A 72,089-nucleotide genomic window follows, 5' to 3' on the forward strand; every position below is an offset into this window, starting at 1 on the left:
TCGTGAGCTGGGTTACTGGTGGGCTTGGTGTGGAGATGGTTGCTGGGCTGCGGTGGTCTGGTTGGCCCAACAGGTAAGCCAGGTGAGCCTTTCTCCTCTTCTATTTTCCTTTTCATTTTCTGTTTTCATTTTCTGTTTTGAATTTGTTATTTGAATTCAAATTTGAATTCTGTTTTGTTTTACAGGTTCTAAACTATCTGAGTATTAATATCATTTCATGATAATACTCACTGCCCAATTCTTTTGTTTAAACAACTATTGAATTTTTTTATTAGAGTGGCACTTTGTGAGGTTTAATAAAATGGAAATGGTTTTATCTCAATTCTTTAAATTTGGAAACCAAATATTTTTAAATGGTTTGAATTTTATAATAGGTGCATGGTAAGCATATTACTAAATTTTACTAGGGTTCTTAACAATATGGATGGTTCACATATAGTTCTCCTTATGGCTAGAGTTTAAATTAAATGGTTTTGAGAATGGGATTGGTTCATAATTTCATGTGGAGAATTACTTATAAGGGTTTAAGAAGATGGTTTGATAAACTCTATCTTTAATAATTTTGTTTAGCACTTCTAGCTTGGCTTACTTGAAATAGATCCTAAGCTCATCATGGTTAATTCACTTGCTAAGGTGATGGTACTTTATAAATGCTATTCACTTGGTTCACTTAGGCAAAGTATTTAGATAGCAAAGTGAAATAGGGTATTGGTTTCATTCTATTCACCAAAGGCATTTAATTTATAAGTGTATATGGATTGGTTTATACTTGTGATCCATGATACACAAGTTAGGACATAATATTCTATGTGGGATGGATTCTATTTGAAAGGTTTAGGGTTTTGCATAAGCTTCACTAAATTGAAGTATAACTAGGCATGAGGTATGGTAGGGTTCTAATTATAATCCAAGTTAATCCATGGGTTGGAATTCAAACGTAGTTTAGGGTTTAATTAGTGATCACCAATGTGATACACAACTAAGATTAGGATATAAGCATAAGCTTGGTTATGTTTAATTGGCTAGGGTTATCCTCCTCATTTAGGTAGAATTATTGTATCAAGGCAATGCTAAGTTTGTCTCAAGTGTTTGGATAGGCAAGATTTAAATACCATATCAATCCTACTCTATACCAGGCATGAGTATTGGTTTGGTTAACTACTAATGAGTTACTTATTATTTCATGAGAAGAATGAGATCTATGGATCACATAGATAGGTTTAAATTATCATCCCAATTTATGAAGCAAGATCATGCATTAGACATGATCCACTTATTCCTCACTAATCTCTCTTCTTTAATACTTCTATCAACACACTCAATTAGATTCTTAGGGTTTATGATCATTACCCAATTTGTCATGATCAAAGTAGTGGCCTCATAATAATTCATTAGTAAATCATGGTTCTCTCTCCAAGATCAAGTATAAGTCCATATACTTGAGTATACCTCTTTAGGTTGAGCTCTTCTGAATAGGTAGGGTTCTCTAGAGTTTATGATCATTACCAAGGTGTAATGATCACAACACTTGCCTCTCTATAATTAATAGAAGAATAGGTTCTTACTTACTATCAAGTTTTAGCTAGGTCAAATAGGGTTTAGCACTTGACTTATATTTCATGTATCATTGGTTAGTATCAACAAGTACCTCACTTGGATAAGGTGTAAATGGTATTGTAGGTTCTATCTAATGGATAGAATAAGCACATGAATGATTATCTCCTTTCTCTAGGTTTAATGATATGAGTTGAGAAACAAGGTTGGAATGGTCAAGGTTTAATGAAGAATGAATATGAATGTCCTTGACATGGTTCAAGTATTGTAGTGGAAAAGATATACCATGTGACTCATGGTAGGAACATTTATTTAGTAGAAGACATGGATAAGATAAGTAAAGAATAGTTTCTTAATTAATTGTGTTCTTTGATTTATGGTTGAATAATTATTCATGTGTTGTTGTAAGGAATGGCATGTTAAGATACTTTATAAGATCTTGTAGATGATCCTTACTTAAGGTGTTGTTTGTTGTAAAACTAATTCCATTTGATCTAGCCCATAGATCAAATCATCTCTACCCAAAACAAGGTTTTAGCGAAGACCACAGTGAAGTTTATAGCGCTTGACTTGATGATCTACTTCAGTTCCAGCAAGTCAAGTGAAACTTCAGTTACTGTGGTAAGTTTTATTTGAAAGCGCGAAAATTCCCCGGATTTTCTATGCATGAATGCAATGCACACTTTGGTGTTCTCTCATTTTATTGCCTCTAAACCTGGGATATTACATAAAGGCCTCCGCAGGGTTTAGGGTTTAGCCCCCCCTCCCCCTAAATCTGGTTTCTTTTTAATTTGTATTGTTTTATTTCTTTTGGGTTTTAATTTTGAAGGAGTTTCACATATTCTACGGTACTACATACATGCATATGAATGTACAATTTCAAACAAATTTGAAATTAGAACCAAAAAGAATTCAAGAGGAATATACAATATATATTCAATATCGGATGACCATATACAATATATATTCAATATCGGATGACCATATACAATTTTGAACAAGTTTCCATCCATAATTTAGTGCATATAAAGTTCTACGTCATCGTAATGGTGTTCTCCTCTAGGATCGATGAATTTCCTCGCCAACCATCCAGCTAGTTCCTCTTGAAGTGGTCGGAAGCGAGCTTCTGGACTAAGCGTCTTCCGGAGGTTATTCATCATGATGTTGTTCTCACACTTCTGGTCCCGCTCATTGCAGTATCTCCGGATCCTCTCACAAACATAGTATCCACATAGATTGGTCCCCGGTGGCTGAATATCCCCAGTCGTCCGCACTGCCATTTTAAAATGTAGCTCTTTTTTGAATTCACCGACCTTGGTATCTACGAACCGTCTCCAAACCCTACGAGGCAAAGAAAATTAAATGAACAAGAGAGTTATTAATTAGTTACTTGATATTAGGAAATGATGAATGAAATAGGCCGATCGATATAGAGCGCAAATGAATGAAAATAATTACTTTTGCATCATTTTTCTCATGTCGCCCCAAAGCGCCGGATCCATATTCAGAGAGTCGTGGACGAGAACTGAGGAGGTCTGAACTTGAATTACCATAAGAATCCAGTGAAACCTGCGGACACGATACATGCACAGTCATGCATTACTCATCGATTAGCCACATACCATGCATGGAGTAAACAAAAGAGAATGTGCTCAAGACAGAAACACTCACCCAAAATGGTAAGGAAATAGAATATCACTTTTGAGTTTCTGTTTTCTAATAAACCGCCACAGGTCATCCTCCACGTCGGCGGGGTGGTGTTCTAACACATATGAATTAACGATTTGTGGGTCAATGAACCCAACATCATGGATGTTCCTTATTCGCATTTCCCGCTTCTTCATTCTGCATAATAGCGTACACAACAAGATAGTTAGGACAATATATATATATATATATATATATATATATATATATATAGTGCAGGCAATGAACGAGATGGGGTAGAAATTAATAAATCACTTACAGAACGTAGCAACTGATGATAGATTTGTCGAGGTCGCGCAGATTGAACAGCTGGAACAATTCACTCAGATGAATTTGTACATAGTAATGTTTGAAGTGATGCTCATATCTAACTTCCGCATAAATATAGTCTTTGGGTTTTTTATGTTTTATGTAACCCTTGTACCAATTTAGCAGACCTTTCATTTGTCGAGGTAGATCCTCTTCCTGCGCAAGCTCGACGAGAGGGCCATTCTTCACATATGTAAATACTACGTCCTTCATTGGCGCCTCATCAAGGCCTAACAGTGCACGAAGAGTGATACCTAAGTCGGCCGCTTGTTCTCTGGCACTCGTTACAGTCAATCCATGTGCTTCCGCAGCTGCTATGATATCGGGGGCATCCGGACCGGCGGCTTGCACTATGAGCGGGGCGATCGATTGTTTACTTTGTTCCCCGAGCTGGGCAACTTCTTTCCCCCTTTCTAATTTTGTCTCGCCCTCCTCCAAGGCTTTCTTCTCCGCCAACTCTTGGTTCCTCTTGAACGCGAGTGCTTGCCTACGAAGTTCACGTAAATAGTCGTCAGGCAGATTCTTCGCGGCTTGGGACGGTGTGTTCAAAAATGACTTAGCCTTTGCTTTTGCTTGTCGGAAAATCGGCTTGGGCTCGCCCTCTCTTTTCTTCTTGCACTCCTCCTTCCATTTCTCATGCTGAGCAACCACGGCCGCTGCATTTTCCTCGACACTAAGTTCCCAAGGCCTCGGGATGAGAGGCTTCAGTGATGGCTCTGGTATCTTTGTGGTTCTAGGTACATAAGGGTCCGGGTTAATAACCCAGGACTGCTTCTGCTTCTTCGCCGGAGGTGGATTGGGGGGCGGTGTCTGATCACCCGCCGGACGAGGACTGGGGGGCGGCGTCTGCTTACCCGCCGGAGGTGAATTGGGGGGCGGCGTCGGCTGACGTGAAGGAGGTGTAGGTGAAGCACCACCACCACCACCGCCACCGCCACCGTCACCGCCACCGCCACCGCCACCGCCACCACCACCACCGTAGGGGGGTGGACTTGTTGGCGCCTCGCCTGGAAACTTGATAAATTTCTTCTGCCATAGAATGAACTGGCGCTTGACATCTCCAAGTCTTTTCACCCCTTCAGGTGTAGCAATGTCAATGTCCAGGTCCTCAAACCCGTGGACTATCTCCTCCACCGTGACACGAGCATAGCCATCTTGAATGGGGTTGTTGTGGTGGAGTGCTCCAGGTGGTAAAGCACTGCCGATGGCTACCTTCATGGACATGTTCCCGATAGGATAATACAGATGACATGCTTTCATCTCCTTTATATCGTCCACGGGGTAGCGAGGAGGCTCCGGTGCAGTAATTTCGACCACCAGAGGCTCCGGTGCAGTAATTTCGATCGTCGGTGCACCAGCCGGTGAGGCCTCCGTGGAAGCCACGCTGCTTCTTCTCCGCTGCTGGCTTCCGAGATCCATTGGATGATCTTCATGCTGCGCCCGAGCTGCATCTCTTTCGGCGACTAGTACACTCACGGTTTTCTTCATCACATCCATTTCCGTTACCAACTTCGCCACAACATCTGCATCCCGATCCATCTTTCTCTTACGGCTTCTGTAACCGTACGGGTCATCGTTACGGGGAACCCTACTTTCCACGGAATGGGCCCCATGCCTCGTACACGTCCTCCGTGTTCAGGATTCCCGAGGGCTTTTGTCAGGGCGTCGTTCTCTCTGTTGAACTTGATCCTCCCCTCTTGAGCATCCCTCATTGCCTCAATAAGCTTTTGGGTGGGTGTAATTATTTTGCCCTGATAAACACACTCCCCTGTCTCCGGGTTCAGCGATCCCCCATGCCCGTACCACCAGCTTTTGGCCCTTGGGTCCCATCCCTCCGTACCTGGACGGATTCCTCGCGCCCTCAGCTCGTTCTCCATCTTCTCCCACTTAGGCTGCCAAAAGCGATACCCTCCTGGCCCCATAATATGATTGTACTCCTTCTTGGCCGCATTCTCCTTATTTTTTTTCGATATTTCAAGGAACTGCTCCAATTTCTTTTGCTTCACAAATTCTGGCCAATCATGTTGCAGTTTCTCATATTGTCCTGTGAAATCCGGAGTCTTGCCCTGCTTGACAAAGTCATGGGCTAGATTTTGCTTGTATTTCCGGAATGCGTTGGCCATCTTAGAAAGAGCGAACTGTTTGACTAGCTTGCACCTCTCCTTGTTTTCCTGAATCTTGTTACCCGCCTCATCGTATTTGCGGTATTCCGGAGGTAGAACGAAATGTTCCATAAGCTTGTTGAAGCAATCTTTTTTTGTTCTCTTATCGACAAAAGTGAAACCAAGACGTGCCTTCTTTGGCTCATTCCACTCCTGGACGGTGATCGAGACGTTGTCTCTAACAACGGCTCCGCATTGGCTGATAAACTTGGTGGCGTTCTTGCTGGGCTCCAGCGGCCTGCCGGTTTCTTCATCGACAACCTCGATGGTGCATGTTTCGTTTGGTTTCATCGTCTTGGTTGCGCCACGCTTTGACGACGTACTCGATTTTTTCGACGATCCGGCCGAGGGCTAAAATAAGAAAGAGAGTCGCGCGCGTTAGTACACACACATTTATTCAAATCAGTTAGTTTGTATCACCAGACGCTCAATATGTATATATATATACCTCGGCGCCGGAGGTGGTTGCTACTTCCAATTGAAGATCGTCGTTTATCGACGTTTCTTCGGCATCATCTTGCTGACGGCGCCCTTCATCTTCACCCTCAAGATTCAGATAAGAAGAAATATCATCTTCTTCTTGTCCGGTCGGCACATATAGAATATCGCCTTTTATGATGCCGAACATATGTTCTTCAAGGTCCGCATCATAGTTGTCCAGAATCGGGTCAGCTCTATCGTCCGCCATATGTCGATCCACGAAAACATGAAGTAAAAACAAATTAATTGTGTATATGCCAGCATTATCACATCTCTTCTACATATAAAGAGAGAGGGCGACGAGGGAGGCGAGAGGGGGGACGCGTGTATTAGATGTGTATATGCGGACGATCGACCTCGCCTCGCATGCAGTGACCGCGTGACCGAGAGACCGGTGGCAGTGGCGAAAGGGCGGTGGCGGTGTCGGTGTCGGTGTATATGCAGGAGAGGAGGCGGAGTGGCGCGCTATGGCTCGACGCACTGCTGGGTTGGCGGCGGCTCGATTTGGGGATGAGATTGCCGGGCCAGAAAAAAAAAGATGGAGGGGAAGACGATGACGTAGGTGGGACCATACGGGGCGGAGGCACGGGACGAAGTTTTCCTTAGCGTTTTCTTTACACAATCTTTTAGTTTTTTCACAATCTTTTTTAAGTCAAATTTTAGTTTTTTTAAGTCAAATTTTAGTTTTCTTTACACAATCTTTTTTTAAGTCAAATTTTAGTGTACAATTTTAATTAACAAAATGTGAGATAATTAATAAAAACCAAAAAAACAAAAAAAAGGGGCCGGCGCCGGCCACGGCCCCTTCGTCGATCTCGCCGGCACCGGAGACGAGACGAACGACCGGGCGGCCGGGGCGCGCGACAACGACGCGGCGAGGACGACAGGCGGCAACAACGACGGCACGAGGACGACGGCGATTTAGTCGCGATTTCTTTTAAGTTACAAATTTTTAGTTACAATTTAAATTACAAATTTTAGTTACACTTTTAATTACAAAGTTTAGTTACAATTTAAGTTACAATGTTTAGTTACACTTTAATTACAAATTTCCGTTACAATTTTAGTTAAAAAAAACTAAAAAAATCCTCTCTCCTCTCTCTGCTTCTCTCTCCTCTCCTCTCTCTGTGTGTGTTAGACGACGGCGGGCGTGCGCCGCGCCGCTGCGGCCATCTGTGGCCGGCCAGGGGAAGGCGCGCGCGGCGGCGAACGGTGGCTGCAGGGGATCAGGGCGCGGCGGTGAGCGGCTGTGGCCAGGGAGGGCACGGCGGCGAACGGTGGCCTGCAGGGAGGGCGCGGCGGGGAGGGCGCGGCGGCGAAGTGGCCGGCCAGATCGAGGGAGGCGCGCAGGCGGCCGGTACGTGGAGGGCGGCGAGAGAAGGAAAGGGGGGCCGGCGAGACGAACGGCGGTGGCTCTCCTCCGGCGGCGGCGTGGCTCCTCCGGCGGTGGCGTTGTCGAGGGCGATGCGGCGTCGTCGAGGGCGACGGCGGCAGCAGGCCTTCGGGGCGCGCGAGATCGATGAGACGGCGAATTCGAAGAGTGGAAGAAGATGAAGTGGGGGCGCACGGGGCGTGAGTATTTATACTCGTCGGCCTTTAGTCGCGGTTGGGGACACCAACCGCGACTAAAGGTCTGTCCCCAACCGCGACTAAAGGCTTTTTTCGCCCGTTTTTGTGTTTCCCGCGGAAACGACCTTTAGTCGCGGTTGGGGACACCAACCGCGACTAAAGGTGCTTTTTCAGATTCATTTCAATTTAAAATCTTAAAAATACAAATATTATATCAAAAAATTTAGAAAAATAAAACTAATTCATTTCAAAATCTTAAAAATACAAATAATATATCAAAAAATTCAGAAAAATAAAACTAATTCAATTCAAAATCTTAAAAATACAAATAATATATCAAAAAAAATTAGGAAAATAAAACTAATTCAATTCAAAATATTAAAAATACAAATTATATATCAAAAAAATCAGAAAAATAAAACTAATTCATTTCAATATGTTAAAAATACAAATAATATATCAAAAAATTAAGAAAAATAAAACTAATTCAATTCAAAATGTTTAAAATACATATAATATATCAAAAAATTCATAAAAATAAAACTAAATCAATTCAAAATCTTAAAAATACAAATAATATATCAAAAAATTCAGAAAAATAAAACTAATTCAATTCAAAATTTTAAAAATACAAATTATCAAAAATTCATAAAAATAAAACTAATTCAATTCAAAAGTTCGTTGGCCCCCTCTTCCCGCCTCTTTCCGCCGACCCCCTCTTCCCTCCTCGTCTTCCCGCCATTTCTTCCCTGTCTTCCCGCCTCTTTCTTCCCGCCAATTGTTTCCCGCCAATTTCTTCCGGCCTCTTTCTTCCCGCCAATTTTTTCCCGCCAATTTCTTCCCGCCACTTTCTCCCCGCCTCTTTCTTCCCGTCTCCTGTCTTCCCGCTCCCATTTTTTCCCGCCATTTGTCACTACATATAGGTAGCCCGGCTTGGCCAGCATTATCACATCTCTACAATCTCTCATCACTCTCTCATGGCTTCCACCGCACCCACTCTAACCTACCAGCAGGTGGAGGAGCTTTGCGCCTCGAACTACCCTTGCCCTCCGGGCTACCGCGTCCCTGCCGGCTGGAGCCTAAGCGCCGGCGGCGTGCCGGTCCCTCCCGTCCCTCAGGGTACTACGCGCCGGGCGGCCATCACGAACCACTACTACCTCGACCTCACGCCGGAGCAGCGGATGAATCCCCGCTGGCATCCCGATAACCAGCATACTTGGGACGCCTTCTTCATCAATCGGCGTGAGAGGGCGCTCGCAAGGTATGAGGAGGACGGTCTGCCTCCTGGAAACTTCCACGAGACCGGCCGTCGGCTATGGTGGTACGGCCGGACTCTGTAGAGCGTCATGGACTACATCACGGCCGGCGATATCCCCCGCCTGCGCTACCCTCAGTTCGAGCCACGAGCGCCGCCCGACGACAGCGACGACAGCAGCGACGACGACGCCGGCAACTTTGAAGGCGATGACTACCAGTACAACGTCGGCGGCTATGAAGACTACGAGTATGCATATTATACGCCTAGGCAGGAGTATGACTAAATCACTCCAAATTTCATGTATGCAGGAGTATGACTTAGTCACTCCAAATTTCCTGTATGCAGGAGTATGACTTAGTCACTCCAAATTTCATGTATGCAGGAGTATGACTTAGTCACTCCAAATTTCATGTATCATCAGTGCTATCTCGAGTCAATTGAATCATTCGAAAATGGACACCAAACACATCACGGGTAATATAATTCACATGATTCATTCAACAAAGTTTGGTACAATAAATTATTACACATCATTTCTTCCCTTGTGTCCCTGCTTGCTTACGATTGTGCCGTATCCATGGAGCATCCTCATCATTTAACTTAATGCTTGGGTCGGTGTTCACTTTGAAGGGCGGAATTTCAGCAAACATATTATAATCTTCTGACATGTCTGTCTTGTCCTCCACTCCCACGATGTTTCTTTTCCCTGAAAGAACAATGTGGCGCTTTGGATCATCGCATGATGTACTGATCGTTTTCTTATCTTTCCGTTTCCTCGGTTTGCTACTCATGTCCTTCACATAGAAAACCTGAGCGACATCTTTCGCTAGGACGAATGGTTCGTCAAGGTAACCAAGATTGTTGAAATCCACCATTGTCATTCCGTATTGCTGGTCCACCTTTACCCCACCTCATGTTAGCTTGAACCATTTGCACCGGAACAAAGGGACCCTAAAGGAGGGTCCATAGTCAAGTTCCCATATCTCCTCTATGTAACCATAATATGTGACCTTTTGCCCATTCTCGGTTGCTGCATCAAAGCGGACACCACTGTTTTGGTTGGTGCTCTTTTTATCTTGGGCGATCGTGTAAAATGTATTCCCATTTATCTCGTACCCTTGGAAAGTCGTTATAGTCGAAGATGGTGTCTTGGCCAACATGTACAGCTGATCTACAACATGATCGTCACTCATTAAATGTTTTCTCAACCAACCGCCGAAAGTCTCCATGTGGGCCTTCCTAATCCAGGATTCGAGGCTTCTCGGGGTTGTCCGAGCGTAAAATATTCTTGTGTTTCTCAAAGTACGGAGCCACCAAGCTGGAATTGGTCGAACCGTGTGGTGTGCTTCATCGAGAATGGCCATCCATACATATCGTTGATTTCCTTCCGATCGTGCCTTTTCCACTTAGTCTCCCCTCGTGCCGCGATTGAGGAAGACCAATCGGCTTAAGGTCAGGAACAAAGTCAACACAAAACTCAATTACCTCCTCATTTCCATAGCCCTTGGCGATGCTTCCTTCGGCCTAGCATGGTTACGAACATATTTCTTTAATATTCCCATGAACCTCTCGAAGGGGAACATATTGTGTAGAAATACGGGACCGAGAATGGAAATCTCATCGACTAGGTGAACCAGGAGGTGCGTCATAATATTGAAGAAGGATGGCGGGAACACCAACTCGAAAGCGACAAGACATTGGATCACATCGTTACGTAACCGTGGTAGAACTTCTGGATTGATTACCTTCGAGAGATTGCATTGAGGAATGCACATAGCTTCACAATGGCTACTCGAACATTTTCCGGCAGAGCCCCTCAAAGCAATCGGAAGTAATTGCATCATAATCACGTGGCGGTCGTGAGACTTCAGGTTTTGGAACTTTTTCTCCGCCATGTTTATTATTCCCTTTATATTGGACGAGAATCCTGACGGGACCTTCATACTGCTCGGGCATTCAAAAAAGATGACCTTCTCTTCTTTGGTCGTAGCGTAGCTGGCACGACCTTGAAACCGTTCCGGATGCCGGTCATCGGGTCTTTCAAACTTTGCTGGTCTGCCGTGCTTCCTTTGTATCATTTGACTTCCCATACACGCCCAAGAAGCTTAGGATGTTCACGCAAATATTCTTCGTAACGTGCATCACGTCGATTGCAGAGCGGACTTCTAGGACTTTCCAATATTCTAGCTCCCGAATATAGATTTCTTCTTCCACATGGCTACGTGCCCGTCGGCTCCCTTCGGAACTGATTGTCCGCCGGGACCCTTTACAAAGATGACTTTCAAATCCTTGACCATATCAAATACCTCAGCACCGGTGTGTTCCGCAGGCTTCGGCCGGTGATCTGCCTTGCCGTTGTAATGCTTGCCTTTCTTTCTTCTTGGATGACCTTTCGGAAGAAATCGACGATGCCCAAGGTACACGTTCTTCTTACAATTTGGCAAATGTACACTTTCGGTCTCATGTAAGCGGTGCGTGCATGCATTGTATCCCTTATTTGGATCCCCGAAAGGTTACTAAGAGCAGGCCAATCGTTGATGGTTACGAAAAGCAACGCTCGTAGGTCAAATTCCTCTTCTTTGTGCTCATCCCACACACGGACACCAGGTCTGCCCCACAGCTGTAAAAGTTCGTCAACTAATGGCCTTAGGTACACATCGATGTCGTTGCCGGGTTGCTTCGGACCTTGGATGAGCACTGGCATCATAATGAACTTCCGCTTCATGCACAACCAAGGAGGAAGGTTGTAGATGCATAGAGTCACGGGCCAGGTACTATGGCTGGAGCTCTGCTCGCCAAAAGGATTCATGCCATCCGTACTTAGACCAAATCTTATGTTCCTTGCGTCAGCTGCAAAATCTTTGAACTCTCTGTCGATCTTTCTCCATTGCGTTCCATCTGCGGGGTGTCTCAACTCCCCGTCCGACTTACGGTCCTCTTTGTGCCATCGCAATAACTTGGCATGCTCTTTGTTCCTGAACAGACGTTTCAACCGTGGTATTATAGGAGCATACCACATCACCTTGGCGGGAACCCTCTTCCTGGGTTTCTGGCCCTCAACATCGTCACCAGGGTCATCGCCTACGATCTTATAACGCAATGCGGTGCATACCGGCATTCATTCAAATTCTCGTATTCACCGCGGTAGAGGATGCGATCGTTGATGCATGCATGTATCTTCGTAACCTCTAAACCTAGAGGGAGACAACCTTCTTTGCTTCGTACGTAGTGGCGGGCAACTCGTTATTCTTTGGAAACATATTCTTCAACATTTTCAGCAAGTTTTCAAATGCCGAGTCAGCTACACCTGCCTGTGCCTTCCATTTCAGCAAATCCAGTGTGCAGCCTAGTTTTTTCAGACCATCATCGCATCCGGGGTACAGCGCCTTCCTGTGATCCTCTAACATGCGATCCAAATTCTCCCTCTCTTTTTCAGTTTCGCAGCGTCTCCGTGCATCAGCAATGGTCCGACCAAGATCATCAACGGGGTCATCACGTGCCTCTTCTTCACCTTCCCCTTCACCTTCCCCTTCACCTTCAGCATCCTCCATGAAAGTATCACCGAAATGAGCAAGATAGCTTTCATCGATGAAATCATCCCCTTCTTCATCTTCTTCCATTATAACCCCTCTTTCTCCATGCTTGGTCCAACAATTATAGCTTGGCATGAAACCGTGCCGAAGCAGGTGCATGTGAACATCTCTTGAGGAAGAGTAACCCTTCTGATTCTTACAGTTAACACATGGACAGATAACAAAACCCCCGCTTGTTCGCATTAGCCACTACGAGGAAATCTTTCAAACCCGTCTTGAACTCGCCGGAGAGTCGGTTACCGTACATCCATTGTCGATTCATCTGCATTATTATAATATAAAATATATAATTAACCATCATGCATTTGTTAAACTAACTAGCTACAAACAATATAAATTAAACAATGAACTACACACACATGCATATTTTATCAACGACACATCAAAGGTTCAAGTTGCTAACCGCGATCGAGGAGGAAAAAATAAATGAGAAAGCTCAAGTGTGGCTCCAACACTTCATATCATGTTTATTTCATGCTCTTGGGGCATTTCATCAAACACCTTATGTGCATAAGAGGAACCAAAAGCAAACCTAACACCCACTTGTGAAGTTTGTGAAGAGAATGGCTCCAAATGGCTAAGTGTTGGCTGCTGGATGGGTATATATAGGGGGGGGGCTTTAGTCCCGGTTGGCCTGGCTAACCGCGACTAAAGGCCCTCGGGCACCTTTAGTCGCGGTTGGCCTGGCCAACCGCGACTAAAGCCCCCCACGTGCACCGGCTGGCCACCGAGCGCCCTGGGCCCAGGCCTTTGGTCGCGGTTCGCCTCCCGAACCGCGACTAAAGGTCCCATTAGTCGCGGTTCCTACAGCTTCGCGACTTATGGGGCTCACCGGAAGCCTGTTTTTCTACCAGTGTCATTCTCTTTTCCCACACTTTCTCTCACATATTTTTCCCACATGGAGTGGTCCCCTCTATTAAAATGCATGCATTCGGACGCTGTTTGAGGGACGCGGGTGGAAAGGGTCTCTTTTTTGTACAGATATTTTGTCTCTTTTTGTTTGGCGTGGTCCCTAACGTCCCCCAAATCATTTATGTCGGACGTTTTTTGAGGAACGCGACTGGAGATGCTCTAAAATTCGTGATAATTTTAAATATTAGGAAAAAAATATGAATCCTCCTAGAAACAAAAGATGATTAGATATTGTATTCGTATAAATATGGTTGGGTTCAAAATGATTCCCATGATATCCTTGGCAAAAAAGATAACTTTATGACGAATATACTGTCAATAATACTTGTATATGAGGCTTGTTCGATTTTGTCCTTTTTACCCATGATACAATGATACTAATTTTCTCGCGAAATATTTTTGTACAAGTACAATATTTGGTCATCTTTGGTTCCCAAAATGATTCAATTTTTTTTAAATTACCACGATTTTTCGCAGATGTACGGGATGCTTGTCTCCCATGAGTATTGATGATGTATTTTCCAAGCATCTCCACACTATACATACGACTGTTGACCGTACGTCTACAGTCTTATGAGACATGTCATTACTTGCCCTTCTTGTTGGGTCAGTATCGTCATATCACACTGAGTACAACATGCATGGCAAGTCATTTCAACCCCGTACGAAATATTAAGGTTTTCTCTTAGGTGTGACTATTTCTCACTTGACCGAGAACTAACTTCGTACGTGCTCAGTTAGATGATATCATAATGAGTTGCATTTTATAACTAGCACGAATCACGATGCAAATTAAATGGTATAGGACTTGACTGAGCACGAAGTTAGTTCTCAAAATTTCGGAACCGAAAATTCTGTTACCACCTAAAAAATACTTATACTGGTCGAAAACAAACAACAAACAAACAACAAATAACAACCAAGCCTTTCAGTCTCATACAAGTTGGGGTAGGCTAGAGTTGAAACCCATAAGATCTCGAAGCCAAGTCATGGTTCCGGAACGTGGATAGCTAACTTCCACGCACCCCTGTCCATGGGTAAATCTTTGTCGATATTCCAAACCTTCAGGTCTCTCTTAACGGACTCCTCTCATGTCAAGTTTGGTCTTCCACGACCCCTCTTAACATTCTCAGCACGCTTTAGCCTTCCGCTATGCACTGGCGGTTCTGGAGGCCTCCGTTGGATATGTCCAAACCATCTGAGACGATGTTGGACTAGCTTCTCTTCAATCGGCGCTACCCCAACTCTCTCCCGTATATCGTCATTCCGTACCCGATCCTTTCTTGTGTGGCCACATATCCATCTCAACATGCGCATCTCTGCTACACTTAACTATTGGATATGTCGTCTCTTCGTTGGCCAACACTCCGCGCCATACAACATCGCAGGTCGGATAGTTGTCCTATAAAACCTGCCTTTTAGCTTTTGTGGCACTCTCTTGTCACAGAGTACGCCAGAAGCTTGGCACCAATTCATCCAACCAGCCTTGATTCGGTGGCCCACTGAAAGTATAGAGATGGTAAACCTAGAGGGGGGTGAATAGGTTTCTACAGATTTTAATTATCTCTTTGCAATATTAGGCTTTGCGGAATATAAAGGTGAGCCTAATGCAAACTAGGTGAAGAAACCTAGATGAGGATACAACTAACTCGAGCACGAAGGCTCTCTCAGATAGTTAAATCACAAGTAAGGAGTTCGGTTAGAGATAACCGATAGCACGCGGAGACGAGGATGTATTCCCGTGTTCCCTTCCTTTGCAAGAAGGTACGTCACGTTTGGAGGGGTGGAGGTCCCACGAAGGATTCCCCACGCCACGAAGGCTCACCCTATTCTCCGGAGCCTATCCCAGGAAGGAGTAGCTCACTCACTTGTGGTAGACTTTGAGGTAGCCTCCAAACCTTCACAATCTTTCCCGGAGCAAATCCACAGCCCGGATGCTTCCGGACTCCTCTTGCCCACCTAGGGTTTCCAAGGAACCCTAGAAAGCAAGCTTCTCGATGAATACAAGGGGGGATGAGATTTGGCTTGGTAGAACAGTAGATCGGGTCCTCCTCTAGTGATTCCCCGGAGGGATTTGAGTTTGGGTGGAGGAGGAGGGAGATCGGAGGCTTTTGGTGTTTCTAGTAATGGAGTAAGAGAGAGAGAGCTCAAGAACAGCTTGTAGTGTAGTGCCTAAGTGTTCTGAGGTAGGAGAAGGCCTATTTATAGTGTTCTTCGAAATATGGCCGTTGGTCACTTGCCACCTCAGCTTTTCTCTCGTCAAACCCGGTCAACCGGACCCCTGACCGGACAGTCCGGTCTGGAGGCCGGTCAGACCGGACCAGTGACCGGACCAGCCAGTTGTGACCGGATGCTGGGCCAGATCCTCTTTTTCTTCGTCCAGGAGCTCCTCCGGTTGGCGCCCGGTTGGCGCCCGGTCAACCGGACCATACGCCGGAATTGCCGGTCTGGAGGCCGGCTGACCGGGCGGCAAACCAGATTCTTCAGGCGTTGGTTTGGAGCCCGGTTGGCGCCCGGTTGGTGCCCGGTCGACCGGACCGCACGCCGGACCAGCCGGTCTGGAGCCCGGTCCAACCGGGTGACAGACCGGATTTCTTCTGTAGACCCCTTTTCGATTGTTGTTGAAGTGGGGGGTCTCATTTAGCCTTCTTGTTCCTTTGATACACCATTTATGCCTCTTTGCCTAATACCTGAGATAATCCTTATAAACGTATTAGGTCAAATACTCTAGCACGGTGTCATTGTTACCAAAATAATGGATAAGGGTAAAATACCCTTACAATCTCCCCCTTTTTGGTATACGATGACAAACCGAGCTAGAGTCACATATAGATATTATGATAAGCTCTAAACCTTGATTCCATATAAGATATTACGACAGCTCCCCCATAATGTGTGCACTTGGAGAATTTGCGTTTGAATGCAAAGTGCACCATATGTGTAATATGAGAAGCTCCCCCAATATCTTTAGGAAACAAGCATGGTATGGACAAGTATATCAAGATATATAAGCATAAAACATGATTATCCTACTAGAGTGAATAAGCACACACATAGTCGTCCATACACGTCCATACACAAATTATTCAAAGTAGCAAATGATTCTCGAGAAATCGAAACAAATAAGCACAAGCCATATAAGATCCAAATAAAGCAACTCCCATGGCTTGTGACAATCAAGGAACCCCGTGGTCCTAGACTCTACTCTCTTCTCCCCCTTTGGCATCGGGACACCAAAAAGGCGAAGAAAAGAGGAGAGATGCTATCGCACCCATCAATAGAACTCATGCCCGACGGAGTAGGAGCTCTCGCCATCATCGCGCGCAGCCGCACCACCGGCATCCTCCTCATCATCATCAGCAGGAGGGGAGGGAGCACGAGTAGTCCGAGGAGGAGGGCCACCATGAGCATACATGGAGAAGTCGAAGTTCTGGAGAATCTCATCGGTAATGGGAGGCATCTCCCAAGCTGGTGCAACCACAGACTCCATCTCAGGGCCAGAAGGAGGAACAGGAGCATTCCGTGCAGCCAAAAACTCACTCTGTCTCCTCCGTGTCTCCTGGTTCAAGGCAAGACTCTGATGTGCGACATCATTGGTGTTCTTGCACATCTGCCACATGCTGGAGAAGAAGCGAGCGGCACCACGCTGAGGGCGCCGAGTGTAACTGGAGCCTGCTGCAGGATCATGCTGTTCCTTGGAACGGCGCTCAGTGGTGGGCATCATGGAGGGGACTTCCAGGCGACCATCCTGAGTAGGGAATCTGAATGGTTCCATGATGACCTTTTCATCAAGAATGTTTAGAGGAGCAGGAACAATGTAGTTGATGAGCCTCTGAACGTACTGAGCATAGTTTGGAGTCATGCGGTCCATAACTGCACGCTTCAGATCACAGTAGATAAGATCACACCCATCAATCTTCCTTAGCCTGGAAGGGTGGCAGTAGTACATCAGATTCAGATGATAGTTCCCGACTTCACTAGTGTCTCCGGACTTGCTGATGAGGCTTTCTCAGAACATCTTGGCAAGAGAAAGGTATGAGTAGTACATTCCGGAGATGGTGGGAGGCCCAGCTGTTGGGTTAGTGGGGTAGCAAAAGGAGATGTCACCTCTAGTCATCTTAGACCGAGAGTGGATTCTGTACCCTGGAGCACGGTCACCAACACAACCCAAAGCCGCACAGAACTGTGTGTAGGCGCAGGAGTACTTCTCCTTGCCAGTCATCCAAGTCATGGTGCGGTCTGCATCATCATGAAAGTAGACAGTGCAATGGAACTGACGGACTAGCAGAGGACAATAGGTTGAATCTTCTTGTGTATCATCAGGCTTGAGGCACACAAGGTCATATAGTCCCAGACCCTTCAAGGTGTCAACCACAAAGCGGTACTTTGTGGCTTCATGCAAGGCAAGCTCCTGAGGATTGATGGCCTTGGGCATCACAACAGCCCCATTCTTCATACTGTCTTGATCATCATAGAAACCATGCCATAGGGTTGCTTGTGTCTTGGTCCAGAAGAACTTGTCCCCACCCGTGTAAGTCCGACGCTCATAGCGGTACGGATTCACCATCCTCACTTCTCGCCAATCACCACGGTGTGCATCCGCAAGATTGAAAGTTGGCACTTCTTCATCACCTTCTTGGGCGGCATGCTTATCCTTTTTCTTACCACCAACTGACTTGGTTATTCTCCTCTCCGAGCTGCCAGTGTCAGTAGTCTGATGAGCTGCAGGAGGTGCGCGACCACTAGTCCGGCGGGGTGGATTCTCAGTAGTCCGGCCTCTCTTGGCAACAGTGTCCCGTTCACCACTCCAACTTCCTGTGAATGAGAGAATAGAGCAAGGATAGCAGTGGGGTAAGTGTACATGTCATCAATAAGAGGGGAACCAAAAAGCATAGCATATATCCAAGTGTATTGATGAGATTGTGCGAAAAACTGGGCGATCCGGCGCACAGGCCGGTCCAACCGGACGGCAGACCGGACTAGCCGGTTGCCAATCCGGTCAGACCGGATGGCACGCCGGGCCGGCCGGTTGAGAGGCCGGTTGACCGGGCGGCAGACCGGATCTGTTGACTTGTGAAGATTTGCCCAGATTTTCTACCACAAATTCATGCAAAAACTCAAAAACTTGAATATAGACTATAGCAATAGAGTGGAGTATGTGCTTTGTGTTGTGAGACACTCTAAAGGCATGAGGACTTGCAAACCCTAACCCTAACCCTAAGATTTCCTCAAATCTTGTCAAGAACTTGCAATGTGTGAAGAGGACTAGAAATTAGGGAGGAAGGAAGAGTACATTACCCGAAGACATTGTCCTCCTTGATCAAGAGAGCAAGAAGAACACGAGGTAGGGCTTGAAAAACAAGAACTCCAAAAATTCCCAAACTAGCTTGAGAGGGCTCAAATCCTTTGGTGGAGATGTCCCAAGGAGCCCGATCTATGGGTTGGTGGAGTTTGGGGGGATTCTTGTGGTGGGAAGGGCCTAGATCTTGGTGGAGGTGATGAGGGCGCCGGCCATGGAGGTGTGGGAGTTGGGGGATAATGAGGAAGATGACCCCAAGGGGTATCCCCTCCCAATTTATATCAGGCCGCGCGGCCGGTAGGGCGCCGGCTGATCCGGCCCAGAGCCCGGTTGGCGCCCGGTCGACCGGATCATCCGGTCAGGAGACCGGTCCAACCGGGCCAGGGACCGGCCAGCCCAGTGTTGTCTAGTTTTGCCTCGTTTTGCCCCTATGCTTTGTGTAAATGTGTGTGAAAGCTCAGATGATGACATGTACATATAGATAGATAGATGATGATGAGATGAGCATAGACATGGGGTTGGAAACACAAAGTTCTCTAGGCATACCCATTGGAGAGAAAATCCAAACAAGATGTAAATAGCAACAATGGGCATGATTTGAAATATATATCAAGAATCATAAGTCATTTGAAAATGATTTTTGCAATAAGATCATTTGGCCTTGTATAGTCAAATCAAGGTGTAATGAAGGCTCAATGAGGGGCGGGGGATTACTCCCCCTATGTGAAAGCGCAAATGTCATGTGACCTCGAAGAGACATGCTTGGGTCCATATAATGACATTGGGTCTATTTATGTTGCACACATAGGTATGCATCATACCAAGACATGGTAGGATGACTATCCCCATATGTTCTATGCCTCTAAGCTAGATAGCAAGATAAATGCAAGAATATAGTGCAAGAAGTTAATCAATCCAAGTTTTTAGGATCAAGAATACCAAGTTCTCCTCTCAAGTTAACAAAGCGGGCTTCATCCAAAGGCTTAGTGAAAATATCCGCCAATTGGTAGGTTGTTCCCACATGAGTGAGATCAATATCCTTATTGGCAACATGATCACGTAGGAAGTGATGGCGAATGTCAATATGTTTGGTGCGACAATGTTGAACCGGGTTTTTGGCGATCTTTATTGCACTTTCATTGTCACAAAGAAGAGGCACCGTACCAAGAGACACACCATAGTCTTTCAAGGTTTGCTTCATCCATAACAATTGAGTGCAACAAGATGCCGCGGATATGTATTCGGCTTCAGCGGTGGATAGGGCGGTGGAGTTTTGTTTCTTGGATGACCAACTCACCAATGACCAGCCAATAAATTGGCAAGCCCCGGAGGTAGACTTCCGGTCAACCTTATCACCGGCCCAATCGGAATCCGAATAGCCAATGAGTTCAAAGGTTGACCCCTTTGGATACCATAGCCCGAGAGTAGGAGTGAGAACAAGGTATCTTAGAATCCGTTTGACCGCCATTAAATGGCTCTCCTTGGGAGCGGATTGAAAACGAGCACACATCCCTACACTTAGCATGATATCTGGCCTAGAGCAAGGATCATATCATGGAGCGGTATACCTTTATGTCCACATCCTTCTCACCGTCACATGAGCCAAGTTGTCCCTTTACGGGCATGGGTGTCTTCATTGGGCTTGCATTGGTCATGTTGAATTTCTTGAGCATGTCCCTCACATACTTTTCTTGAGAGATGAAGGTGCCTTTTGCAAGTTGCCTCACTTGGAAGCCTAGGAAGAACTTCAACTCTCCATCATGGACATCTCAAATTTCCTAGTCATCAATAGCTCAAAAGCTTTGTTATGATTGGGGTTAGTTCCACCAAAGATAATATCATCAACATATATTTGACATATAAATAGGCCACACCCTTTAACCCGCTTGGTGAAAAGGGTGGAATCGACCGTACCCATGCAAAACCCATCATGTAGCAAGAAATCCCTAAGGAACTCATACCAAGCACGTGGAGCTTGCTTGAGACCGTAGAGTGCCTTATGGAGTAAATACACATGGTTGGGTCGGCATGGGTCTTCGAAACCCGGGGGTTGAGCCACATATGCGGTTTCTTTTAGGGGACCATTCAAAAATGCACTTTTCACATCCATTTGATATAATTTTAAATTATGGAAAGATGCAAATGCAAGCAAAAGACGAATAGCTTCAACACGGGCTACCGGCGCAAAGGTATCCTCAAAATCCATACCTTCTATTTGGGCAAACCCTTGCGCCACTAACCTTGCTTTGTTTCGTATGACAATGCCATTCTCATCTTGCTTGTTCTTGAATACCCATTTGGTCCCAATGACATTGATGCGATGATCCTTGGGTCTCTCAACTAGAGACCATACTTCATTACGAGTGAAACACTCCAATTCTTCTTGCATAACAATTACCCAATCCGGATCGACCAAGGCTTCATGTACCTTAAGTGGTTCAAAACTAGACACAAAAGCATGATGTTGACAATAATTGATAAGTAATGCATGGTGTCTACGGGTTACCACTCCTCTTGAGATGCTACCAAGGACTTGATCCACTTTCATGTCACTTGCCCTTGTAGCGGCCTTGATCTTCCGAACGGTTCCTTCATGATCAATGAATTCATCTCTTGCTAGTGCTTGATCATGAGGGATCACTTGAGCTTGATCATGAGTTGAGGATGTTTCTTGATCATCATCATGGTCTTGCTCCGTGGAATGAGGATCTTCTTCTTGTTCTTCGGAACGTGACTCATCTTGAGTAGAGGATGGTTCTTGAGTTGCACTTGATGGTTCGGCTTGAGTTGAGCTAGGCTCCACTTGAGGCGTGCTTGATACATCTACTCCATCATCTTGATCATCATTATGAACTTCCATGGGCCGAATGTGTCCAACGCCCATATGCTTGATGGCACTAGATGGATCATCATCATTACCTGCAACACATGGAACAACTTGCTCCACTTGGGAGCCATTATCCTCCAAGAACACCACGTCACAAGATACTTCAATAGTCCCGGTGGACCGGTTGTAGTATCTATAGGCGTGAGAGTTCTCCGCATATCCAACAAATATACCCTCTATGGTTCTAGTTTCAAATTTACCGAGCTTTCCTTTGTTGTTCTTAACAAGATATTTGCATCCAAAAACACGAATGTACATGACATTAGGCTTGTTACCCGTAAGGAGCTCGTATGGAGTTTTGTTGTGGAGGGGATGGAGGAAGAGCCGATTGGAGTAGTGGACGGCCGTAGAGATGGCTTCTCCCCAAAAGTTGTGGGGTGAGTTGAATTCACTCAACATGGTTCTTGCCATCTCAATGATAGTCCGGTTCTTCCTTTCAACAAAACCATTTTGTTGAGGGGTGTATGGCGCCGAAAACTCATGCTTGATGCCCTCATCATCAACAAACTCTTGCATAGTGTAGTTCTTGAACTCGGTGCCATTGTCGGTCCTAATTGCCTTGATCTCGGATTCATACATACATTGAGCTTTCTTGGCGAAGACGATGAACTCTCTATGGGTCTCGTCCTTAGACTTAAGGAGAAAGACCCAAGAGTATCTTGAGTAATCATCAACAATGACAAGTCCTTACTTGCTCCCACCAAGAGTATCATAATGTGATGGCCCAAAGAGATCCAAATGAAGGAGCTCCAAAGGCCTAGATGTGGTAACAACACTCTTGATAGGATGCTTCTTCTTGAGTTGCTTTCCGGCTACACATGCACTACAAACACGATCTTTCTCAAAAGAAATGCCGGTTAGTCCCACAATGTGCTCACCCTTTAGGAGTTGTTTAAGATTTCTCATGTTAACATGACCAAGGCAGCGATGCCACAACCAACCTTCGTCATGCTTGGCCGCCATTAGACATGTGGAGGGAGAGGGGCTCTCTTTCGAGAGGTCAACCACGTAAAGGTTGTTCTCCACATATCCAACAAGGACCAATTTGAGATTGTCACTCCTAAAGACTTTCACACAATAATTAGTGAAATATGAATTGTAACTGGCATCGGCAAGATGATATATAGAAAGTAAGTTATAGCCAAGGGATTCAACAAGCATAACCGTTTCAAGGCACAAATCCTTAGAGATTGCTACCTTGCCATATCCGAGTACCTTTCCCTTTGAGTTGTCACCAAAGGTGATGCTTGACTTCTTGTTGATATCTTCAATGAATTGATCAAGCACACCTCTTCCTCCGGTCATATGATTGGTGCATCCACTATCAAACACCCATTTTGGACCACCGGAGGAATACCCCTACAAAATCAAGTAGAGGATTTAGGAACCCATCGATTAATGGGTTCCTTTGCAATGGCAACAATATCTTTTGGTACCCAAATTGAGTACTCTCTATAAGCATAGCCATTAGGAGGGCCAACATAGTTAGCATAGACATCACCATAATAATCAACAAATAATGCATAGTGATCGTTTGGCCCCGTGCGGTCACCACTAGTGGCTTTGCCCTTTGATGCTTTGCCATTATTAGTGACCTTCTTGTTCTTATCTTGAGCGGGTTTCTCCTTCTTGTAGTTGTTCTTCTTGTGGGACTTGGGAACATATGCAAGTCCATACTTTTGATTGTTTGACCTTTGCTTACTCAAGAGGTCATCCAATCCTATCTTGTTCTTGGCGGTGGTGAACTTTGCAAGTTCCTTTGTTAACCTAACATTTTCCTCAAGAATAGATGCTTGCTCACAAGAAGATTCATTAGGATGATAGTCAAGACCATATTTGGTCACCAAGGATTCAAGATATGCATTGGTCTCAACATGCAAAGAAAGTTCCTCTTGTAAACGAACATGTTCCTCAACAAGTTTAGCATGCTCACTAGTAAAGGAAGTGGAGGAACAAGCAAGCTTTTCAACATCAATGGGATCCTTCATTGATCCAAGAGCCTTTTTGTAGGATTCTTGGAGTAGATCATGGTTCTCTCCAAGTTTCTTGAGCTCATCCTTGACAAGCTTGTTAGCCTTTTCAAGGTGGTCAAGATCCCTAGTGAGAGAAGCATGAGCAACTTCAAGCTCCTCCTTTGAGGCATTGAGCTCTTGGGTCAATGATTGAGCCCTATCAATAGTTTCTAGGTCCTTAACTTTATCAAGTTCATAAGTTTCAATTTGTTGCTTAAGGCCTTGAGATATGCACCTTTCGGTTTTTAGCTCTTGTCTTAGGAGATTGAATGTCCGTTCCTTCTCATTCAAATGATATTCTAATTCCTCAATGGACTCATCCTTTTCTTTGAGTGAGTCCATTAAGAAATCAAACTTGACAAGAGCTTCACCACGAAGGGTGCATCTAACATCATAGAGTTCCTTAAGCACAATTAATTCATCTTGATTTTCATTTTCATCATCAAGAACACTAGATAGGGAAGGTGGAGGTTCCATTACCTTGGTTTCCCTTGCCATAAGACAAGAGCCAACGATTGTAGATGAGGGAGAGTCATCGGAGTCATCATCTTGAGTTATCCTTGCCATGAAGGAAGATCCTACATCATTCTCCGTGGAGTAATCCTTGGAGTAGTCATATGTGAAGAGTGACCCGGGCTTAGAGAAAGCCAAACCGGCCACCCCGGCCTCCTTCTCCTCATCTTCCTCTTCATCATCGGACAAGTACTCGGCCCCAACAAAGGCTCTTCCCTTGTTCTTCTTGTATCGATCATTGATTGGGTTTGGCTTCAATCTTGGCTTGACCCCTTTGATGAATCTTGGCTTGTCCACCCTTTTCTCATAAGGGCACTCATTTGCAAAGTGGCTATCTTCATCACAATTGTAGCAAGTTCTCTTCTTCTTCTTGTCATTGAGGAGCATAGGGAACTTTGCCTTGTACTTCTTGGCAAAGAAAGCAAAGTCGGTAGCAATGTCACTAGTTGAAGTCATCTCTTCATCTTCTTCAATTTCATAGTCTTCTTTGCTTCCATGATCGGCCCTAGCTTTGAGAGCAAGGTTGTGTGGCGCTTCATGGTTGTGTGAGGCTTCATCAACACGGTTCATTGCCATGAGCCTCTTTCCCGCTTTTGCCGTGTTTTCATTGGCGGCCACATAGGAGACTAGATCATCGGAGTTGAGGTCGGCACTCTTGGTCATGATTTGCAAGTTGAGTGCAAGGTTGGTGTCTTCTTGTTTGACGGCAATCATAGCAATGACCTTGGACTTTATGAATGCTTCATTCATCTCGAAGTCGTCATTGTACTTCTCAACACCAAGTCCCTTGACTCTTACTCTAAGAGCACCAAGTCTTGCATAAGCATCGGCCACGGACTCTCCTTCTCGAATCATGAATTGATGGGCCTCTTGCTTTGCGGTCTCATAAAGAGCGGATTGGATCAAATCGGTTCCCTCTTGGAGTACTATGATTCGATCCCACAATTCTTTAGCGGATTCTATGTCATTGACTTGATCAAGGAGCTTGCGGTTGATGCCACTCCTAATCTTGTCACGTGCGGAGGCGTTGAGTTGACGGTTGTAGAATTCGGTGGAGGTCAACCGAATGGGATCTTGTGGCTCCCGGTATCCATGAACAATGATCTCCCACAACTCCACGCTGCAGCTGCGAATATGAGATTCCATAGAAGATTTCCAAAAAGGAAAGTGAGTTCCATCAAAATGGGGAACATTCCCACTATGGTTTATATGAGGCATGGGTGAAGTGTTTTTGGGATAGTCATGGTTGACTTCGCGATAGCTCCCTAGGGAGGCCGAAGCCGTACTAGGAGACCCATTAGTCAAGTTCTTAAGCATGACAGACATCTCTGCCATTTGGCTTTGTAGCTCATCCTCCTTTTTCTTCTTCTCGGCATCATATGCCAAGAATCTAGATTTCATCTCTTTAACCGAAAGGTTAGAGTCTTCATCTAGACCCTCGAATAGTTTATCCATCTCACTCTTAAGGCGGTGAAGCCCTTAATAAGAGTCCAGGCTTTGATACCAATTGAAAGTACAGAGATGGTAAACCTAGAGGGAGGGTGAATAGGTTTCTACAGATTTTAATTCTCTCTTTGCAATATTAGGCTTTGCGGAATATAAAGGTGAGCCTAATGCAAACTAGGTGAAGCAACCTAGATGAGGATACAACTAACTCGAGCACGAAGGCTCTCTCAGGCAGTTAAATCACAAGTAAGGAGTTCGGTTAGAGATAACCGATAGCACGCGGAGACGAGGATGTATTCCCGTGTTCCCTTCCTTTGCAAGAAGGTACGTCACGTTTGGAGGGGTGGAGGTCCCACGAAGGATTCCCCACGCCACGAAGGCTCACCCTATTCTCCGGATCCTATCCCATGAAGGAATAGCTCACTCACTTGTGGTAGACTTTGAGGTAGCCTCCAAACCTTCACAATCTTGCCCGGAGCAAATCCACAGCCCGGATGCTTCCGGACTCCTCTTGCCCACCTAGGGTTTCCAAGGAACCCTAGGAAGCAAGCTTCTCGATGAATACAAGGGGGAATGAGATATGGCTTGGTAGAACAGTAGATCGGGTCCTCCTCTAGTGATTCCCCGGAGGGATTTGAGTTTGGGTGGAGGAGGAGGGAGATCGGAGGCTTTTGGTGTTTCTAGTAATGGAGTAAGAGAGAGAGAGCTCAAGAACAGCTTGTAGTGTAGTGCCTAAGTGTTCTGAGGTAGGAGAAGGCCTATTTATAGTGTTCTTCGAAATATGGCCGTTGGTCACTTGCCACCTCAGCTTTTCTCTCGTCAAACCCGGTCAACCGGATCCCTGACCGGACAGTCCGGTCTGGAGGCCGGTCAGACCGGACCAGTGACCGGACCAGCCGGTTGTGATCGGATGCTGGGCCGGATCCTCTTTTTCTTCGTCCAGGAGCTCCTCCGGTTGGCGCCCGGTCAACCGGACCATACGCCGGACTCGCCGGTCTGGAGGCCGGCTGACTGGGTGGCAAACCGGATTCTTCAGGCGTTGGTTTGGAGCCCGGTTGGCGCCCGGTCGACCGGACCGCACGCCGGACCAGCCGGTCTGGAGCCCAGTCCAACCGGGTGACAGACCGGATTTCTTCTGTAGACCCCTTTTCGATTGTTGTTGAAGTGGGGGGTCTCCTTTAGCCTTCTTGTTCCTTTGATACACCATTTATGCCTCTTTGCCTAATACCTGAGATAATCCTTATAAACGTATTAGGTCAAATACTCTAGCACGGTGTCATTGTTACCAAAATAATGGATAAGGGTAAAATACCCTTACACCCACATCTTCATCGATATCGCCATCCTTCTGCAACATGGACCCCAAATATCGAAAAGTGGCTCTCTCCGGTACCACCTGCCCACCAAGGCTAACCTCTCCCTCCTCGTGCCTAGTAGAACTGAAACTGCACCTCATGTATTCAGTTTTAGTTCTACTAAGCCTAAAACCTTTCGATTCAAGAGTTCGCCTCCACAACTCTAACTTTCTATTAACCCCCGTTCGGCTATCATCGACTAGCACCACATCATCCGCAAAGAGCATACACCATGGGATATCTCCTTGTATATCCCTTGTGACCTCATCCAGCACCAAATCAAAAAGATAAGGGCTCAAAGCTGACCCTTTGTGTAGCCCTATTCTAATTGGAAAGTCATCAGTGTCGCCATCACTTGTTCGAACACTTGTCACAACATTATCATACATATCCATGATGAGGGTAATGTACTTTATTGGGACTTTGTGTTTCTCCAAGGCCCACCACATGACATTCTGAGGTATCTTATCATAGGCCTTCTCCAAATCAATGAACACCATATGAAGGTCCTTCTTTTGCTCCTTGTATCTCTCCATCAGCTGTCGAACCAAGAAGATGGCTTCCATGGTAGACCTCCCAGGTGTTGGAGATATGCCCAAGAGGCAATAATAAAATGGTTATTATAATATATCTCTGTGTTTATGATAATGTTTACATACCATGCTATAATTGTATTAACCGAAACATTGATACATGTGTGTTATGTGAACAACAAAGATTCCCTAGTAAGCCTCTTGTATAACTAGCTTGTTGATTAATAGATGATCATGGTTTCGTGATCATGAACATTGGATGTTATTAATAACAAGGTTATGTCATTATATGAATGATGTAATGGACACACCCAATTAAGCGTAGCATAAGATCACGTCATTAAGTTATTTGCTATAAGCTTTCGATACATAGTTACCTAGTCCTTATGACCATGAGATCATGTAAATCACTTATACCGGAAAGGTACTTTGATTACATCAAACGCCACTGCGTAAATGGGTGGTTATAAAGGTGGGATTAAGTATTCGGAAAGTATGAGTTGAGGCATATGGATCAACAGTGGGATTTGTCCATCCCGATGACGGATAGATATACTCTGGGCCCTCTCGGTGGAATGTCGTCTAATGTCTTGCAAGCATATGAATAAGTTCATAAGAGACCACATACCATGGTACGAGTAAAGAGTACTTGTCAGGAGACGAGGTTGAACAAGGTATAGAGTGATACCGATGATCAAACCTCGGACAAGTAAAATATCGCGTGACAAAGGGAATTGGTATCGTATGTGAATGGTTCATTCGATCACTAAGTCATCGTTGAATATGTGGGAGCCATTATGGATCTCCAGATCCCGCTATTGGTTATTGGTCGGAGAGAAGTCTCAACCATGTCTGCATAGTTCGCGAACCGTAGGGTGACACACTTAAGGTTTGATGTCGTTTAAGTAGATATGGAATATGGAATGGAGTTCGAAGTTTTGTTCGGAGTCTCGGATGAGATCCAGGACATCATGAGGAGTTCCGGAATGGTCCGGAGAATAAGATTCATATATAGGAAGTCACTTTCCAAGTTTGGAAATGATCCGGTGCATTTATGGAAGGTGGTTTCTAGAAATTATCCGGAATAAATCACTATGGAAGGAGGAGTCCCGAAGGGACTCCACAAACCCTAACCAGCCAACCAAGTGGGAGGGTGGAGTCCATGGTGGACTCCACCTCCTTGGCCGGCCAAGAAAAGAGGGAATGGGGAGAGTCCCTGTCCCTCTAGGTTTCGTCCATAAGGCAGTTTTTCTGTTGGGGTCTTATTCGAAGACTTTGGGCAAACCCTTGGGGTTCCACCTATATAATGAGGAGGAGAAGGAGGGGGCTGCCCATGGCTTGGCCGCACCACCCCTGCCCCCTTGAGGCCGGCGACGATAGCCCCCTCTCCCCAAACCCTAGCCTCCCCTCCTCCACATACAACTCCCGCAGCGCATAGGCGAAGCCCTGCCGGAGTTCTCCACCACCACCGCCACCACGCCGTCGTGCTGCCGGGATTCCGAGGAGGATCTACTACTTCCGCTGCCCGCTGGAACAGGGAGAAGGACGTCGTCTTCATCAACACTGAACGTGTGACCGAGTACGGAGGTGCTGCCCGATCGTGGCACCGTGATCAAGATCTTCTACGCGCTTTTGCAAGCGGCAAGTGATCGTCTACCGCAGCAATAAGAGCCTACTCTTATAGGCTTTGGAAATCTTCAAGGGTGAGTCTCGATCATCCCCTCGTTTCTCCCATCCTCTAGATTGCATCTTGGCTTGGATTGCGTTCTCGTGGTAGGAAAATTTTTGTTTTCTATGCAACGAATCCCTACAGTGGTATCAGAGCCAGGTCTATGCATAGATGGTTGCACGAGTAGAACACAATGTTTTTGTGGGCGTTGATTCTCTTGTTGTCTTTAGTTTGAGTACTTTGCATCTTTGTGGCATAGTGGGATGAAGCGGCTCGGACTAACTTTACATGACCGCGTTCATGAGACTTGTTCCTCGTTCGACATGCAACTTGTATTGCATAAGAGGCTTTGCGGGTGTCTGTCTCTCCTACTATAGTGAAGATTCAATTTACTCTTCTATTGACAACATTAGTATCACCGTTGTGGTTCATGTTCGTAGGTAGATTAGATCTCTCTCGAAAACCCTAAACCACGTAAAATATGCAAACCAAATTAGAGACGTCTAACTTGTTTTTGCAGGGTTTGGTGATGTGATATGGCCATAATATGATGATGAATATGTATGAGATGATCATTATTGTATTGTGGCAACCGGCAGGAGCCTTATGGTTGTCTTTAAATTTCATGTTGAGTAGTATTTCAAAGTAGTTGTAATAGTTGCTACATGAGGTGAACAACCGTGAAGACGGCGTCATGGACCTTGACGCTACGCCGACGATGATGGAGATCATGCCCGTTGATGATGGAGATCATGTTCGTGCTTTAGAGATGAAGATCGAAGGCTCAAAGACTAAAGGGCCATATCATATCACATATGAATTGCATGTGATGTTAATCCTTTATGCATCTTATTTTGCTTAGATCGCGACGGTAGCATTATAAGATGATCCCTCACATTAATATCAAGATAATAAAGTGTTCTCCCCTCGTATGCACCGTTGCACAGTTCATCGTTTCGAAGCATCTCGTGATGATCGGATGTGATAGACTCAACGTTCACATACAACGGGTGTAAGCCATGTTGCACACGCGGAATACTTGGGTTTGCTTGACGAGCCTAGCATGTACAGACATGGCCTCGGGACAACTGAAACCGAAAGGTTGAACACGAGTCATATGGATGATATGATCAACATGTTGATGTTCACCATTGAAGCTACATCATCTCACGTGATGATCGGTTTTGGTGTAGTGGATGTGGATCGTGTACCACTTAACAACTATGAGGGATGTTGTATTAAGTGGGAGTTCAATAGTAATTAGATTAAAACATGAACTAATTATCATAAACATAGTCTGAGTAGTATTTTGAATTAATTTTGTAGTATTGGCATCCGTTTTCTACCATGCGCTAGTCTTGTAATTGAGATAGAAATACTGTTAAAATCTGATAAGAAACTTTACGGATTGGTACCGTATTGTTAATGAATCAAGAAATGATTAAGTCCTATTGCAAACTTTTAGTAAACCTCATATTGTTGATTCAAAGAACTATGGTTTCAATTAGTATCTAAAGTTATCTTGTCTCCGTGAAACTTGAAGTTCAAATCTGTTTGAAAAGTAAGGAGCTGAAAATTTAGTTTTCAGAAATAATCAAGGTATGAGATATATGTGATATCTAAGACCTTATTGCAAGATGATAGAATATAAATTTGGTGAGACTACATAAAATCATAAGTTTTATGGGAATGTATGAAGGTTGAAGACGCCAGGCGTCACAATCCTCCAACTATTGGGGCACTAATAATATTCGCATATCCTTGAAGTTATCATCCTTAGTATGCACCGTTGCTAAGACTCGTCGTTTCGAAGCATCACGTGATGATCGGGTGTGATAGATTCTACGTGTGCATACAACGGGTGCAAGCCAGATTTGCACATGCGAATACCAAGGTTAAAACTTTATGAGCCTAGCATGTACAGACATGGTCTCGGAAAGTCGTCATGATATGATGGATAAAATTATGAGTGAAATTGTTCATCATATTACAAAGTTACTAATAGTGAAATCTGAAACACTTGTCATATGATGATCAACTTAAAAGTAAGAACCTCAAGGTTATTGGTATTTGACCAACAAATCTAGAAGTTAATAATGTTAAAGTGTTTTTCTGAATAATGAGGAAAGCTAAAAGAGAACTGCAAAAGATATTTTGGCAAAAAGAAAAGAAAAGACTAGAAAGTCTAGCTCAGGTGTATATAAATGATATACATGTTATGGTTGTATTCCTAGTTAAGTCACACTATGAAATTCTTGGGTATTAGTACTATATAGGTTGGTATGAAGTGTCATACAAAACAACGCAATACAAGAATACAATGGCCTAAGTGACTGACAAGGAATATGATAGGAATGCACGTCTGGATCAAAATAAAGTGTTATTATGTTCGTCGTTAGCATTCTATCTAGCCCTTAGAATTTATAATAAAGAACTTAATAATTGTTATTTTGCTCTGGTCAAATGAAAACAATAAGTTGTTCAAATTATGACATTACTCCATGTACGATGGATAAGTTATTATAAATCTTAATGGTGAAACACACATACATAACACTGACGCTAAAATGCCATAAGGCAAATGATTTGAATTCCACTTATTTGTGGAACCGCCATTTAGGTCATGTTAGAAAAGAACGCATGAAGGAACTCCATGCAAATGGATTTTTGGAGTCATTTGATTTTTGAATCGTTTGGCGCTTGCAAATATTTTTTAAAGAGAATGACTAAAATACCGTTCATAGGCCAAGAGTTGAACGGGCAACAAACTTAGTGAAAAAATACATGAAGATGTATGTGGTTCACTGGACATAGTTGTGTGTGGGATATTCTTCTACTTCATGAAAACTTTCAATAATGAATTGAGTATATGTGGATATATTCAATAAGGAAGAAGTTTGAAACATTTGAATGGATTCAAATAATTTTCAGCATGAAGTGGAAATCATCGTAATAGAAAAGTCAAATATCTATGATTGGATCATGGTGGAAATATTTGAATTACGAGTTTTAGCGAACATCTAAGAGAGTTATGAAATTGTTCTACAACTCACATTTCTTGGAGTATCATAGTGATGATGAAGTATCCAAGAGATGTATCCAAACTTTGTTGGATTAATGATGAGATAAAATAAAATAAAGCCATTATATTTTTGTGGATTATGCTTTAGAGACTACCGCTTTTACACTGATTAGAGCATCATCATGATCCGTAGAAATGACACCATACGAGTTATGGAATGGGTATGAACCCTAATAGTCCTTTCTTAAATTTTGGTATGCATAGCATAAGTAAATAAGTTTACAACCAAAATCGGATGAATGTCTTTGTTGGTTATCCCAGAGAATTGATTGGGAATTCTTCCCACTATGGAGACAAAGACAAAAGTGTTTGTCAATGTTTCTTATTTCCAAGAAATTGTTTCTAGCGAAGTTTTTGAGTGGGAGGACAATAGAACTTGATAAAGTTTATGAACCTGAGCATAATGATCAGAGTAGCACAGCATCGGAATTGGTTCCGGAAGCGGCCACGATTTATCATGGCTCCCATGACTACAAAGTGTTTTAGCCATGGAGATCGAAGTACATATTGAACCTTGTAGGTATGGTTTACTTTGTGATCAAATAAATGATTTGTGGACAAAGGATTGATTTTGAACAATGATAAACCAACTACAAACAAAGAAGTTATGATGGGCCCTGACTCCGTTAAAATGGCTATACGCCATGAAATCCAAGATAGATAAATACTTTTTGAAAGTAAATAGATCTATAAAATTGATGGACTTGGATGAAATATCCTTGAAGAAGCTCGACTTGTCGAAAAGTTGTTTACGACAAAGTTCAAAGAGTTGACTACGATAAGATTAGATCTTCCGTAGCAATGCTTATAGTCTATGTGGATTATTCTAGTAATCACTACATATTTCTTTTATGAGATATGCTAGTAGGATAGCAAAATACATTACTTATCAGACGTGTGTACTAAAGGTGTATACAAGATACAACCAATTGTTTTGCTAGTCCGTGGAATACTAAATAGGTATACAAACTTCAATTGGATGAAGTGAGTATCATGGAGTTGGAATCTTCACCAGATGAAATAGTCAAAGAGTTTTTGATTTCATCAGAAACGATGAAGAGGCTTGCATTTGCAAGAAATTAAGTGGGAGCGCTGAGACATATTTATAATACTTTATGTAGATGACATATAGTTGGTTATAAATGATGTAATTATATACTTGATTAAAAAGGTTTCATTGAGAATTAATTTCAATGAAAGGATATGGACTGAAACAAATTTAGTGTCAAGATCTATGAAGATAGATTGAAACACATAAATAAGTTTAAGTCAAAGTACATAGGATGGATATTGAAGTAGTTCAATATAGAAATATTAAGAAAATGTTCTTGTCATGTGAAGGTTTAACAAGACTTGAGTGTATCTGACACTCAATGAGTAAAAACACATGAGTGATTATAGATCACGAATAATATGTACACAATCCTATGTCCTATGCTCTAAAAGTGTTTTGAGCATGTACCAGAATGATTCATGTGATGATCATTGAAAAACAGTAAGAATATTCTTGAGTACTTAAGAAGAACCAAGTATATATATATATAGTTTCGTATGGAGAAATGACAAACAAATCGATGTAAGATGTTGCACCAATATTTGTTTTGTCACATATGAAAATAAAATTTCAATCTCAAATTAGACTAAGTGTTGTTTAAAAGGTAGCACAATGAGCTAGAAGTTGTCTATGCTAGATTTAGAAGAGTTCTAAATATTGTGACGGATTCTACAAAAGAAGGCAGAGTATGTCATTGTTTTGACAATGGCAAAGGATGTTAAGTCAAGAGGTTCTTTGAGAACTTGGTGTAGTTCCGACAGAGTCAGAACTTTGAAGCTATATTGTGTGTGACAATATTAGTGACATATTTCAGACCGCGGAATTAAGGTTCCACCAGAAGACCAAACATATTTAATGCCGACTGATACGTCCAAAACGTATCTACTTTCCCGAACACTTTTGCTATTGTTTTGCCTCTAATTTGTGTATTTTGGATGCAACTAACACGGTCTAACGCTGTTTTCAGCAGAACTGTTCTGGTGTCTCGTTTTTGTGCAGAAATCCAACTTTCAGAAAAATCCTCGGAATTTATGCAGAAGGTCCTATTTTCCCAGAATATTGGCGGAGCCCAAAGGGCAAGCCAGGTGGGGGCCCGAGGGACCCACACCATAGGCCGGCGCGGCCCAGGAGGGGCCCGCGCGGCCCTATGGTGTGGCGGCCTCGGTCAGCCCCCGACGCCCTCCTTCGGACTATTTATTGCCTTCGACCTAAAAACGCACAGGGAGAAGTCGAAGTCGCCAGAAAGCCTCCAGAACGCCGCCACATCGCGAAACTCCGTCTCGGGAGCCAGAAGTCTCCGTTCTGGCACTCCGCCGGGACGGGGAATTGGAGGAGATCATCGCCATCATCACCATCGACGCCTCTCCATCAACCAACCATGTTTCCCCCATCCATGAGTGAGTAATTCCCCCGCTGTAGGCCAAAGGGGATGGTAGGGATTGGATGAGATTGGTCATGTAATAGCATAAGATTGTTAGGGCATAGTGCCTAGTGTCCGTAATTGGTACTTTGATGATATTGTTGCAACTTGCTATGCTTAATGCTTGTCACTAGGGCCCGAGTGCCATGATCTCAGATCTGAACATGTTATTGTTTCATTATGATATTCATTGTTTTATGATCTTACCTGCAAGTTGTATACACATGTCGCTGTCCGGAACCAATGGCCCCGAAGTGACAAGAATCGGGACAACCGGAGGGGATGGTAGTGATGTGAGGATCACATGTGTTCATGGAGTGTTAATGCTTTGCTCCGGTACTCTATTAAAAGGAGTACCTTAATATCCAGTAGATTCCCTTGAGGCCCGGCTGCCACCGGCTGGTAGGACAAAAGATGTTGTGCAAGTTTCTCATTGCGAGCACGTACGACTATAATTGGAACACATGCCTATTGATTGCTTTGTACTTGGACACCGTTTTATTATTATCTGCAAATGCCCTGCTATGATTGTTACATGAGTTTCTCTCATCCATGCAACGCCCGTTATCCGTCCCCGTGCCTACAGTATTTTAATCCTGCTGTTTACTATAATCACTACTGTTGTCTCTGTTACTTTGCTGCTGTTATTTCACTACTGCTACTGCTATAAAACTGTTACTACTGATAAACTATTGCGAGCAAGTCTGTTTCCAGGTGCATCTGAATTGACAACTCCGCTGTTAAGGCTTTCAAGTAATCTTTGTCTCCCCTTGTGTCGAATCAATAAATTGGGTTATACTACCCGCGAAGACTGCTGCGATCCCCTATACTTGTGGGTCATCACCGACTCATTTGGAAATGAGTGATGTGTTGAGACGCAAATGAATTACAAAATACATACGGTTCTGAGCATGTCAGGTCCGTTGACTAAAACCTCACCCGTGAGCAAAACATGATAAAGCACCGAAAAACCAAGGTGTTATATCTTTACAAATGTAAACTAGATTATTGACTCTAGTGCAAGTGGGAGACTGTTGGAGATATGCCCAAGAGGCAATAATAAAATGGTTATTATAATATATCTTTGTGTTTATGATAATGTTTACATACCATGCTATAATTGTATTAACCGAAACATTGATACATGTGTGTTATGTGAACAACAAAGATTCCCTAGTAAGCCTCTTGTATAACTAGCTTGTTGATTAATAGATGATCATGGTTTCGTGATCATGAACATTGGATGTTATTAATAACAAGGTTATGTCATTATATGAATGATGTAATGGACACACCCAATTAAGCGTAGCATAAGATCACGTCATTAAGTTATTTGCTATAAGCTTTCGATACATAGTTACCTAGTCCTTATGACCATGAGATCATGTAAATCACTTATACCGGAAAGGTACTTTGATTACATCAAACGCCACTGCGTAAATGGGTGGTTATAAAGGTGGGATTAAGTATCCGGAAAGTATGAGTTGAGGCATATGGATCAATAGTGGGATTTGTCCATCCCGATGACGGATAGATATACTCTGGGCCCTCTCGGTGGAATGTCGTCTAATGTCTTGCAAGCATATGAATAAGTTCATAAGAGACCACATACCATGGTAGGAGTAAAGAGTACTTGTCAGGAGACGAGGTTGAACAAGGTATAGAGTGATACCGATGATCAAACCTCGGACAAGTAAAATATCGCGTGACAAAGGGAATTGGTATCGTATGTGAATGGTTCATTCGATCACTAAGTCATCATTGAATATGTGGGAGCCATTATGGATCTCCAGATCCCGCTATTGGTTATTGGTCGGGGAGAAGTCTCAACCATGTCTGCATAGTTCGCGAACCGTAGGGTGACACACTTAAGGTTTGATGTCGTTTAAGTAGATATGGAATATGGAATGGAGTTCGAAGTTTTGTTCGGAGTCTCAGATGGGATCCAGGACATCACGAGGAGTTTCGGAATGGTCCGGAGAATAAGATTCATATATAGGAAGTCACTTTCCAAGTTTGGAAATGATCCGGTGCATTTATGGAAGGTGGTTTCTAGAAATTATCCGGAATAAATCACTATGGAAGGAGGAGTCCCGAAGGGACTCCACAAACCCTAACCAGCCAACCAAGTGGGAGGGTGGAGTCCATGGTGGACTCCACCTCCTTGGCCGGCCAAGAAAAGAGGGAAAGGGGAGAGTCCCTGTCCCTCTAGGTTTCGTCCATAAGGCAATTTTTCTGTTGGGGTCTTATTCGAAGACTTTGGGCAAACCCTTGGGGTTCCACCTATATAATGAGGAGGAGAGGGAGGGGGCTGCCCATGGCTTGGCCGCACCACCCCTGCCCCCTTGAGGCCGGCGACCATAGCCCCCTCTCCCCAAACCCTAGCCTCCCCTCCTCCACATACAACTCCCGCAGCGCATAGGCGAAGCCCTGCCGGAGTTCTCCACCACCACCGCCACCACGCCGTCGTGCTGCCGGGATTCCGAGGAGGATCTACTACTTCCGCTGCCCGCTGGAACGGGGAGAAGGACGTCGTCTTCATCAACACTGAACGTGTGACCGAGTACGGAGGTGCTGCCCGATCGTGGCACCGTGATCAAGATCTTCTACGCGCTTTTGCAAGCGGCAAGTGATCGTCTACCGCAGCAATAAGAGCCTACTCTTATAGGCTTTGGAAATCTTCAAGGGTGAGTCTCGATCATCCCCTCGTTGCTCCCGTCCTCTAGATTGCATCTTGGCTTGGATTGCGTTCTCGTGGTAGGAAATTTTTTGTTTTCTATGCAACGAATCCCTACACCAGGCATGAAACCAAATTGGTTTTTCGTCACGCTTGTCAACCTTCTTAAGTGGTGCTCAATGACTCTCTACCATAGCTTCATAGTATGGTTCATTAGCTTGATTCCACGGTAATTAGTACAACTTTGAACATCCCCCTTGTTCTTGAAGATTGGTACTAAAATACTCCGCCTCCATTCTTCGGGCATCTTGTTTGACCGAAAAATAAGGTTGAAAAGCTTAGTTAGCCATACTATCGCTACGTCTCCAAGTTCTCTCCATGCCTCGATGGGGATACCATCAGGACCCATCGCCTTGCCTCCTTTCATCCTCTTTAACGCCTCCTTAACCTCAGACTCCTGGATACGTCGCACAAAGCACATGCTGGTATCATCAAAGGAGTCGTCTAGCTCAATGGTATAGCTCTCAACCTCTCCATTGTAAAGGTTGTCAAAGTACTCCCGCCATCTACGCTTGATCGCCTCATCCTTCACAAGAAGCTGATCCTCTCCGTCCTTGATGCATTTGACTTCGTTGACATCCCTTGTCTTCCTCTCCCTAAACTTGTCCATCTTATAGATGTCCCTTTCGCCTTCCTTCGTGTTTAAACGTTGGTAGAGGTCCTCATACGCCCGACCCCTTGCTTCACTCACCGCCCGCTTTACAGCCTTCTTCGCCACCTTGTACTTCTCCATGTTAGCTGCACTCATGTCCAGATATAGGCATCTAAAACAGTCCTTCTTCTCCCTAATAACCTTCTGGACCTCAACGTTCCACCACCAGGTATCCTTAGCTTCCCTTCTACTTCCCTTAGTCACCCCAAACTCCTCTACAGCGACCTTCCGCAAGCAGGTCGCCATACTCGTCCACATCATGTTTGCATCGCCTCCTTCCTCCCAAGGGCCCTCCTTAATAACCCTCTCCCTGAAAGCCTGGGATGCCTCACCCTTGAGCTTCCACCACTTTGTTCTAGCGACTTTGGCGCGCTTACCCCGCTGGACACGGATCCTAAAGCAAAATTCAGCAACCATCAGCTTATGTTGAGGGACCACACTCTCTCCAGGTATCACCTTACAATCGATGCAGGCGCGTCTGTCTTCTCTTCTAGAGAGGACAAAATCAATCTGGATAGAGTGTAGGCCACTACTGAACGTCACTAGATGGGATTCTCTCTTCCTAAAGAGGGTGTTAGCTACAATCATGTCATAGGCTAGAGCGAAGCTCAGGATGTCTTCTCCTTCTTGGTTCCTGATGCCATAGCCAAAGCCCCCATGCACCCTTTCAAAACCTGTGTTAGATGTACCCACATGGCCATTGAGGTCTCCTCCTATGAAGAGCTTCTCACCAATAGGTACCCTCCTAACCAAGTCCTCTAGGCCTTCCCAGAACTCCCTCTTGGTGCTCTCATTGTGGCCTACTTGTGGGGCATAGGCGCTGATAACATTGAGGACTAAGTCCCCAACGACCAGCTTGACAAGGATCATCCGGTCCCCTTGCCTCTTGACGTCCACAACTCCATCCCTGAGGCTCTTATTGACCAAGATGCCTACTCCATTTTTGTTTGAAGTTGTCCCCGTGTACCACAACTTGAAACCGGTATCCTCCACCTCCTTCGCCTTCTGTCCCTTCCATTTGGTCTCTTGGACACACAGGACATCAACACGCCTCCTCACCGCCGTATCAACTAACTCCCGTAACTTACCCATCAGGGACCCTACATTCCAGGTACCTAAGCGTATCCTCCTAGGCTCGGCTAACTTCCTTACCCTCCGCACTCGTCGAGTCAAATGCGGAGACCCTTGCTCATTTTTCACTACACCGTGGCGTCGGTGCAACGTGCCACTAAGGATGCGGCGACCCGACCCTTGCTCACTTATCACCGTATCCAGATCAAGATACGGCGCACCACCAAGGGGGTGACGGCCCGACCCTTGCCCATTTGACACCACACCCGGGTTCCGATGTGGCGCGTCGCTAAGAGGGTTACGCCGCAACGAGGTTCCTTTGGGTTTCATCTCCATAAGAGTGGCTGGGTTTTTCTACGTTGGCTCGCCCCGCCTATCACAACCCTCCTCCTTTATCCGGGCTTGGGACCGGCTATGTTGAGACAACATAGGCGGAGTTTATACTGGTCGAAAACATTCAGATAAATTTGAACTTTAACTACAGTAAAATGTTATCTTTTCATTGCATATATATGAAGTAACTTTCATGTATACCACAAATTATGTTGTAGTTTTAATTATCTCAAGATTGGGAATTGCTCAGCCGACGATGGAGAGACACACTGTAGGCCCTCTATGTATTACGATTTCCATCATTGCTTGGTGATACGCGTGAAGCACACGTCCGTTGGGAACCCCAAGTGGAAGGTGTGATACGTACTGCAGCAAGTTTCCCTCAGTAAGAAACCAAGGTTTATCGAACCAGTAGGAGTCAAGGATCACGTGAAGGTCGTTGGTGACGGAGTGTAGTGCGGCGCAACACCAGGGATTCCGACGCAACACCAGGGATTCCGGCAACAATCAAAGTACTTTGCCCCAACGTAACAGTGAGGTTGTCAATCTCGCCGGCTTGCTGTAAACAAAGGATTAAATGTATAGTGTGGAAGATGATGTTTGCGAAGAACAGTAAGAACAAGTATTGCAGTAGATTGTATTTCAGATGTAAAAGAATGGACCGGGGTCCACAGTTCACTAGTGGTGTCTCTCCAATAAGAAATAGCATGTTGGGTGAACAAATTACAGTTGGGCAATTGACAAATAGAGAGGGCATTACAATGCACATACATATCACGATGACTAATATGAGATTTAATCAGGGAATTACGACAAAGTACATAGACCGCTATCCAGCATGCATCTATGCCTAAAAAGTCCACCTTCGGGTTAGCATCCGCACCCCTTCCAGTATTAAGTTGCAAACAACAGACAATTGCATTAAGTATGGTGCGTAATGTAATCAACACAAATATCCTTAGACAAAGCATTGATGTTTTATTCCTAGTGGCAACAGCGCATCCACAACGTTAGAACTTTCTGTCACTGTCCCAGATTCAATGGAGGCATGAACCCACTATCGAGCATAAATACTCTCTCTTGGAGTCACAAGTATCAACTTGGCCAGAGCCTCTACTAGCAACGGAGATCATGCAAGAACATAAACAACACATATATGATAGATTGATAATCAACTTGACATAGTATTCCATATTCATCGGATCCCAACAAACACAACATGTAGCATTACAAATAGATGATCTTGATCATGATAGGTAGCTCACAAGATCTAACATGATACACAATTAGGAGAAGACAACCATCTAGCTACTGCTATGGACCCATAGTCCAAGGATGAACTACTCACACATCAATCCGGAGGCGATCATGGTGATGAAGAGTCCTCCGGGAGATGATTCCCCTCTCCGGCAGGGTGCCGGAGGCGATCTCCTGAATCCCCCGAGATGGGATTGGCGGCGGCTGCGTCTCTGGAAGGTTTTCCGTATCGTCGCTCTCGGTACAGGTGTTTTCGCGACGGAGCCTTTAAGTAGGCGGAAGGGTAGGGTTGGAGGCATCACGAGGGGCCCACACACTAGGGCGGTGCGGGCCCCTCCTTGGCCGCGCTGCCTTAGTGTGTCGCCACCTTGTAGCCCCACTTCGTATCTCCTTTGGCCTTCTGGAAGCTCCGTGGAAAAATAAGACTCTGGGCGTTGATTTCGTCCAATTCCGAGAATATTTCCTTTGTAGGATTTCTGAAACCAAAAACAGCAGAAAACAGCAACTGGCTCTTCGGCATCTCGTCAATAGGTTAGTGCCGGAAAATGCATATAAATGATGTAAAGTGTGTATAAAACATGTGAGTATTGTTAAGCTTCATGCACTAGCCACTTGAACCAAAAGTCCGAACTGATGGAAAGGACTAGGCAATCCACATATACACTTCACAACACCCCCACTCGCGTGTGACGGGAGAAGAGAAAGTCAACACGTGAAATAAGAAGAGCACACCGAAACAGGGCATCAACGGTGGCTAAAGAGGGGGCAACAGCAATTTTTAGGCTTAATTGCGAAAACCAAGATTTGAACTCGAGACCTGGGGCTCTGATACCATGTTAAGCTTCATGCACTAGCCACTTGAACCAAAAGTCCGAACTGATGGAAAGGACTAGGCAATCCACATATACACTTCACAACAAGTATCATCATAAAAGTAGCATGGAACATAAGAAATTATAGATACGTTTGAGACGTATGAAGCATCCCCAAGCTTAGTTCCTACTCGCCCTCGAGTAGGTAAACGATAACAAAGATAATTTCTGAAGTGACATGCTATCATAATCTTGATCAATACTATTGTAAAGCACATGAGATGAATGCAGCGATTCGAAGCAATGGTAAAGACAATGAGTAAACAACTGAACCATATAGCAAAGACTTTTCATGAATAGTACTTTCAAGACAAGCATCAATAAGACTTGCATAAGAGTTAACTCATAAAGCAATAAATTCTTAGTAGAAAGCTTTGAAGCAACACAAAGGAAGATATAAGTTTCAGCGGTTGCTTTCAACTTCAACAAGTATATCTCATGGATAATTGTCAACACAAAGTAATATGATGAATGCAAATAAGCAAGTATGTAAGAATCAATGCACACAGTTGACACAAGTGTTTGCTTCTAAGATAGAAAGAAGTAGGTAAACTGACTCAACATAAAGTAAAAGAATGACCCTTCACAGAGGGAAGCATGGATTACTATTTTTGTGCTAGAGCTTTTATTTTGAAAACATAGAAACAATTTTGTCAACGGTAGTAATAAAGCATATGTGTTATGCATAAGACATCCTATAAGTTGCAAGCCTCATGCATAGATTACCATTAGTGCTCGCACCTTGTCCTAATTAGCTTGGATTTACATGGATTACCATTGCATAATATATGTTTCAACCAAGTGTCACAAAGGGGTACCTCTATGCCGCCTGTACAAAGGTCTAAGGAGAAGGTTCGCATTGGATTTCTCGCTTTTGATTGTTCTCAACTTAGACATCCATACCGGGACAACATAGAAAACATATAATGGACTCCTCTTTACTGCATAAGCATTCTACAACAGATAATATTCTCATAAGAGATTGAGGATTAGTGTCCAAACTGAAACTTCCACCATGGTTCATGGCTTTAGTTAGCGGCCCAAAGTTCTTCTCTAACAATATGCATACTCAAACCATTTGATCATGATAAATCACCCTTACTTCAGACAAAACGAACATGCATAGCAACTCACATGATATTCAACAAAGGTGTAATAGTTGATGGCGTCCCCAGGAACATGGTTACCGCTCAACAAGAAACTTATAAGAAATAAGATACATAAGTACATATTCAATACCACAATAGTTTTTAAGGCTATTTTCCCATGAGCTATATATTGCAAAGACAAAGAATGGAATTTTAAAGGTAGCACTCAAGTAATTTACTTTGGAATGGCAGAGAAATACCATGTAGTAGGTAGGTATGGTGGACACAAATGGCATAGTTTTTGGCTCAAGGATTTGGATGCACGAGAAGTATTCCCTCTGAATACAAGGCTTAGGCTAGCAAGGTTGTTTGAAGCAAACACAAGTATGAACTGGTACAGCAAAACTTACATAAAAACATATTGCAAGCATTATAAGACTCTACATTGTCTTCCTTGTTGTTCAAACACCTCACCAGAAAATATCTAAACTCTAGAGAGACCAATCATGCAAACCAAATTTTAGCAAGCTCTATGTAGTTCTTCATTAATAGGTGCAAAGTACATGATGCAAGAGCTTAAACGTGATCTATATGAGCACAACAATTGCCAAGTATCAAATTATTCAAATCATTATACCAATTACCACATGAAGCATTTTCCGTTTCCAACCATAATAATGATGAACGAAGCAGTTTCATCCTTCGCTATGAACATTAAAAGTAATGCTAAGAACACATGTGTTCATATGCAACAGCGGAGCGTGTCTCTCTCCCACACAAAGAATGCTAGGATCCGATTTTATTCAAACAAAAACTAAAATAAAAGCAAACAGACGCCCCAAGTAAAGCACATAAGATGTGACGGAATAAAAATATAGTTTCACTAGAGGTGACCTGATAAGTTGTCGATGAAGAAGGGATGCCTTGGGCATCCCCAAGCTTAGATGCTTGAGTCTTCTTAAAATATGCAGGGATGAACCACGGGGGCATCCCCAAGCTTAGACTTTTCACTCTTCTTGATCATATTGTATCATCCTCCTCTCTTGACCCTTGAAAACTTCCTCCACACCAAACTCAAAACAAACTCATTAGAGGGTTAGTGCATAATCAAAAATTCACATATTCAGAGGTGAAATAATCATTCTTAACACTTCTGGACATTGCACAAAGCTACTGAAAGTTAATGGAACAAAGAAATCCATCAAACATAGCAAAACAGGCAATACGAAATAAAAGGCAGAATCTGTCAAAACAGAACAGTCCGTAAAGACGAATTTTTCTGGGGCACTTAACTTGCTCAGATGAAAATGCTCAAATTTAATGAAAGTTGCGTACATATCTGAGGATCACGCACATAAATTGGCAGATTTTTCTGAGTTACCTACAGATGGGACGGCTCAATTTCGTGACAGTAAGAATTCTGTTTCTGCGCAGTAATCCAAATCTAGTATCATCTTTACTATCAAAGACTTTACTTGGCACAACAATGCAATAAAATAAAGATAAGGAGAGGTTGCTACAGTAGTAACAACTTCCAAGACTCAAATATAAAACAAAAGTGCAGAAGTAAAATAATGGGTTTTCTCCCATAAGCGCTTTTCTTTAACGCCTTTCAGCTAGGCGCAGAAAGTGTGAATCAAGTATTATCAAGAGATGAAGCATTAGCATCATAATTTTCACAATTTGTCACAATAGGTGTATTAGATGCTCCCTCATCCATAGTGATACTAAGGGCTTTGTCAATTTTAGGCCTATAATAGTTTTTTGGCTTAGGCACCTTAGAGACATACATGAACTTTTGCTCCTTACCCACATAAGCTTTCTCCTTAAATTTAAGAGAAGAAAAAGTTGAACCCAAGGTTCCCATAGCTTCTTCAAGTTCACTAATCCTATGGGTTTGATTATCATGAGTAGCACAAGTTTCTAAGATGGCAATTCTCTCATTAATTCCACCTAGAGATTTATCAAGTTTATCAGTGCTATTTCCCAATTTGGTCTTAATACTTGGAAGATTTTGCTCTATGGTCTCCAACTTTTTCATGACATCTTCAAGAGAGATTTCAGTTTTAACTTCATTAACAGGTGGTATTCCAACTAGACTCGCAATAATGCAACTAGCTTCTAAAGCCGGAGTACTTAGGAAATTGCCTCCCGCAAGAGTATCAAGAACATACCTATTCCAGCTAGAGATACCAACATAAAAGTTCCTAAGTAGGATAATAGTGGAGTGTTTCTTAGTGCACCTATTATGAGCATCACTAATTCTATACCAAGCATCTTTTAAACATTCTCCCCCTTGTTTCTTAAACGAACGAACTTCAACTTCAGGATTACTCATTTTAGCAATAGTAAATAAAGCGAACCAAATAAAGTAAATGCAAGTAACTAATTTTTTTGTGTTTTTAATATTGAGAACGCAAACAAGATAGTAAATAAAGTAAAACAAGTAACTAATTTTTTTGTATTTTTGATATAGAGAACAAACAAAGCAATAAATAAAATAAAGTAAAGCAAGACAAAAACAAAGTAAAGAGATTGAAAGTGGAGACTCCCCTTGCAGCGTGTCGTTATGTCCCCGGCAACGGAGCCAGAAATTTAGCTTGATACGCGTGAAGCACACGTCCGTTGGGAACCCCAAGTGGAAGGTGTTATGCGTACCGCAGCAAGTTTCCCTCATTAAGAAACCAAGGTTTATCGAACCAGTAGGAGTCAAGGATCACGTGAATGTCGTTGGTGACGGAGTGTAGTGCGGCGCAACACCAGGGATTCCGGCGCCAACGTGGAACCTGCACAACACAATCAAAGTACTTTGCCCCAACATAACAGTGAGGTTGTCAACCTCACCGGCTTGCTGTAAACACATGATTAAATGTATAGTGTGGAAGATGATGTTTGCGAAGAACAGTAAGAACAAGTATTGCAGTAGATTGTATTTCAGACGTAAAAGAATGGACCGGGGTCCACAGTTCACTAGTGGTGTCTCTCCAATAAGAAATAGCATGTTGGGTGAACAAATTACAGTTGGGCAATTGACAAATAGAGAGGGCATAACAATGCACATACATATCACGATGACTACTATGAGATTTAATCAGGGCATTACGACAAAGTACATAGACCGCTATCCAGCATGCATCTATGTCTAAAAAGTCCACCTTCGGGTTAGCATCCGCACCCCTTCCAGTATTAAGTTGCAAACAACAGACAATTGCATTAAGTATGGTGCGTAATGTAATCAACACAAATATCCTTAGACAAAGCATTGATATTTTATCCCTAGTGGCAACAGCACATCCACAACCTTAGAACTTTCTCACATGTCCCGCATTCAATGGAGGCATGAACCTACTATCGAGCATAAATACTCCCTCTTGGAGTCACAAGTATCAACTTGGCCAGAGCCTCTACTAGCAACGGAGAGCATGCAAGAACATAAACAACACATATATGATAGATTGATAATCAACTTGACATATTATTCCATATTCATCGGATCCCAACAAACACAACATGTAGCATTACAAATAGATGATCTTGATTATGATAGGAAGCTCACAAGATCTAACATGATAGCATAATTAGGAGAAGACAGCCATCTAGCTACTGCTATGGACCCATAGTCCAAGGATGAACTACTCACACATCAATCCGGAGGCGATCATGGTGATGAAGAGTCCTCCGGGAGATGATTCCCCTCTCCGGCAGGGTGCCGGAGGCGATCTCCTGAATCCCCCGAGATGAATTGGCGGCGGCTGCGTCTCTGGAAGGTTTTCTGTATCGTGGCTCTCGGTACAGGTGTTTTTGCGACAGAGGCTTTAAGTAGGCGGAAGGGTAGGGTTGGAGGCGTCACGAGGAGCCCACACACTAGGGCGGCGCGGGCCCCTCCTTGGCCGTGCCGCCTTAGTGTGTCGTCACCTCGTGGCTCCACTTCGTATCTCCTTCGGTCTTCTGGAAGCTCCGTGGAAAAATAAGACTCTGGGCGTTGATTTCGTCCAATTCCGAGAATATTTCCTTTGTAGGATTTCTGAAACCAAAAACAGCAGAAAACAGCAACTGGCTCTTCGGCATCTCGTCAATAGGTTAGTGCCGGAAAATGCATATAAATGATGTAAAGTGTGTATAAAACATGTGAGTATCATCGTAAAAGTAGCATGGAACATAAGAAATTATAGATACGTTTGAGACGTATCACTTGGCCAAGCACCGTCACCAACGTGGTAGTCACAACAACATCAGGAATACGGAACGAGTAAGAAGCACATGCCGGGTGACGAGGATAACACACACCAGTTTCGTACCGGGTTGCATAAAGTATCAGACAAAGCAATATGGAAATGTGAATGTACATAATACGCGAGGTTCACACGATAAAGATCTTCGTGGATATGTGTGGGAGTTGATAGAGTTATCAAGTGCTTCATATCGGTTTTTGTCACGGAAGGTGTTTCGGACATGTCCACATAATACACGAATTCCACTATGACACGACACGCTGGCCCTGATGTTTTTAAGATCTTCGTGGATATGTATGGGAGTTGATAGAGTGATCAAGTGCTTCATATCGATTTTTGTGGTGGAAGGTGTTTCAGACATGTCCACATATACACGAATCCCACTATAACACGACACACGGGCGCTCATGTTTTTAAACCCCAAGACACGCCGGTAATCATCGCACTCGCGCTGGCATGATGTTTTTTTCGCACCGCGCATCGAGATCCGTTGTGCCCCCTTGTGCGCGGCAAAATGACTGAAACACCTCGGCCTGTCAATAGACAACGTATTATTTAGATTCCCTACACATTTAAAGTGCGGCAGGAAAATATGCTTTCTTCTTCTACGACACCTAAATTAATCACAATCAAAAATTTATAATCAGGCGACCTATTCTATCATTTAGATAGAAATTTTGATTTCACTGAAAATAATTTCCATTTCATTAAGATATAAAAATCCATATTTGACACATTGATATTACAATGCAATGGGTTGCTGCTTTATTACAAAATCACGAAAGCAAAAAAAAAAAAATCGTCTTCAACCTCATTGTTTGAGGTTGAAGCTTTATTTCTTCAGCCTCGTATGAGAAATGTAAACAAAGAGTTCAATCGATGTAAACTTCCTTATCTGTGTGCTAATTTCAGAGTTTCGTAGCAATTTCTTACTAATCCTAGAAGGTGTAGTGAATCATCGGATCATCGTTCGATGTGGTGCCCGCCGAGGTCCACGCTTTATACCATGCAGGGCGTGATTGACTGAGTGCCGACAACAGCTCTTGTTGGCCCCCGCTTACGAATAGGTATGGAAAAATCTCTATTATTTTTGTGTTTGACGCATCCAGAATTTTACCAGGAAGGAGCACCAGAGCAGAAATGTGCAGGAAATCTCTATTATTTCTTCATGTTATAAAAGCAACAAGCAAAAAACGAAGAATGAAACAAGAACACACGCAGGGGACACAAGATTTAACGTGGAAAACCCCTTCCAACACAGAAGGGGAAAAAACCACGGGCGCCAGCCAGCAAAACTTCACTATATCGGGAGGTGTTTACAAACGCCGTGGGTTATCTTATAATCTGATAAACCCTAGCCGGCGGCTTACAAGATGTATATATAGGCGGTGCCAACGATCCGTACCGTACCGCGGGGGCTGCCGCCCCCCGCACCCCCCGCACGCTTCGGCCCAAGCCTCCGGCGACGGGCCTCGCTCCGCTCGTCAGAAGTTAGCCTCCCTTTAGTATATGAATTTGGATCACAATACAACAACTCCGCCTTGAGACAAATTCCATCTTGTAGCATGAACTTCAACAATCTCCTGAACAACAAAGGAAAAACACTTGCTGGCGCCAACCGCCACTTGGGCTAAACAGTTATACCAACCAAGCTTGAGCAAAGCTCAAACTTGGAAACAGGAACTGGCTTTGTCATCATATCAGCAGGATTATCATGAGTACTTATCTTGCATACCTTCAGTTTACCTTGAGCAACAATGTCGCGAATATAATGGTACTTGATATCAATGTGCTTTGTCCTCTCATGGAACATTTGATCTTTAGTAAGGTATATTGCACTTTGACTGTCAGAAAACAAGTTAATGCAAGAATCATCTCCACAAAGCTCAGCATACAAACCTTTCAACCAAACAGACTCTTTACCAGCTTCATTAATTGCTATATATTCTGCTTCGGTCGTAGATTGGGCAACAACAGATTGTAACGTTGCCTTCCAACTCACAGCACATCCACCAATAGTGAACACATAACCTGTGAGGGATCTTCTCTTATCCAAATCGGCAGCAAAATCTGAATCCACATAGCCTACGAGTCCCTCACCGGTCTTGCCAAACTTCAAGCAAGCTTTGGATGTGCCACAAAGGTACCTGAAAATCCACTGAACAGCTCTCCAATGTTCTTTACCAGGATCAGCTTGGTATCGACTGACCAAACTCATAGCATATGATAAATCAGGACGAGAACAAACCATGGCATACATCAAAGAACCAACAGCACTAGAATATGGAACTCGAGACATGTACTCAATATCTTCATCAGTACTAGGACATTGCAATGCTGACAATTTGAAGTGAGAAGCAATTGGTGTACTAACAGACTTTGCATCATGCATATTAAAACGATGAAGAACTTTCTGAATGTAATTTTGCTGACTAAGAAATAACACACTAGATTTTATGTCTCTTGTAATTTCCATACCTAGTATTTTCTTAGCAGCACCAAGATCCTTCATCTCAAACTCACTACTTAATTGTGCTTTCAAAATAGTGATCTCTTTCTTGCTCTTGGCAGCAATCAACATATCATCAACATATAACAGCAAGTATATTGGTGATCCATTAACAAACTTGATATAGACACAACTATCATACTTAGATCTCTTAAACTCATGTGCAAGCATAAATGAATCAAACCTTTTGTACCACTGTCTTGGAGACTGTTTCAGACCATAAAGGGACCTCTTCAACTTGCAAACAAGATCCTCCTTACCAGGCACAACAAAACCTTCAGGTTGGTCCATGTATATCTCCTCCTCAAGCTCACCATGCAGAAAAGCAGTCTTTACATCTAGCTGCTCAAGCTCAAGATCACGCATAGCCACAATACCAAAGAATGCACGAATGGAACTATGCTTCACAACCGGAGAGAATACATCATTATAATCAATACCTGGAATTTGGCTGAAACCTTTTGCTACTAACCTTGCCTTAAACCTCGGAGGCTCATTAGGAGACAAACCTTCTTTTCTTTTAAATATCCACTTACAGCGGACAGCCTTCTTCTGTTTAGGCAAGGGCACAACATCCCATGTGCCATTCTTGTCAAGCGACTGCATCTCCTCTTGCATAGCAGAAATCCACTTCACGTGGTCAACGGATGCAACGGCCTCGATATGTAGCAGGTTCAAGATCATGCTCCACACTGTTCAAAGACAACTCAAAGCATGATGAACAAGATTACATTCTTCAATTAAACGAGGACGTGGACCTTTGTTACGCCTCGGTCTATCAGCAGCAATGGAACTATTTGTTTGCTGCAAAATGTGGTGAGTGCTGAACAACAATGTTATCAATTTCAGCAACATCATTTTCTTTCTCCTCCACGTGCTCCACCCGCACGCTAATCCTCTCGTTGTTCATCATCGTAATTATCGGAAAAATCAACAAAGCATCGGTAACATCTCGTAGATGAACTCTTATAAAACATAACAGCCTCATTAAAGACTACATTCCTGCTATGCAAAACTTTCTTAGTTTCAGGATTCCATAACTTATATGCCTTAACTCTGAACCATAACCAAGAAACACACACTTAACAGCCACGGGCTCTAGCTTTCCATTATCAACATGAGCATAAGCGGTGCAACCGAAAACTCTCAACCGTGAATAATCGGCAGGTGAACCAGACCATACCTCAATAGGAGTTTTCTTATCAAGCGGAATACAAGGTGACCTGTTTATCAAGTAACGAGCGGTGGAGGCTGCTTCAGCCCGAAACGTCTATGCATACCGGCATTAGACAACATGCGACGAGCCTTGGAGATGATGGTTCTTTCATCCTCTCCGCCACACCATTCTCGCCGAGGAGTATATGGGATGGTGTGGTGCACGACAATGCCTTCATCGCTGCAATAATCATTGAAAACAGTAGAACAAAACTCCATGCCATTGTCGCACTGAAGCAATTTAACTTTCTTTTACGTTTGCTTTTCTACCATAACTTTCCACTTTCTAAAAGCATCAAACACATCAGATTTATGTTTCAGAAAGAACGGCCACACTTTTCTGGAGTAATCATCTATGATAGTAAGCATGTAATTTGCACCACCAAGAGAAGTCTTGCGGGAAGGTCCCCACACATCAGCATGTACATAATCTAAAATCCCTTTAGTGGTATGAACGGAAGCATTGAATTTAACTCTTTTATGCTTACCAAAAATGCAAGGTGCTCACGTAACTCAAACTTACTCAAATTGCAGCCATCTAGCAGGTCTCTCTGTGCAATTACTGCCATGCCATGTTCACTCATATGTCCAAGACGCATATGCCACAGATTAGTTTTACCAGGTTCATCAGGGAATAACGGCAGCAGCAATACCAGATAAAGTGCTACCTCTAAGAACATATAACTTTGCAGAATTCATATCACCAATCATGTGAACGAGAGAACCTTTTGATACCTTCGTAACTCCGCGAGAACCGGAGTGTTTGTACCCATCAACATCAAGGGTACCGAGAGAGATCAGATTTACGGCCATGCTGTATGTGTCTCACATCCGTCGAGTGCGTGTCATGCCATCATGCATCTTGATCCGAACGGAGCCAATGCCCACGATCTCACGTGGGTTGTTATCTCCCATACGCACAACATCTCCACTCGCACAAACTCATAAGAACTGAACCAGTCTTTATTACGGCAAATATGAAACGAACATGCAGAATCAAGGATCCACTCATCATTACCGAAACACAACCAAAGAACACAACTAGGCAATCGCCATCGTAATTATCATCGGAAACAACAGCAGCCTTACCATCACCCTCGATTTGTTTTTCGGTTGGTAAGTACCGTTTCTTTTCTCTTTGTTCTGCAACTTCCAGCAATCATCAATATTGTGGCTAGTTTTCTTACAATACTTGCAGAACTTACCATCTCGTCCCTTGTACTTTGAGCGACCTCTGTCGGTCTTGCTCTTATCTCTGTTGTAGTTGTTGTTTCGTTCTCGGTCCCGCCTCGGACCTGCGGTGCTTCGCCTTAGATGACGAACCCTCTCGCTCGCACCATAGATTTCATCTTTTCCCTCTGCTGGAGGGCCTCATAAACTTCGGCAAGGGTTAGTTCATCACGACTGTATAACAAGGTGTCTCGAAAATTCGCAAAAGAATTAGGCAACGAGACTAACAGTATAAGAGCTAGATCCTCGTCATCATACTTTACCTCCATGGATGACAAATCGTAAACGATCTCTTTAAAGATCGATAGGTGATTCATCATTGACGCACCTTCTTGCGGCTTGTGCGAGAACAACTTCAGCTTCACGTGCATCTTACTGGTTAGATCTTTGGACATGCAGATCGATTCAGCTTTCAACCACAGCGCGGATTTCTCGACCAAGACTTCTGCAAGATATTGTTGGATAGATGAAGCTGAATTAAAGAAAAGGCCTTACGATCTTTCCTCTTTTCATCGTCGGTCCAGGTCTTGGCATCTTTCTTGCCAAAACCATCAAGAGCTTCATCCAGATCAGAAGATTGGGTAAGTATCGCCCTCATCTTCACTTGCCACAGAGAAAATCTCGTGGTGTAATCCAGCTGCGGTAGATCGAACTTCAAGGAAGACATGTCGCAAAACCCTAGATTGAAACACGGGCTCTGATACCACTTGCTATAAAAGCGACAAGCAAAAAACGAAGAACGAAACAAGAACACACGCAGGGGACACAAGATTTAACGTGGAAAACCCCTTCCAACACAGAAGGGGAAAAAACCACGGGCGCCAGCCAGCAAAACTTCACTATATCGGGAGGTGTTTACAAACGCCGTGGGTTATCTTATAATCTGATAAACCCTAGCCGGCGGCTTACAAGATGTATATATAGGCGGTGCCAACGCTTCGGCCCAAGCCTCCGGCGACGGGCCTCGCTCCGCTCGTCAGAAGTTAGCCTCCCTTTAGTATATGAATTTGGATCACAATACAACACTTCAGCTCTTGTTTTCCACTCGATACCCAGAGAAAGAGGCACGGCGTGGAAAACCACTCACAGTCATAGCGTTTGGAAGGCACAAAGGATCAAGTAGGCCATATATTTCGAAAATATGGCCACTCGGAGCCTCGGCCCCATCTCGCACTCACTCTCACTCGCACAGTCGCACTGGCAGTCGCAAACACCCACAAATCTTGAGCAAAAGCTTACTTGATCCATGTTCATGGTCCCCCGGCCCCCTCTCCCGTCGAGCTAGCTAGGCTTCGTGGCTCCCCAGCTTTTGGCGCCTCCTCCAAATCATTCGCCCATAATTCACCCCCACAACATCCCTCTTCCGGCTTGTAGGCCGGCCGGCGCGAGCATGGCATCTCCTTCCGCTTCCCGAATTCGCCATCGCCGCCCCCATTCTTCCTAGCCCTGTCGATCTAGGAGTGGCAAAAGGGCCGGCCGAGTAGCCTGTGCGGCAGGGTCAAGATTCCCCCATTTCCGCGACCCGGCCGGCGCCGGGCAGTCCCCTGCTAGTACGTGCTCCACTTGCATCCCGGTGCCTTCTATGAAGGAGCAATACTAAATTATTTTTTGTTGAAGGAAATGAAAATTCGGGCTTTCCGAGGAATCCCCTGTGGATGAGGAACCATTACGTCACGGGCTCGCGACAGCAACTGATTGCATCTCAATGCTGCTACTAGTGTTAGCAGCAATCGGCAAAGGGGTTAGCTTTGTTTCTCCCTTTTGGAGCCTAACGCTTTTAAGATGGATCAAAGCCTATGTGTGCATAAGATAAGACGCATGATCGATCAGCCCGCCCAATCCGTGGATCTACATGCGGCAATAACGCACCCCATCAGCATGGCTAAATAATTGCCGCATGCTTAGGAGCCAACACCATAGGCGAGCTCGGAAAGCGCTCTTCACTCATCACCCGGTCAGTCTGCGATGAGCATGCTTGTGTGGATGGAAATGGGAGAGATCGGTGGAGCTGTCGTCGTGCGTAGCCCAGCCCAAACCGCCACTATTTCCCCACGCCTCTCGCTCTCTGAAACTCTGTTGCTGCCTGCGTGCGCGCGCAGGTCCTGAGCTGAGCTACGGCAGATGGATGGACTCGTCTTTTCGAGAGGAGGGAGTGAGGGAGAAAGGAAACAAGGGGAAAACGATGGGGAGAAACCCTCGCGAGCTGTTGGTGACACGGACCGGACTGAGCGAGCGTGCTGAGGATGCGCATGCACTGCACGCACGCGAGAGCAGAGGCGAGAAGCTTTGGCGATGTAGATCGATCGACGCGCAGTGCAACAGTAGCCGTGAGCGGTGAAGAGACATGGGCCAGCCGCACGGGCCTGGTTGCTCGTACGACGCTCCGCCCAGGCCCTGTGGGGTTTGCCTCTGCCTCTTGGTTGGGCCCCTATGGGTTCAGTGAAAGCAAAACCCGGTCAGGGCGGCGGCCGCAACCCCAAGATCTGCTGCCTCCGCTCTGCCCTAGCTTTGCGCTTAGCTCGGATGCGGACTTGCAGGTGTACGCACATACATCATGGCCTTGGATTCCGAGAGCCGGCCGGGGGCACCAGCGAAACTACACCACGGCACCACGGCGACATGTAGATAGGTCCGAGTCGAGAGATCATTACTGTAAGGGCGGGGCCGCTGCCTGGAGATCACTGGGATCGTGCGCGGAGCAGTGCTAGGTACCTAGGGACACCGGTGACCCACACGGCACAGCCGCGGGCGCGCGGGGGAGATCTTTTTGCTTTTGCCCTTTGCGAGACCTGGGTGGTCACTCATAATGGGCTGTGACTGAAACGAGACTGACTGAAGATTAGAGGTGTGGGTGAGGAGATGAGATGAGATGACACTGCAGTGCCCCCGCTCTCCTTCCACGCTCTACCGCTACTGATACCCACGATTGGAATTGCTTTGTTGTGTTGCCAGTCACCTGCTAGGCTCCCATTTGTCTGACCATGACACTGCATCGTTCGAATTATCTGTATATTCTTGTGTGCGATGTAAATATCTTCGCCAGACTAGGGAAGCCCGGGCTGACATAATGGTCTACCTCCTCATGCCGTTCTGACGAGGGATCGGTGCTCCTACGTGGAGGAGCTGCATGAGATGGCAAAAGGGAGGAGACAGAGCTGCCAGTTTCATTTGCAACAGGAGATGGCAGGAGGGTCCACACCTCACACCTGTACTGTACTGCGTCGAGATCTAAAATCGTCCGTGACTTGAGGCAGGCCATGTAGGACTGTCATGGTCGGATCGTGAGCACGTAGATAGAGGTTTCCCGAACACAAACACTTGCAAACTGACCAGGATTTCTGCTGTAAAAAAAAAGAGAGACAAGAAAGTGGCGACTGGCGACGGCCACGACGGAAGCACATTTCGACTGGGCCGAAGCAGAGTGCTCTTTCTGCCCGTTAAATAATTATGAAACACTGGCCCAACTTTGGTCCACAACTCTAATTCATGCCATGGGCTGCCACTACACCAAGACCAGCCCAAGTTTGTAGCAGCCTCCATCGCGGCAATGCACGCAGGGAGCACTACAACACGGTATAGATTTAGGGGCATTTTTCCTGGTGGCACTTGTCAAAGTGCGGCTAAAGGGTATGAATTAGGGGTACTTTACTAAAGTGCCCCTAATTATATACCTTTTGTGGCACTTTTCGGATGCCTCATTAGACGTATACCTATTGTGGCACTTCTTTAAATGCCCCAATTGATATATACTTTTTAGGCATTTATAAATGCCTCAATTTAGTATTAGTTAAATAAAAATATAAAAACAATCATTACGCATTAGAACAAAATCAAACTTCTTCAAGAGGTTACAAACAAATGAGATTTTGTTATAAGCCGGTGTATCATTCCGTGAAACATTTTTGCTATACGTAGGTCCTCAAATATTAAATGTTAACACATAAATTCCCGTCAAATTTCTTTAAGAGGTTGATAAGCGCTAACAAATGAGGTAAAAACGGGATAAAAAATTAAATTAAGATATGAGCTTTGAGCAGGTTTTAAATTTTCGACTTATTAGAAAACCATTTTAACTGATATTTAGGACCAATAACACCTAGGATCCTAATAACTTGTCATTTAGAATTGAAAAATTCAACGTATAGCATATACAGTCAACTTTGCTAAAAAAATATGCTGCGGAGTAGTACATACCAGTTAAACTAAGCATTTTTTCGCACTCAAACTGCTTGAGCCGATGCTCAAACCGGTGAACTAGTGAACCAGAAGCATGAATGGTTCACTCACTAGTCCGGTTTTTTAAAATATGCAGCTCGCCTAGCTAGACTTTGTCGCGAACTAAATGTATGTGGATCCCGATATGCCCCGTCAGTCGTGTTGCACTGGATTGCAGAGGTAAAGAACATAAATATTGTCGCAATATACCACAATAACCGTACCTATAGGTTAATGCATATCCTAATGTAGTTGGCGTATTTAATAGCTTTCGCCAACAACGTGAGCTACAATATAGTACTCTGCTTCAGCGCTTGACCTAGATAGGGTTAGTTGGTGTTGTTGTCCCTAAGTAGGAGGAGCAGAGCGAGCACATCTTCCCTTCTCGAAACTGTAGAGGCATCCTAGTCCATCTCCTCCTGCGTTGGTGACTGGTTCGTAGTGCATTCCATCTATTCAGGGCCGGCTTTGACCCATGGCCACCACGGGCGACGGCCATGGGCGCATGGCTGGAGGGGGCCCATGATCACATCTTGCTTTGTACCCTGGCTAACCAGCGATTGCCGATCGAGGATCGATATCGGTAGCTCGTGTATTGTTTGTTCGACTGCCACATCCCGGTGGAGATCGCCGATTGGTATTTAATCGATTGAATTGGTAATTCATTTTTTTTTTTTGCTTCGTCCTACTTGCCACATACTTTCACTTCAGCTTGCTCCTAAATACGGTTCTAGTGTTACATTAGGTTTCTAGTTTCACGTTTTTAATTCCTTCACGATTAAAGGTGTTCCAATGTTTGCCGAAGATATAACTCTGGTGCTGAGAAAAAGAATAAAAGAAAACAAGAGAACTAGTTTATTGAATTGCAAATGGGATATTTTAATTGAATTAGATCTCCTAAATAATTTTGCATCTAGAAATGCCCTAATTTTATTTCGTGAAGCACCAAAGCATTATTCTCGATGTAGTTATTGGAATTTGGGTCTCAAATGAGGTAGTCGAGCTAGCATGGCATCCTTTTCATTTCGCTACTTTTTTAGTTTTTCGGTCCTTATATGACATTGTTTAAATGTTGAACAATCATTGTTTAAAACTTTTCAAGAGAAAATAGGCCTATATATACGTTTATATACGCATAAATATATATAGCCTTAAGGGCCCATGCTCCGACTTCTCCCTAGGGCCCTCCAAAACATAGAGCCGGCCCTGCATCTATTCCCCGCGCATCTGGCACATGGCCACCCACCACGTCTCGATGAATGAGGACGAGATATCTCCGACGAACCTCGACGATGACTCATGTATTCGATGGAAACCCATTCATTTGTGGATAAACAGTTTTTGCTAACAGTACTTACGCACATCAAATAGGGTCTTAGTTTCCCCTAAAAGACCTTAACTATAACTAGGTGCACACATTTTAATTAAAAAAATATACTCAGTTGCCGTGTATTTTTTTTAGGGGGTCCAATTGCAAAAGGATTTTAGTCCAACCGAAGAGGCCCAATAGGCCCAGCTGCTCAACGGCAAAATTGGCCCGACCCCACCTTTCTTTCTGTCTTATTCCTCTCTCCTTCCCTTCACGCGTGCGACCTCCTTTTCCTTCTCCATTTGCGCCTGCGATGCCGCCGCCGCCGCTGCGCGCCTGCCATCGCCGATCCGGCCAATTGGGGCCGCATCCGCAACCGCCACCCAATGAGCAAGCCGCGCTGGGACGGAGCACGCCATGCCCACTTCCCCGACCACGGGCTCGCGATGGACGTCTGTCAGGATCAGTACAACAGCGACAACACCTTCAGCTACTGTAGTCGTCAGTTAACGGCCAGATCTTCATCCAACGGCTCTCAGCGGTTCAGGAACTGTTTACCATCTTGCCCTTTTCGGGTTGTAACTCTTTCAGTTCCTTCAGGACAACAATGTAATTGCTTGAGCCTGCCTTTCGATATAAAGGGCAGGTGGGGTGGTCGGGTGGATCAAGCAATCCAAAACCCTAATTTAGTTATCTGTTTTCCTTAGTTGTTGTAGATCCGAGCCCCGAGAGCTCCTTCCCTACCTCCTGCTTCGATTTATCGTCATGGGTCAACCGTGATCCTGACAACTGGTATCAAGAGCAGGTGGTCCTCCGACCACACCGCACCGGCGGCGCTCCCTCCCACCCTCCCATCGTTCCCAAGCACGGCATCATGCCGGCGAGTACCAGATCTAGATCTCTGTCGCGAGAAAGGCAAGGCCAGGGAGGTCCGATCATCCACACGGCTTCCTCGACGGACGCCGACCATGCTGCCGAACGAGCTCGTCAGCGAGCCCAACGCGACGAGCGCTCCGTTGGACGCCGTCTCACCAAGCATCAGGCAGAGTCAACCGCCGCCATCAACTCTCTCCACGAACAGATGTCTCAGATGACCGCGATGATGGCGCAGATGCAGACGAGCATGGCCCGCCTCACGCCGGCCGAAGGTACGAACCATACTTCCTCTGTCCCCGATCAAGCTCGCAACTTTGTTACTCCTCCCCCACGCCCAAGCTCCGTCCTTTCACCCATACCAGAAGGAACTACCCCTGCACCCACACCACACCAACCAAATCCGCCACCTTTTCCACCCAAACTCGGCGGATTATCACCAGATCAGCTACCCTTACCACCAAACCCACTACCAAACACACCACCTGTTCGACAGAACGCCACCACCACAGTCACCACCACCACAGATCCAATTGTTGCCACCACATCAGCCTCTTCATCCTACCAGCAAATCCACCAAATTACAAACCCATCCACCCAACCGCAGTATTACCAACAACCGCCAGCCTACAACAATGGCTATACACCATTCCCACCTTCCCAAAACCCCTACTACCCACAAAACCCACAGTACCCTCCATATTATCACCCACCATTCCAACCACAACCATACACATACCCACCTCCACCACCACCGCCTCCACCGCACCACAATACCACTGACACATACCAGCACCAGCAAACCCACTATGGTGAGCCACAACTCCGCACTCCACATGTAGAGCTGCCAACATTTCATGGGGACAGCCCACGAGCGTGGATAATGGAATCTGAGGACATCTTCAAGGTGGTTGGCATCACAGGGGATCAACGTGTACGTTGGGGCTTGGCACATATCCGTGGACAAGCCAAAACATGGCTCAGCAGTGCTGGTTTGGACCTTCAGCAGATTTCATGGACAGAACTATGCCAAGTGTTGATCGACCGATTCCCTGATACACTATCTGTCGATCCCATGGAACAGCTTCAGCTCCTTAAACAAGTGACATCAGTTGACCAGTACATCAACGCTTATGAATCATGGATGACCACTATGAAGAGAGGACGCACCTATCTGCCGCAGGATTTCTTTGTGGATCGTTTCATCAGTGGTTTAAAAGACAACATCAAGCACATTGTTCAGTGTCAGAAACCCACTACTCTCTTGTCAGCTTATTGGTACGCACGACAATATGAGAAATCCTATTTATCCAATAACAGGCGACCTCCAGCTCTTCCTCCATACCAACAAGGGCAAATTCGCAATGCTCAGCCTCGGGAACCTCGTGAACCAAGAGACAGGAATCGAGAGGGACAACAGAGAGTCAGAGAACCTCGGAAATGTTGGTACTGTCCTGAAAACTGGACATATGGTCATAAGTGTGCTCCTATGCAGAGAGTCCTCAATGCAATACAGATGCAAGCAAGCTCTGAGGAAGATGAGGTCGACCAGCCAATACCTCAACCAGCTGTTGCTGCTGTCCCTATACAGCCAGAGGAAGAACTGATGCATATTTCTATCTCTGCATACACAGGCTCTCCAAGTGATTCCACCATTTCCTTGTTGCTGTCTTTTCCTGGCACACAAGCAGTTGCTCTGGCTGATACTGGAAGTACAAACACATTCATGGACTACAAATTTGCCATCAAGCACAACATTCATATGATTGACACAGAGGCAAGAACAGTAGTAGTAGCAGGTGGAGGAAAGCTTGTCAGCACTGCAACAGCTCCCAACTTCTCATTCACAATTCAAGGAAAACCTTTTACAGCAACATTCAAGATCCTCCAGCTACAAGGCTCTGACATAGTCCTGGGGGTCAACTGGTTCAAGCTCCACAACCCTGTCACATTTGATTTTGTGGGCAGAACAGTAACACTGGGCAACAAGGATACCTGTTACACCTTTCCTGACCATTTAGTACCACAAAAGAATCTCCTCATATCAGCTGATGAGTGCTCTAAATTGTTGGACAATGGAGCAGAAGGATACATGCTTTATTCGACTGATTCTCCAAACACCATCACTGACCAAACTCCCCTTGAATTGCAACAATTACTCCATCAGTTCCCAGACATTTTCTCTGAAGCCACTGCCCTTCCTCCACACAGAGCAGCTGACCATACCATTCCCCTCATCCCAGGTGCCAAACCACCAAACATTCGGCCTTACAGAATGTCCCACAGCCAGAAAAACACTATTGAAGCAATTATCAAGCAACTGCTGAAAAAAGGAGAAATACAACCAAGTTCAAGTCCTTTCTCATCTCCTGTCATCCTAGTCAGGAAAAAAGACAAGTCATGGCGTCTATGTGTGGACTACAGAGGCCTCAATGACATTACAGTCAAGAACAAATTTCCTATTCCTGTAATTGAGGACCTCCTTGATGAACTGCATGGTGCAACCATATTCACCAAATTGGATCTAGCAGTAGGATATCACCAGATCAGAATGAGGACTGAAGATATTCCTAAGACTGCATTCTCCACTCATTTGGGACACTATGAATACACAGTTATGCCTTTTGGTCTCAGCAATGCACCTGCTACATTCCAAGAGCTCATGAACTCCATTTTTTCTCCATATTTGAGGAAATTCGTCTTGGTTTTCTTTGATGATATTTTGGTGTACAGTTCATCTATGTCACAACATAAACATCATCTGCAGCTAGTGCTCAATGCACTAAGGAATCACGAGCTCAAAGCAAAACTGAGCAAGTGTTCTTTTGGACAGTCACAGGTGGAATACCTTGGACACATAATCTCATCCTCTGGAGTAGCTACTGATCCTAGCAAAATACAAGACATTGTCCATTGGGACAAACCTACAACTGTCAAGAAACTCAGGGGATTCTTGGGCCTTACTGGATACTACAGGAGATTCATCCAAGGCTATGCAACAATTTGCCAACCATTATTTGCTGCTCTCAAAAAGGATAACTTTCACTGGGGTCCTGAACAACAAAAGGCTTTTGATACCCTCAAGCAGGTAATGACAAATCCACCTCTGCTCCGTTTGCCAGATTTCACCAAGCCTTTCACCTTGGAAACAGATGCGTGTGCATCAGGGTTAGGAGCAGTTCTCATGCAAGAAGGCAGGCCACTGGCATTCTTCAGCAAATGCCTTGGTCCTCGCAACAGTGCACAATCTGTGTATGAAAAGGAAGCAATGGCAGTCCTAGAGGCTCTTAAAAAATGGCGCCACTATTTCCTTGGAAACAAAGTGGTGATCAAAACTGACCAGAGAAGCTTGCAATATTTAAACAGCCAAAGATTATTAGAAGGCATTCAACACAAATTGATGCTGAAGCTGCTAGAATTTGATTACTCCATTGAGTACAAAAAGGGATCAGATAACACTGCAGCTGATGCCCTCTCTAGGCAGTTTCAAGATCTGCAGACAGAAGACATAGCTGCATCAGTGTCCCAGCCTCTTCTCCAGTGTCAAGCCATGTCAGTAGCAATTCCCTCTTGGATGTCTGAAATTCATGACTCCTATGCTTCTGACAACAAATGTATCAAGCTGCTTCAGGAACTCACCCTGGACAAAGACAGTAACCCTCCCTTTACTCTACAATCTGGCATTATCAGATTCAAAGGAAGGATCTACATTGGCAATTCCACAGACTTGCGCACAAAAATCTTCCACACCTTCCATTCATCATTATTTGGTGGCCACTCAGGCAGTAGAGTTACTGTGCACAAAATCCAAGGCTTGTTTTACTGGCCCCAACAGAAGCAGTTTATAGCACAACTTATTGCTGAATGTCCCATCTGTCAGATATCAAAAACAGAGAAAGTACAATATCCTGGACTCCTCAACCCCTTGCCTATACCCACACAAAAATGGAAGGACATAAGCATGGACTTCGTGGAAGGATTACCCAAGTCTCAAGGCAAGGATGTTATACTGGTGGTAGTCGACAGATTGACCAAGTATGCACACTTCTTGCCCCTGTCACATCCCTACAATGTGCAGAAAGTTGCTGATCTCTTCATGGATAACATCATAAAATTGCATGGACCACCAGCAAGCATAGTCAGTGACAGAGACACAATTTTCACCAGCTCTCTCTGGAAACAACTCTTTGGTGCCTTCAATATATCCCTAAACTACAGCACAGCTCATCATCCGGAGTCTGATGGACAAACTGAACGTGTCAACCAGTGCTTGGAACAATACCTACGCTGTATGACTTTCCAGGAACCAAAGAAATGGGCTAAATGGCTGCCAGCAGCTGAATGGTGGTACAATTGCTCCTACCATACTTCCATCAAGATGTCTCCCTTCGAGGCTCTGTATGAGTACAAGCCACCTCTGATCCAACAAATCTCAGTGCCATGCAATGCATCTGCAGAAGTTGAAGTCACCATCCAAGAAAAGGATCACATGATCAAGACCCTTCAGCACAACCTATCCCAAGCGCAACACAGGATGAAGAAATATGCAGATGCCAACCGTACGGAACGATCATTTGAACCAGGGGAATTCGTCTACCTCAAGATGCAGCCTTATCGAGAGACATCGCTGGGACTGCGCAACACTCTGAAGCTGTCATCCAAATGGTATGGCCCCTTTCTAATTCTTCAGAAAATTGGCTCTGTGGCATACCGTCTTCAACTCCCTCCAGATGCACAGTTGCACAATGTGTTCCACGTGAATCAACTGAAGAAGCACTTGGGCAAGCACGCAGTACCAAATCCCAAACTGCCGTTGGTCACTCCTGACGGGAAGATTAAAGTCGCTCCCCAAGCAATTCTCCAGCGCCGACAAATTCCTCGAAGTGCCGGTAACTATGATGTTGCAGTACCACAATGGTTGATTCATTGGGAGAATATGTCAGCAGAGGAAGCCACGTGGGAAGACGCGTCTTTCATCACAGCCACATTTCCCAATTTCAAGCCCTGATGGCTTGTCTCAAGGAGGGAGCACTGTCAGGATCAGTACAACAGCGACAACACCTTCAGCTACTGTAGTCGTCAGTTAACGGCCAGATCTTCATCCAACGGCTCTCAGCGGTTCAGGAACTGTTTACCATCTTGCCCTTTTCGGGTTGTAACTCTTTCAGTTCCTTCAGGACAACAATGTAATTGCTTGAGCCTGCCTTTCGATATAAAGGGCAGGTGGGGTGGTCGGGTGGATCAAGCAATCCAAAACCCTAATTTAGTTATCTGTTTTCCTTAGTTGTTGTAGATCCGAGCCCCGAGAGCTCCTTCCCTACCTCCTGCTTCGATTTATCGTCATGGGTCAACCGTGATCCTGACAACGTCGCGGCGACCGCGCCCTCGTCGTCGAACCCTAGCTTCTCCGCGAGCGGGACGGCTGCGGCTTGGCGAGGGAGAAGGCGACCCTCCGCGCCGCCGCGTCCTCACCTACTCGACCCTCCGCGCGCCGTGATCTCCAGCCCCGCGGTTCTCCCGGATGCGGCCTCGGCCGCCGCCGCCAATGGCTATGGGCCTCTGGGCGAGGTCCATGGCGACCTTCACCCGCACGTGAGTCCCTTTCCCAGCCAGCTGATTTTGTGCCAGTGTGTAGCGAATTGTTGGGGTGATCTGAATGCAGTTTTGGTTTCGGCGGGCGATACAGGCTGTCAGAGAATGGGAACGCCAAGTCCATCGCGTTCGAGGAGATCACCTGGTTCCGGAGGAGAAGTCCGGAGGAATCACCATCTCAACGGTCTGTTCCCAGCCATTTTCGGCCATATTGTTCTGTGTTCATCTCCATTTCCAGATAAATTGGTGATCTATTAATCCTGTGCAATTGTTTTTTGTAGGCGCATGTGGAGTATGAGACTGCTGAAAGACATTATGCTCATGTGGACTGCCCAGCCACTGATTATGTCAAGGTAACTGTTGTGGGCTTAATTGTTGAATCTAGCGAAACCATCTTATACAGAAATAAGGAAGGCCCTGTATTTTCAATTCAGAAATTTTGGTGACTGTTTGACTGCATTTCCAAATTGATGAAATGAAATACCAAGCTTGCTTTGACTTGTAGTAGGTTTCATCTGCGTCCAGCTCAATCCATGATCTCAGAATGGATACTAGGGCATCTGAATTTTCCAATCTAGAGCTTATAGAATCCTTCATTGTCTACTACACACACTGCTCTGACGCTTGTATGCTTTTGATTTGCTGTGGATCATTTAGAACATGATTGCCGGAGCTACTCAAATGGACGGTGGTATTCTCGTTGTGTCAGCTCCTAATGGCCCCATGCCCCAAACAAAGGAGCATATTCTTCTAGCTAGACAGGTTTGAAATTCTGAGAGATCTTTCCCTGCAACGTCTTCTTAGCTGCTATTTTTGCACTTCTGAGACCGATGGATATGTCATTCCTGTTTTCTAGGTTGGTGTGCCATCACTTGTTTGTTTCCTGAAATTCCTGTAGTTTGAAGCTTGTTTACACCCACTGTTTAATGTTTGAACTGTTTGCTTGTTATAAACTTATATTTTTTTTCCATCTACAAATGTCACTGAACTGTATGGTAATTTAGGACAGTCATCTAGCAAACATGAAAATTCCGAACCTGTCGAACTTCACTACGTTCTAATTTATCTACATGTTTAACAGGCATTTAATCAGGGACCACCTAAAATGTTTGTTTTATTAACCTATATATATGTGTCGTACTACTTCTGTTAGAATAAAGAGATGGGCAACATGATACATAAGTTCTCTGCACTATATTTACGTTGGATCCCAGCTTGGAAAGTTCATTGTCTGGATCATCCATCCAATCATTGTAGGCACTCCGTTGGGTGTTTCTACAAAAGCTGTCGTCAGATCAGCATAGTGGTTTAAATTCTTAGGCCGAAAGCTTGATTGAGCATTTGAACTAATGAGAGTAGATCGATAGGAATTCAGCATATTTCCTCCACCACCGGCTTTGTCCGAAAAGTTGGCTTTGATATCAAGCAACGTTTTGTTGGATTCGTGATGGGCCATCGGTTAGCATGATTTAACGCTGCAATATACATATCTCTTCATAGGTGATATACGGGTAGAGCTAGCAAATACCAAACTGCATTCAGAGTGAATAGCTCCTTAATAATTTTTGCATCGATGTGTTGTTTTCAGTCTTCTACTTTCCCCTCTCATATCTGATGCCTCCTTGTTGTTCCTTAATCTGGGACTGACTCTACAGAGGCACTAGCATGCAGGCACTCGTTTTCATGAGAATTCCATTTGCGCTCTTGCTCTGTCAGTCAACACATGTTATTTGAGTTCGTTTTTCTCCCCTGCCAACACCACATGCTGTTTTTAGTACAATATTCGTCTCCGTTTGCTTAATTGAATTATGACTTCTCTCAAGGTACAATGCTGAAGACTGGGATCAACTGAAGGTGATGCTGAGATAAATTGTGATGGTGTCTGAATAGGAAACATATTGATGATGTTCAGAGTGTTCTTAGTGAGGCATAGTGAGATATGTGTTGAGAATGCACTAGATACTATGTTGCCACTATGTGCTTATTCTTGTATGACATTATATATGTTCATATTGTGTGCTTTTTGTATGCTGCCATTATTTTTATATGTTTATAGTTTGATTCCTTTTGGGACTGCTCAAAGTACCACTAATAGGATGTAATTAGGGGCCTTTCTCATAGTGCCACGAAATGGGGTTTGAGGCATTTTCTTAAGTGCCACAAATTAAGTTTTGGGGCATTTTTAGAAGTGCCACAAATTCAGTTTAGGGGCACATTCCAAAGTGCCGCTAATTAGATTTTGAGGCACTTGCCAAAGTGCCCCTAATTGAATTTTGGGGCACTTTGCCAAGTGCCCTAATAGGATTTTGGGGCATTTTTCAAAGTGCCCCTAATTGGATTTTGGGGCACTTTGAGAAGTGCCTCTAGGTAGTGCCCCAAATACCTTTAGAGACGCAAGTAAAGGTGGCACTTAAAAAAGTGCCCCAATAGCTTATTAGAGGGGCACTTTGATCCAAATTAGAGGCACTTTGAAGTGCCCCAAGTTTTTGACCGTGATGTAGTGGAGGTGCTATACACCGATCAGTGCCGCGCAGGCAGGAAACTGCTAGCTAGCGCGCGCTAGCTAGTACCGGTTGGCTGAAGCGATGGCTTCATGGGCTCGGTCCATTTTCGCTTTCGTGATATGTTTTCGTTATTTTTGTTCCCTTCAGAAAACACTTGTTCCTATATTGTTCTTTCTTCATTCTCGCTCGTAGTTGCTCCGCGAGGTGGTTCTTCTCGCTGCCGCCACCCATTCCGCCCCTCTTTTTCCTGCGTGTTTCCGCCGCCGCGCGCTCGCATTTTCTTCGTGTCTCCTCCACGTGCCCGCTTCCGGCGGTTTCTCCTCCACTCGCCCCGCTTCTAGTGTTTCTACTGTGGCCACTCGTCCCGCATCGCACGGAAGGTCCCCGTCCCCGTCGAGCACCTCCGCCGCGCCGCTTCCCGTCTCGCCGGATCTCTCGTCGCTGCCGCTCGCCCGCTTTCTAGTGTTTCTGGTGCGGCCACTCGTCCCGCATCGCACGGAAGGTCCCTGTCTCCGTCAAGCACCTCCGCCCAGCCGCTTCCGTCTCGCCGGATCTCTCGTTGATCCCCGAAGAAGTTGTTTCTCCTTTTTCTTCGCCGGTATCTATGGGAGGTTAGATTTCTATCATACTTGTTGCAGATTAGGGTTCTAGCCATTATTTAACTATTGTTAATTAGGGTTCTAGCCATTGTTATTGTTAATTAAGGTTCTAGCCATTGTTTTATTAAGGGTTTTCTGCTTGCAGATTCCAAAGTTTTGTTTGCATGTGTTTGCTAGTGATGTAGATAATTATCAGGGTTATTTTATCAAGTTCCAATCTTGGCTAGAGCACACTCCTTTTTATTATTGTTCTCTATTTTTCTTTAAGTACTACAAGCAAGTATTTGGTTTTCATATATTTTCTATTTTTTCTTTTAGGTAGTGGAAGCAATATTGTTTCAAGCCCACGACAAGAATATGCTGCAAGTGATCATGTTCATTTTATGGACGAGCATGAAGAAACTGTTGCCAAGAGTTCACATTGCAATGACATTGTTACTGAACATGAGAAGGCTCCTGCTGACGCAAATGTTACTGGTATGTGTTCTTTTTTGTTACTTATAATACATAATCGGTATTATGATTCTGTTTTAATTTTACTTTTCTTTTTGTTACCTTAATAAATTTATGAAGGTGATAAAAGGAACTGTGAAGCTGGTACTAGCTCACCTCAAGCAGACTCCCATTGTGATATTGTTATGAATCAAAATGAACCTGTGTTGGATAAAAATAAGGATGTTGATGCTAGCTCTTATATTGAACCTTCTGATGCTGATGCTGATGCTCAAGCAGATCACCCTTCTATTCTTGTTATGAAGACCCATAATGAACATGTATTGGATAAAGATAAGTCAAAATATGACATATCAGCAAGTAGTAAGTGTTTTTTTTAATTGCATTTGTTTCCGAGTTGTTCTTTTTTCTGTTTGTAACAAGATGACACTCTTATATGTGTTTTTTTCAATTTTGTAGTTGACATCAGGGATGCAGAACCTGTTCATAGTCTGGACCCAAAACAGTCACCATGTCCTAATATTCCTAGTGTAGCTGAGTCACCATGTCCTAATATTCCTAGTGTAGCTGATTTTTCCCATCCTCACTATGACGAGTCGCTAACTTCTAGTATGTTCTTATTGTTTGCTTCTTAAATTTATTTCATTTTTGGAAGTCTACTATATGATTAGATTTTCATCTCTTTTTGATTCCCATTGTTTATTTTTATGTCTTTTAACTTTGAAGGAAATTCATTAATCAAAGAAAATACTTTGCTAGATGATGGTACTGCTAGTACACCTCAAGAAGATTTCCCATCTGATGTTGTTACTAAGATTCATCATGAACCTATTTTGGATAAAGATAAGTTAAAATCTGACACATCTACAACTAGTAAGTTTTTTTCCTAGTTCTTCTCTCTTTTGTAAGAAGTTGTCACTCTTATATTTTTCTTGTCATTTTTTCTTTGGTTTTGTAGTTGAGATTAAGGGTGCTATTCATGTACATAGTGTGGACCCAGAACAGTCTCCAGCTGCTAATCTTGTCATGCCTAATCAAGATTCAGTTGTTTTAATATCCAGTGCAGCTAACTTTTCTCACCCTCAGTATGATGAGTCGGCAACTTCTAGAATGTTTTTGCATGGTGTTGCTTTGTAAATATACTTTCATTTCATAAACTCTATTGTATGATCAGTTTTTCAAATGATTTTGTTTTTTTATTGTTCTTGAAGGAGATTCACTCATGAAGGCAAAAACTCTTCTTGATGATGCTACTGATAGTCCTAAACATCTTCACTTTGAAGATTCTGGTGTGAGCATAGCTGATGCAGTTTATATATCAAGCTAAGAAATGGAAGTAGATCATTCTGTGGAAAATGTTCTCATTGGCGATATTGCCTCAGCACCTCTCTCCTCATCACTCAATGTTGAAGCTCATTCAGATACTATTAAATCAACAGCTAAAGGTATTTTTCCTTTTTTTGAAGTTGCTCTTTTCTGGTTTTGTCAAATTTTGATGAGACATGTGTAAATATAGGAATTGATATGGCTATGTCTTATGCATCTGAAGATCTTCAATCTCCATTTTCTAATGCTCATACACCATTATGCAGTATTTATTTTTCACCTTATCCTTTGTGGTTCACCTTATCCTTTTATGTTTTTTATGATATCTAATTTTTTTGTATTCAGCTAGTAGTGCTGAAGTGCAGTCAGATGATGTTTCGAATACTGGCCCTAGTACTATTGACAAGAGAAAGAAGAAGAAAAGATATGCAAAGAAACCTTGTAATTCTGAAGAGAGGCTTACTCTGATTGTCGATCACTCAGCTGAAATGTTTTACGATAATTATGTTGGTAAAATGTTGTTTAAAAATTCTAAGAAATTAAGAGAGACAAGGGGAGCACAGATTACCAAATCCCTTTACTTATCAAGAGAGATAAGTATTGTAGATTTCATTCTTTTTTCTAATTTTACACTTTTTATTTTTGTTTTCTTTTAGCATTGTTGTGGATTTAGATGGCCACACAGTAATTAACCTATGAAAGGTTCTACCAATCTCTGAAACCAAGAGGAGAAATAGCTAATGAAGTCATGCATGAATTTGTGCAATTATTCAATGAACGAAACGATAAAGTCAAAGATGACAAGAGTTCTTTAAGGAAGATTTCTTTTAGTCCATTTTTTGCGGTCTGATTTCTTATCCTTTTTATTTCAACTAGTACAAATGCCCGTGCGTTGCCACGGGTTCTCAAATTTTATTTCTCAGTGCACATATATAATTTACAACTTACTATGAAAATTTAAAACACGGCGAAACAACGAAAAGGGTGGGCCACTATTTTTCCTCGTAACATGTCAATAAATGCAAAACTTCACGTGTCCGAAAAAAAAGCAACAATATATTCCACAAACCAATAAGATTTTATCTCGCTTAAAGCATATATTGACAACCAACATAATTGACATCATTTAAATATAAAATAATCACTCTACTAATACATTTGTATTAATAAATATATCTAGTCCTTAATACTCCGTAGATATTTATACACCTAGTATATTGATTCACAAAATGGCGTTGACGTGGGGTCGGTATCCATCCAAGGTGCCCTCTGGGCTGTGATCTCAGAGCAAAGTAATCAGTGCAAAATAAATAACCATTTAGATTGTCAGAATCCCATGAAATAAGATGATGGATATAGTACATCATTTTATTCACTGCGGTTGTAAGATAAGGCTATTCAGTGTCGGTACTTACCTGTAAACACAGAGCAATACATGCTAACTACACACCTTCAGACGAATTTATCATTTGGAATCGGAGATAAACTGCCAAACGAGCAAGTGCATCAGATACGAATGTTAAATAAGGGTACATTCTTTGTAAAATCAGATAGAGCACGTAGATGTTAAGGTTCTGAAGCTAATCATTCACTCCGTGGCCAGGGATATCCTGCTGCAATTTCGCGACGAACCAACACATATGGAGAAGAAAGTGAATCGGTGAATTTCCCCTAAACGTGGAAATACAACAGCTCCATACAATACTTGTGTTTCGTCCGGAACGGTCAAGCCTAACTACTCAATTTTTGACGATGATCAAATGGACATGAGCCATGGCAGACTCTTTTTCCTCTAATTGAGGATAGACTGATGAACACTCCAAGTACATCATGATGTACTATTTCGTGAAAGGAATACTTACATCAAATTTTGCCCCTCTCAAATTCTGAAAAGCTAGCTAGGCATTGGAGGCAACTCACATGGCCATGTGCACTACTTCAATGTGTCCATCGACTTATTCCTCTCTCCAAACTAAAATTTAAATTTAAAATTAGAAGAATTTACCAAGTAGAGTAATGAGATTACCTCGTATAGTTATAAGATTTTGCATTGGAGGGCATGAGAAAAGTTGCCATTAGCAAATCCGCTGTTGGTCTCCTCCCAAGTGTCGCACGTGCATCCATACAAAATTGTAATGGAGGAAGTTAGCATCAATAAATTCTCGCTGTTACCAAAGTTACTATTCTTCTGGTAAGGGAGAATGATTTGTGTAAGACGTGGATTGAATATCAAGTCAAACTGAAGATCAAAATAGGGATTCAGGTGCAGTACCTATAATACCGAGTTTTCCATTTTGAGACAAAGAAGCTTGTTCTTCTTTAACTTTTTCCCACAAAAGCGTGTATGCTCTTTCTAAAAAAATAAGAATACATGATGGTTCAGGCCTAAGTATCCAAAAATAGTCTGCTGCTGAAATGAACTGATCACATTTTTACCAGATAAGTCACCTCTCTTCAACTGATCACATCAGGCTGCTACCTGAGCCATATCCGATCTCTCAACAGAAGAGCAACATCATATCCTCATAATGCAAAGGATTATACATAATCTTCAGACCTAAATAACCAAGAGGTCTCATAATAAAATCTTGCAATATCACAAAACATCTTATTTACATAATTCTGCTCACTTTCATTAAATAATATTGAAAGAAGCTAAGAAATCATAGTAAGCACATGAAGCGGTAAGAATCATCTAAAAAAAGTTGTAAGAATAGAAAATCATAGCTGAGACACAGCATGTAGTCCACCAGTATACAACAATGACAATCAAGAAACAAAATAAAATTTTCAGGATAAAGCAGACGATAAAGTACATGAAAATTGAAGGATCGATACGCCAAGTCTCTGACCCAGCCTGAACATCAAGGTATACTTCTCCATCTTTATTATTTAACAACCAAAGTGAAGATGATGTGGATTTCCACCGCCAAGTCTCTGACCCAGCCTGGACATCAAGGTATACTTCTCCATCTTTATTATTTAACAACTCAACATTCACATTAGATACCAACAAGCTTTTTCGTAATCTCTGTGTTAACATTATGAATCACACCAGTAAGACAATCCACCTTTGAATTTGGAACCAAATAGAAAAATATATGGAAAAGAACAAATTAACCAGACTAAGATATTCCCACCTTTGGTCCAATAAACTCACTGTAGTGGTACAATTGACAAATTACATGTGCCATAACATGATGGTACA

The 72,089-nt window shown here is 44.0% G+C and overlaps 1 protein-coding gene and 1 long non-coding RNA gene across 3 annotated transcripts; one reads left to right on the plus strand and one right to left on the minus strand.

Annotated features, from left to right (window-relative positions):
• Positions 1-17,553: 17,553 nt before the first annotated feature.
• LOC127329743 (uncharacterized) lies at positions 17,554-39,295 on the minus strand. The gene is made up of 3 exons (XM_051356203.2): positions 37,888-39,295; positions 18,177-18,359; positions 17,554-17,783 (listed from the first exon to the last, which is right to left on the minus strand). Exons 1-3 carry the CDS (start codon positions 39,293-39,295, stop codon positions 17,554-17,556), a joined length of 1,821 nt encoding a protein of 606 aa, XP_051212163.2.
• Positions 39,296-64,084: 24,789 nt separating this feature from the next.
• LOC127337219 (uncharacterized) lies at positions 64,085-66,003 on the plus strand. Of its 2 annotated transcripts, XR_011752890.1 has the most exons (4): positions 64,094-64,183; positions 64,281-64,352; positions 64,657-64,761; positions 65,823-66,003. It is a non-coding gene; the product is annotated as an uncharacterized lncRNA (long non-coding RNA). The 2 variants fall into 2 exon arrangements; XR_011752889.1 differs by having other exon boundaries at positions 64,085-64,352.
• The last annotated feature ends 6,086 nt before the right edge of the window (positions 66,004-72,089 follow it).

This window comes from Lolium perenne, chromosome 2, assembly GCF_019359855.2.
Source record: "Lolium perenne isolate Kyuss_39 chromosome 2, Kyuss_2.0, whole genome shotgun sequence".
NCBI classification, from domain to species: Eukaryota; Viridiplantae; Streptophyta; class Magnoliopsida; order Poales; family Poaceae; genus Lolium; species Lolium perenne.

Bases quoted from the DNA above. Each gene is read 5' to 3' on its own strand.
- LOC127329743 (XM_051356203.2), bottom strand. From the start codon at position 39,295: ATGGGTAAGTTACGGGAGTTAGTTGATACGGCGGTGAGGAGGCGTGTT. The intron at 18,360-37,887 runs GTATCCCCATCG...TCTCATTCACAG, and splicing joins CAAGGCGATGGGTCCTGATG to GAAGTTGGAGTGGTGAACGG. The intron at 17,784-18,176 runs GTGATGAAGAAG...ATGATGATGCAG, and splicing joins TAAGCATGCCGCCCAAGAAG to ACCGCACCATGACTTGGATG.